Source organism: Cricetulus griseus, chromosome 5 (assembly GCF_003668045.3).
Source record: "Cricetulus griseus strain 17A/GY chromosome 5, alternate assembly CriGri-PICRH-1.0, whole genome shotgun sequence".
NCBI lineage: Eukaryota > Metazoa > Chordata > Mammalia > Rodentia > Cricetidae > Cricetulus > Cricetulus griseus.
The window spans coordinates 33,888,390-33,960,478 of NC_048598.1; positions in this window are offsets into that span (position 1 = coordinate 33,888,390).

Genomic DNA, 72,089 nt, shown 5'->3' on the forward strand with positions numbered 1-72,089 from the left:
CTATCCATGCCTCCCGTGTGACTTATGAGACTTCATAAAAACAGGGCCCCATGTAACCTGCAGTGGCATTACAGAATTCCTGAGGTAACTATGCAGATTAGACCCTTCTATGATCCTGGGCAACTTTAATTTAAGGCAACTTGCTAATTAAGTACTAAAACGAGTGGTACAGGCAGCAAGAACAGAGGGAGTTCAGGGTAGGGAGAAAGTTCATGTCCTTCTCAATTCAATTTATAAAGACGACCAAGTAATTTTATTCTCTTTGCCCTTAACTTCTCCCTTACTCCCTTCTGAGAGACACCACCACTATGGCCCCACAACCATTCTCCATTCCTCTCTGGCAATGATAGGTGAATGGAAACTAACAACCAAAGTGAAATTCAATTTCTGCAAGCACCCAGTGAATACCCACTGGGCACCGTCATGGTGGTGCTGGAGTTAGTGACAATGAAAACTGCTAGGAAGCACTCAGCATCCCCTTGACACTTGCAGTCAGGGTGGAGGGTGGGTGAGCAGATCAGCAAATCCCAGATGGGATGATCAGGGTGAGAAGGGCTTCAATGGTGGGATGTGCACTGCTGGGGAGGCAGAGGAAGAGCTGGCAGGAGCGAGCACTCTGCAAACTTCAGGTGCAGGCAAGTGATACTCTCCTACAATACTTACACTCCTGAACTCTCAGAACCTCCTGCGAACCCCCAACAGAACAAAAGAGTACATGGGGGTGAATATGCACATATGAATTTGATGTACGAGTGGAGGTAAAGCCATGCCAGACTTTTTAAAAGAAAAGCTAAAGCGGGATTATTACATAGTGATAAAGTGTAAAGCACTTTTCAAATGCTTTGTGGCCAATAAAAGACACATTCTGGTACTCATTTGTGCTGAAGAATGCTCTGTGCACATCACAGACACTTTTTGTGAGATTTGAATTCTCCTTCTGTAATTTGAGGTAAAATTTCACTTTGTAGTGTCATTTTTTATGGCAAAACACGAGCAAACAAATGGAGGGTCAAAACAAATACTGGGGGTGACTCAAAATGTCTAGGTGTAGGAAGTATCACTACTAGCACCTGTACAAAAGTCTGTAACTAAATTCTAGGCTAGCACCCTAGCTAGAGTCCTGAAACATGACCCCAAAGCCCAGGATAGTTCATAGAAGACCTAAAAAATATTTTGTCCAATGGGAATAAGAACAAAAATTTCTAGAGATAATGTCACCACAAATATAATACCTCACTTTAGAAAGTTTACACACACACACACACACACACAGCACAACACAAACATACACTTCCTTTCACATCCAAGTGGATGACTTGTCCAAACTTTGTATACATTCCCTGAATTGAGATTCACTGGCCTTCATGAAGACTCTGCTTGGAGTTTCTCATCAGATCACCAGGTACCTACTGAAACTGGGATGCTAAGTGTCTGAACCATTCAATTGCAGCACTGCTTCAGTCTAAACTTCTCCTGAAATAGCTTAAAGAATGGCTGCAACTTCTCTGAGCCATGAAGAGTCCTTTAATGAAAGCCACTATCACAGAAAATACCTTTCTGTTGTTCAAGGGCTACGTGTGCACCCACGTAAAGATGAATTTAAACCTCCCTCTAGGGTTCACTCTCAATGAAGTGACCCTAGGAAAGAGATTTAAGGTAGATTATTAGAACCTAGATCTACAGTTTGAGACAGAATTAAAAGTGACCAAAGGAGTTTGCACTCAAGTCAGAAATGCAGACAGGTTCTCAAAATTATCTCAGTGGGTATATAACAAAGCCATCAATTTGAATATTTGGAAGAAATGAAGAAATATAAAACAATAAAAAGCAACCTTATTAAAATTTAGTACACATTTGTTATTTGCACACACACACACATACACACACACACACACACACACACACACAGAGAGAGAGAGAGAGAGAGAGAGAGAGAGAGAGAGAGAGAGAGAAATATTTCTCTTTTCAAAGTTTATTACTTTGGGCAGTTATACAAAATAACATATTTTGGGATATGTTGACTTTACTAACCATCATAACTCAGTAAGATCATTCTTTGCATCATTGTTTTATCGATGCTGTCCATTTTTAAATTTTATTCATTTATTTATTCTTCTCTCATATATTACATCCTGACCAGAGCTTTCCCTCCCTCCTCTCCTCCCAGTCCTCCTCCTCCATCTCCTCTCTCCCCCAGATCCACTCCTCCGTTTCCCTTCAGAAAAGAGCAGGCCTCCCAAGGATATCAACGAAACATGACATAACAAGTTACAATAAGATTTGGCACATACCCTCATATCAAGTCTGGACAAGGCAACCCAGTAGGAGGCAAAGGGTCTGAAAAGCAGGCAAAAGAGTCATAGACAGCCCATTTCCACTCTTAGGAGTCCCACAAGAGAACCAAGCTACACAACCATAACATACCACAGAAGATCTATCTATGTCAGATCCGTACAGGCTCCCTGATTGGTCTTTCAGTCTCTGGGATTCCCTATGAGCCCTGGTTAGTTGCTTCTGTGAGCTGTGTTCTTGGGGTGTCCTTGATTTCTCTGGCTCCTACAATCCTTGCCCCCTCTCCCATGGTACTCCCTGAGCGCTACCTAATGTTTGGCTGCAGGTCTCTGCATCTGCTCCTATTAATTGCTGAATGAAGCCTCTCTGATGAGGATTATGTTAGGGTCTGTTCTATGAGTATACCAGAATATCATTAGGAATCATTTTGTTGACTTTTTTTAATTAAGGTAACTATGTCTTCCACTCACTTGCTTGACAACTCGAAGGCACTTAGCACCATTAGCTACTTCTTCCTTCACAAAATGTGTCCCTTGACTTTTGTGGAGAAGTTTCTATTGTGCCTTTCCCTTTCTAAATTCTGCTCATTGACCTCTATGTATATTGACCCTCCCTTTAAATTGCATTGTCATCGGCATCCCATCCTTGGTCCTCTTATTTGGAAAACTCCCCTGATAAATGGATTCTTCATTATTACAACTCCATATCTTTTTGTAAAGAATTAATGCAAATATGAAATGACATTTTCTACTTCTTCCTGGCGGAGTTCATGTATTTCAGGCTTATATTTATTCAGATGAACAGAATCCATAGACTAAACAACTCTGGGTGTCGGGTTTCACATGTGGGTGTGGTGATGCTCCAGTGATGAGTGGGATTGTGATGAGCCTCTTGAAACCTTGGCTTCTGCTAGCATCTTCTTTGAATTCAAGTTAAAGGAATCTACTATAATGTGAAACATATCTATATCATCAGTGCCCTCTCAATCTTCAACTGGTCACAAAGACTCCTTCCTTTTTTAAGGGACCTGATTATAACAGTAAGAATGTTTGCTAGGTCATTTAGGAAGTGGAATCTAGAAGAGAATTTTTCATGGTATCTGTCATCAACATGTAAAGAGAACCTAATACAAGAACAGCAACATGACAATTTGAGACATTAACTGTGGTTTCCTACCCCGTCCTAAGAACTTCTTTGGCCTTTCCTCTCCCATTTAGTAGAAATATTCAATTACCTTATGGGAATATCATTATAGCAAAGCATTAAAGGTCAGTATTGTTTTTTGAGTCTCAAAATAACATCTTGAAATCATTTCCAGAGAAAATCGTTGGAGAAGAAATCTTTTGATCTTTTATGTTTCATAATCTGGTTGTTTTGTTTTTTGAGTATCAAAAGCAAAAGTTTTGAAAGATTCTGAAGCTAACATTTATTCACTATAAACACAGGCTCTGGGAAAGCAAGGAGGCAAAGACTACCCTGCAGTAGACCAGGTAAAGGTTCTAGCAGCTGGAGAGAGGGAAGATCAAAGAAGGGGAAGAAAGGAGCTTACAAGTCAAGAATTCTGCAAGGAAAAGTCCCTACCCTACATATGCTCTCCATCGGGTTTTAAGGTGAAAGATATTGGAAATTCCAGAAAACTTTCAGGCTCTAAGACCAGAGAGGATTTATGTTTGTGAACCAGATAAGGACCACTGAGGCAGCAACAGGGGCGCTATACAAACAGGCCCTGGTGCAGCTAGCTCTCTTTAGTTTGTCCATCTCTGAAGTATCTTTGGGGAACCAAATATTTTTCCACATCCCAGGAGATGTGAGGAAATAGCCCACAGAGGATGCATGGAACATTTTTTTGAGACAGTGTCCACATATCTGTACCTGATCTTGAACTCACTATGTAGACCAAACTGTTCCTAATTTGTGATGATCCCGCCCCCCCAGTGCTGAGATTACAGGTGTGAACCACCACATCTAGCAAACCTATCAGTGTCTATAGGAAGCAGTGAAAATCTCTCTACAGACAACACAAAAATGCATACTTCCCAGTGGATGCCAGGGAGAATAAAGCAAAGATCAAAGACCAGGCAGGCATCCCAACTGTAGCGTTAGGTGCTACATAAATTTCTGTGAACTAAGAATTCAGAAGGGATAAATTAAAATGAGAAAATCCAAGTCCATCCTAGGTTTCTCAATATCAAATGTTCACATCAGTAGAAATATAATTAAGCCCTGAAAATATATTCATTAAATCTCTATAACTCCAATATCTATCTATCTATCTATCTATCTATCTATCTAGTATCCATCTATCTCCTATCTATCTGTCTACCCATCTAACTATCTGTCAACTCATCCATCTAGTGAGAGAGACAAGGTCTGTCTATGTTGCCCAGGCTGGCATCAAATTTCAAGGCACAAATGATCCTTCTGCCTTAGATTCCCATACTTTTAGCAATAACATGCATACCACTATACTCCTCTATGAGCATAGAATTTCTAACTCTAATATTACTTTGCTAAACATGCTTTAAAAAATGCAAACAGGTTTGGGAGGTTGTGAGTGATCTTATCTGCTGAGTAGGTGCTTTAGATAATCCAATAGACCAGTCTGTTGAAATCTCCATTTTAACTTTCAATATCCTTCCTTTCCCTCTTTCCCCAGAAGACATCCCAGAGGAGCCGAATGAGGGCAAATCCTGAGTAGAATGAGAAAGTCCATCCAATGATGGTGTGAATAGTGTTTGTAAAACAACTCCTGGGGCAGAACAGGAAAACACTGCACAAAAGAGCAATCACCCAAAGGCCTACAGGGACACTTGTCCAACTTGCAGCCTCAGAGCCACTGAATGAGAAGAGAACAAGCAGCCCTATCTCAGAGCCATTGCTCACCAGCACACAGTGGCGGTTGCTTGCAGGTTTGCCTAAAGACAACAGTTTCCCTCTCCAGATGTACTTCAGGCTCCTAGCCTCCTCAGAAAAAACTGCTGAGTAAGAAACTGCACCCTCTGCCCCTTTGCTTCCAGTCCCGGAGTTTCTCAAGTGTTCTCTGTAGGGGCCTGGGAAGCTGATATAGTATCTCTTTGGATTAGACCCCTCCTGCAGCTGAACCCTTCCAACTGTGAAACACACCTAACTTCCTTAAGGTACTTCCTAAACCCAGGGAGTCAAGAAAACAGTATTCAGACCTAGCATTTAGGGCCTGAGCATCCTAAGAATTTGGAATAAACAACTTTAGTGTCCCAGAACTAAGAGAGAGTTTCATCACCTACAGAAACCAGGAAATTCTTGTCTAGCTGCAGTCCCTCAGGGTGCCAGGAGGATTACATTAAATTTGGTTAGTGGATGTTTAAAGAGAGGTGAGTTAGGACATGTTTTAAAATCAAATCTGAATGGTGTCCAATTCCATTTAAAATAAATGAACAATATGCACTGTAGTTGAATTAAAGATATATTGATATTTTGTAAAATAACTAACTGCACCTGGGACAGCAAATGTGTTTGGGGAAACAAACTCTGCCTTGTTTTCTCTGCATCCCAACCTGAAATGGAGTACTTGGAAACTCATTAACATTAATTGCTTACCTCTGAATTTTCTTATTTTGTCCTGAGTGGGAAAAGGAAATGCTGGTAAATTTTGCACGCAAAGAATTATTTGAAACAACCATGATGGAGCACTTACCCATTTACCGAGGGACAATAAAGAACAATAAAACTTGGCCAAGTAGCTAGAGAAGTCAAAGCTGTCAAAGGAGACTGCAGTAGGGGTGGACTCCTGACCTTCAATGATCCATGTGTCCAAGGGTTGGCCTGTAGCCCACAGTACTACCAAAAGGTAGGAGAAGCAGAGATAGGACCTGGTGGGGGACCCTCAGTCACCTGGGGAAGATGCAGGGAATGCTGAGAAATCACCAAATCTTTCCTGTCTCTTTGCATTCCAGCTGCTATCCTCTCAAATCACACATTCCTAGCATAATGCACTATGCTGCTAGAGTCCCAAAGCAATGCTACCAAAAGTCCATGGACTGAAACCTCTGGAAGCAAGTGCTAACATAATCCTCTATCCTGACTAAGTCAGTCATTTCAGGCATTTTACAGCCATAAGGGAAACCCAACTAATACAAGTCTACACTCATAGGTCAGTATAATAGAATAGGAATTATTAGGTCACTAATTATATAGTGACCCCAGACTGGGAATCTAAGTAAAAAATATACACGCAATAAGGCAAGGAAACAAACATAAAAGTAGGTGACTTTAATGGTGAGATACCCCCAGATCGTGAAGGTCTCCAGTAGAGAGTGAAGAACAAACGTTCCTGTAAGAAGGAAGCACAGGGCAAGCATAGATTGAGGAACTGTGGCTGCACACAGATGTGCACAACACAAAAGGCAGAGAAGGGAACCAGGGCCTCACTCAGGAAAAGCCCAGAGTGCCAGGCTGAATGCTGTCATTTTTATCCTGTAAAGTCACTGAACACTTTAATGAGAGCAGTGACTTGATTGGAGAGAGGAAGGGTTTCAGTCAGAAGCAAGGAAGCCATCTGGAAGGGAAACTGTTGCATCGGTAGAGGCAAGATGGAGAAAAGGGAATTAATCTAGACTCAGCAGAATGTCCCTCCCACAAAATAATTGATTAAGAATATTTATCAGTGGGATAAATTAAAATATAGATTGAACCATATGAAATTGCTATTTTTGTAGGTCAACGATGGTTGAGCATCAGCAATTTCTTATAGTTCAATCTAATATAAAGCACTGCCCATAAGGTACTCTGAATTTAGCAGAGACACAAGGAACACATATATCCAAAGAATCAAATTTCTAGTGCCAGGGATCATATCTGTGTAACTTGCTTTATACATTATCGATAGCAGAATTGCCCATAGCTAGATTCTTAATGCTCCAACAAGAGGGAAAAAACTGTCAAAAATATTGCTTAGGGTTTGCTACTTCTTCTGTCTCCTCTTTGTTTTTGCTTATTTAGAAGTGTGTTATAGAAGACAGAAAAAAATATCACAATGTAGGTAGAACAGGGAAGTAAAAGAGAATGAGATTTAAGGGGGTGGGGAGAAATAAGAAACAGGACAGCGCTTGTCAACTGCTACTTGAGACCCAGCCACAATGTGGGCTGCAATGCCTGAGTGGGTCCCCCAGGATCTCAGCTGGAGAGAGAGACAAAGCCAGCATTAGCAAAGGGAGCTAACCAGGAAGAAAGGGGGATTAGGAAGCCATGGGGAACTAACTACCTTTTCTCCAGCTCAAGCTGCTCACACAGTCCTTCAGTGCAGAGGGACTGCATTTTAATCTGGCTCTAGCCCTCTCCCCTCACATCCCTACCATGTATCTAACTGCAGATTAGGATGCGTCTCCCTGTTCAGAAAGGACAATTCCTTCCTGCAGTTGTCTCTTTAGATTAGAATAAGTGGAATTCACTTCTCTGGTGCTGGTTCTTTTCTCTCCAACAGAAAGAACAAGCCAGTCTCTTGCTCACTCATTTTCTCTTGTACAATTCTCACATAAATATCACACACACACACACACACACACACACACACACACACACACAATCTATACATACTCGGTTCCTCTTGGAATGAAAATTAACATTAAACTGTTCTATTCAAGGAACCAAGACTCTGTTATCACACCCCAGAAAGTGATAAGTTGCAATTTCCACCATGTGGTGCTACTCAAAGCAGCAAAAGGAGAGAGAGAACTCTGAAAAGGCACAATGCAAGCAAGCCTGGAAATGTCGAGGGTCTGTTCTCACACTCCCTCTCCCCACCACCACCCTCACCCGTGCCATATGGCCTGCAACAACTGTTCACAGAAATGAGCTCACACATTGAGCACACCCCTTTGGCTGTCCCCTGGACCCAAAAACATTCACAAACTACAGAAAGAATAAGTAGCCCCCAATCAGATTGCATCTCATGATCAAGAGGGTGTCTTGAGGCATCATCAGCCTAGGAGTCTAGGTCAGGGTCTCTTGTCTGAATGCTCCATCATCCACCAACATCTGGCATTACAGCCAGCCTGGACGTGGCACCATGATCCAAGGTTTAGAAGGCCAGAAGAGGCCATACTAAGATAGCAGGCAGGGAGGCGGCCTGCAGATTCTTGCTTTGATGTACTAAAGACCGCTGCTGGGTTTCTAGGTTGGCAAGCTGGACAGGAGACTTTACAACTGCTCCCACACAGGTATTTTGCTACCTCATGAACCTGGATGGCCTTATTTTTTGTGTAGCCAAAGGGGATGTGGTATGAGTCCTGATCTCAGGCTTAGAGAGTCTTGTCAGTTTGCTTTCTCACTGCTCTTGGCTACACTGAAACCACATGGAAGAGGTCAGTAACCTGATGATGACAAGAGACAAATGGCATCCCACCCCATCCAATGGCCAGCTGACTGGCAGACAATGTGAACGAAGGATTAGCAACCAGCTGAATCTAGATGCACAAATAAGGCCAGTTGAGAGCAGCGGGAATTCTCCAGCTGATCCCAGACCAATTGTGAACTAAATACTAGTTGTTATTTAAAGCTGCCAGATTTTAGGGTGTTTGCTATCTTAAAAAAAAAAAAAAACCTGGTAGAAAGGTAGTTGGGCAAGACTCAATAAAAAAACATTTAGAATCTCTATAGAAGAGAAAAAAATCTTTCTGATTTTCAGAAAAACATTAAGTTTCTTGCTATAGCTTCTTCATACAGAAATATTTCTAAATGGCAATGTGCATTTTTGTATTTCTTTAACAAAGTTTAAAAAGAATACAATTTAACCTTTCTTCTGAACAATAATACAGAGCAGTCTCTCACTAGGCTACAGTTGCAGGATGACTTCAAGGCACTAGTGACATCCACAGAGAAATGCCACATGCTTGAGTAATGCTTTTCTCCTCTGATGGTATCTTTGATCCTCTATTATTTTGCTCTGTACCTTTATAGAAAACATTGTGATTTTTAATGAACTGTGGAAAGCCTTTAGGACACAAGGCCTCTGCAATCATCCAAAGTGGGCCTTGTTTCATAAAACAACCCCATTTCCTATCCATTCTCTGCTTCCTGACTGTGGAAGCAACATGATAAGCCAACTCCTGCACCTGTTGCCAACTTTCTCCTGACAGATGGGCTGTATCTTCTGAAACAGTTAGCAAAAGGAAGCCTTGCTTCTCTTATGTCTCAGGTGTTTGGTTATAACAAGAAAAATAACTAATGCACTCTGCATTTCAAAATCCTTACTTTTGTATTCTTACTCCAATTGCTATATCTCTGTTAATGTGTAGCAGAGATATTTTGTGTAGGTGCTACAAGACAGCCATATAGTGATGTGGGCAACTTAACAAGCACTTTGAGGAACTAGCTAAGGTGGGAATGGAGAGAAGGCTCACCCATTAATGATTACCCAAAATTAGTTGTTAGTCAAAAACATAGAAAATATAATGTGAGACTAACCCTAGAAGACTTATAACCACTAATGAAATTAACAAATTATTGGAATATTTCCATAACGTATTAGGAAAATCAGTTCAGGAATGCAAGCAGATAGGATGTCATATGCTCGTTAGTTCTATTTCAGGAAAGAATAGTTTAGAGATCACCTTAAAATATCTATATGCTAGTTGGTTTACTTACATTATTACACAATGTATGCATGTAACAAAATATTACCCTGCAGTGGTGAGGATGAGGAAAAGATGGCCTCCCCACGCCCCTTGCCCCTGCTACCTGTGGCAGATGAAGGAACTGACCCTCCTCCTTACCAGCTAGGAAAGTGGACCCTGCACCTTGTCTAAGCGCACAGCAGAGCTGACCCAATTGACAGGGGTACAGGCAAACAAGCCCAAAGAACTTGAGCATGGGAGATCTGGTCTCGCAAATCATCTGCCATATGGTGGCGTGAATGAGGGAGAGATGCCTCACCCACCCCTTGCTGCCTGTGGCAGGTGGGAGACATGGTCCTGAGGTCATAAGAGCAGGAGAGCTGTTCCTGCCCCTCACCAGCTGTAGCACTCAGAAGAGTGGTCCCTGTACCTCTCCTGGGGAAAACAGCAGAGCTGTTCCTGATGGTAAAAAGTGTGGGAGAGGGACTCTGAAGGTGTAAAAGGCCCCAATCCTTGCTCATTGCTTTAAGGGGTGAACTAACCAGGGCAATGCCTGGAGCTCACCCTGGTGGGGGCAGGGGGTTGAAGGTGGGCTGACCAACCCTGCAGGCCCAGAACCGGTGCTAAGGAGCTGGCCCACCCCAACATCCATCCCGTCTGTGATCTGGTGGATCAGGTGAAGGGGCCAGTCCTGCAGACCCAAAGCTGCAGGATCTCCACTGCACAGGACAACAGGGTATCTAGGAGGGGGCCCAGTGAGGGCCCAGCATCGATAGTGTAGCAGAAACCAGAGGCCTTGAACCAGATCAATGACTCTTTGCAATAAACACTTGCAAGTAAAGATGTATAGATAAAAAGGTTTACTGTGTGACCCACTTTGTCATACTATAGTTCCAGGAGGAGATTTTTCTTTCTTGTTTTCTTTTGTCTTTTTTTTTTCTCTTAAATTTTATTTTGGGGAGAATAATTGCAAGGGCAGTGGGGAGATATGAAGGGTTGGGGAAATGAATGCAAACAAGATGCATGATATGAAACACACAAAGAAAAATAAAAAGAAAGATGACCACGCGGGGCTGGAGAGATGGCTCAGAGGTTAAGAGCACCGACTGCTCTTCCAAGGGTCCTGAGTTCAATTCCCAGCAACCACATGGTGCCTCACAACTATCCCTTATGAGATCTGGTGCTCTCTTCTGGTGTGCAGATATACATGGAAGCAGAATGTTGTATACACAATAAATAAATAAAATCTTTAAAAAAATTTACCATGCACCATATACATATACAAACATCAGGTGTCATGAAAATAAGCTAAGAAATTCAATCAACTTGTTAACCCATTAAAGAAATGAAAACAAAGTAATAGATCAATACTTTTTAAAAAATTGCACTTTAAACTGAGAGAATCAGACAGTCACATCTTACTATGTTCATATTTTTCTATGCTTCTTCTAGACAAAGCAATGAACTGAGGTGGAAATTATTAGGGTTGTTCACAATAACTAGATGAAATAAAAAAAAAAACTTTTGCTAAAGCCACCACACACTTTAGATGCAGGATATATAGAGTAATCAACCTCGGGCTGACAGGAAAATTCACCCCTGCTGACTGGCTTTCATAGTGCTAAAAGTGCAACACAGGCTGCTGGCAAGAAAAAGTATCACCCTTCTTATCGGGAACTGGACCCAGCATGGTATAATACTAACATATCAGGTAGGATGTACCCACTGGTGCAATAGTGGTGAGACTGTTTATGGGGGTAACCAACTGCTCTCTTGATTGATTTGAGGCTTACTCCATAGGAGGGAGTTTATGGCTGGCACTGTAAACATGGTCAAAGTCCATGGCTAGTGAAACCATCGTTCTTGAGGGGGAACCTACTGCTGACTTTTCTAAGCAGTCATGTCGCCAACCTGCCTTCTAAATGATTGCATTTATATGCATGGTTTTGTGCTGCTCTCAATTTTATTCACAATAGGTTCTTATTGCAGTTGACTGTGGTTAATGCAAAGATTCCCAACTTTTCAAAATGCTGAGAATAAGTGACTGTGAATCCTCAGTCATGGGTGGGACTCTGTATCAACTTGCCCCACCCACTCCACTCACCAAGGCTCCAGAATGTCTAGAAAGAAGGGGCAGAAAGAACGTAAAAGCTAGAGGCCCGGGAGGAAAGCTGTGAAGTACTGACTTCTGGACATACCAGAAGACAGCATCTATGCGCTCATAAACTCACAATCGCTGCCTTTACCTGCACAAGAGCAAACAGGTTAAAAACTCCAGTATGGACCAGGGAGGACCTCGAAAGGCCATGTGCCTACCCAATGAGCTAAAGGAAATTCATGACTGCCTTGTAAGAGAGAAATATGTTATTTTCAGGGGTAATCATTGGTAGGTTGCCCATTTTTAGAGAATGACTCTATACTAATATGCATAGGGAAAAGTGATTTGACTCAGCTGGTTAAAGGTAAGTAAATAAATAAAACAATAAATATTTTGAAATATGATAATTTGCTCTACAAAGGTTTTCTTTGACAACGTGCAAAGATCTTGAAGCATATAAAAGTATTAGTATGGTCATACCATAAAAACTTCTATTTCAATCAAAAGGTAAGGTATAGTATATGGGGAAAAAACTCTGGCATAAATAAATTCCCAAACAAAAATTATGTAAATGGCATGAAGAGAAGAAAAAAATGGCATGTGAAAAATGTCCAGCACCATTAGCAGTTCCAGAAGTCAATTATATTTTATCCCATCTACAGAAAAATAAACTACTGAATTTTTAAGAGTAACAAGTGGTGGCAAAGGTGTGGAATGGTAAGACCTCATATGCTAATAGGGTACCAATTGTACCAATAGGGTATAATTCACTTTTGTGTTGCTTTTCTCTAGCTATGTTCCAACTCTATGAGGTGGTAATCTCCCCCTTTGGTATAACCTCTCTGGAGAAACTTTTGCACAAGTATATGATAATATATGAGAAGAATATTTAAAGTAACATTATTTATGACAACAAACAGTTGGATATTGTCCAAACACTAATCAATGATAAAACAGTTACCAATAATGTATGTAAAGCATATGGCATGAGCACTATAAACTCCGAATCAATGTCATAAATAAATGAAGATATACATATGTATTTCCTTAGTGACTATATATTGCACCATCTGTGTGTCAGGTACTGATCTTGCTGGTTTACTAATGGTTGCAAATGTATATTAGAAGAATACAGTGAGAGATGGATGGAGTGGCACATGTTTGTAATCCAGCAAAATAGAGGCTGAAGTCATATGGTGGTAAATATAAGACCAGCCTGGGCTATACAGAAAACTTGCCTAACTCCCTCCTTCTCCCTCAAGAAGGAAGGAAGGAAGGAAGGAAGGAAGGAAGGAAGGAAGAAAGAAAGAAAGAAAGAAAGAAAGAAAGAAAGAAAGAAAGAAAACACAGTAAGCTAGGAAGTGAGGTAGGGATCACCACTGGCCTCACCTTGCAGAGAAGGATACTGGCACACAGATAGTATATACCTTCAAAGCCCAGAGGAGTATTTACTGCATAGTGTCCTTTTATAGTAAGACAAACAAACCAACAGAACCCAAGATTTTATTATTTATGACAGTATGTATAGACAATGTTTTCAAAGAATGAGTAAAATGAATGCTCCAAATTCAAGAAAGTAGTTATCCCTGAGAGCCTAATCTGCTTGAAAATTGAAAGTGGCAAGAAAATATTGCTATTTGTGGATAGGCCAATTTGGCAGGCTCCTGCAGTGGGCTTCCTGTTCCCTGCAGCAAGAAATTGGATATACCTGTGGATAGTGGCAGAAGTAGGGACAGTCTACTAGAAAAACATACTTCCAAGGGGGGAACTAGATAGGAATAGAAAGGAACTTTAGGAGTTCAAATGGCAAAGGTTGTTTAAGGGAAAAAAAGAGACTTTTCTACCAAATGACATGGTCTCTAAGGTCTTTTGCATAGTGCAGACTTATTTGTATATGGTCTGTTACATGTAGCTATATATACAACTTGACACATCCATGTCTCATTAGTATCTTAAATTTCCATCCAGGGGTGTGCATTTCAGTATTATTAGGAGCCTCAGGTCACAAGCAGACATTCTAATGGTCCTCTGCATCTGAACCAGTGTCCATTGGCAGTCAGAAGAGGCAGCAGTCAGCAGAGGCTAGGAGATTCCAACCTTCCTTTCTGCCTACAGGGAAATACGTTTCAGAATATGCTCATTTTGAAAACTTGGTGTAAGGCCTTCCTGACCAAACTTCTCACCTTCTTTCCACTCCCTACCCTCTAGCCTCAGTATCAGTAATGTCCTAGCTCTCTCAATTGGCAATGGACAATTGACTTAGTTACTTCCCTTGGTATATTCCATTATATACATATGTGTGTATATACTTATACGTGTGTATACCATGTAGTGTTGTTTACATGGATATTATAATTTAATAAAATGATTATCTGAATTTTTGACACTACGCTGAATAATTTTAGGTCAACTTGACACAAGCCAGGATCATTTGAGAGAAGGGAGCCTCAATTAAGAAAAATAAATACCTCCACAAGATCAGGCTATATGCAATCTTGCAGGACATCTTCTTAATTAGTGATTGATTGGGGAGGGCCCTGCCCACTGTGGGTGGTGCCATCCCTGGCTTGTGGCCATGGGTTCTATAAGAAAGCAGGCTGAGCAAGCCATGTTAAGAAAGCCAATAAGCAGCACCTCTCCATGGTCTCTGCATCAGCTACAGCTTCTAGGATACTGCCCTGTTTGAGCTCCTGTCCTGTCTTTCCTTGATAAACAGGGCTGTAGAAGTACAACCAAATAAACCCTTTCCTTCCCAATTTGCTGTTTGTTCCTGTTGTTTCACCGCATCAATAGAAACCCTAAGAGAGACATATTAACAAGGAGGGTTATTTTGCTTACCTTATAGTTTTCAGCTACACCCCAAAAGGGTGGGATTGATATTTAGCTGGCTTGTAGAAAAAAGAATAAAATTACAATCATTTTACAATATTCATATAGTCATTCTGAAGATAAGACAAGTTAAACCAATGATTATTGGAGAAAGAATTGTCAAAATCTACTCTTTTCATTTTTTGGCACACTAAATTAAAAAAACTGGATTTGACAATGGGAACTAATAAAATTAGCAGCTTCTCCCACATTCCCTTTAATGAAGATAGCTACCTTATTGAAAGAGTTGAGATAATAGCACAAGAAAATCAACAATATGACCTGCCAATTCAGTCCCAACATGTAAAAAGCTGGGAAATTGTCACACTTGTGCTCATAACAAGTAAAAGTTGGACAAACTGAAAAAACAATTACTTTTCCTGGACCCATTAGAGGGCAAACTGCCACCCCCATATTTGCACAGACAGTCTGGTCTCAGAGGCTCATTGGAAATCTGTTAACATGGAACAGAGCTTCTGAAGCCACAAAGGGGTAAGGACATTTGAATGATGCCTCTAGGGAATTGTTGAGAGTTGGGTGTGGTCTAGAATAGAAGTCAAACAATCTGGAGAAGCCAGTATATGTATTTAACAGTCTTTCAAATTTGCCTCTAGCATCCCACCAAATTCTCAGTGAAAATCCATGAATTATCTCCTCATAATTGTTAGTTGAGAGAAGAATCACATTGGAATGTGCTGAGGACATTCTCTCTAACACAGACTAACCTCCTGGGGAAGAATACTTGCATATAACCATAGCCAAGTTGGAAAAAAAATCATCTCTCTGGCCCATATTTTCTTCCTTCTGGTCTCACTTTTAACCTTGAAGTAGGGAGCTAGAGACAGAAGATAGGGGATAGGGACAGGGGAGGGAGATAGAGAGAGCACTAGAAAATGTCTGTGATAGTCACAGTCCAATGCAACAAGCCTAGTAAAAGACAGATTAGCTCCTAAGAGAACAAAACAATGTGTCTTTTACACTCAACCTCCATACCAACAAGAAATTTCCAGAGAAATTTTGTGGATTGTGGATGACAGAAGTGAAGATGTAGACTCTTTTTCAACCATAGTAGTCAAGAAATTGCCAATTCAAGAAGAGAGGCAATAAAAGGGACATCATCGAAATTTGATTATTTTTGACACTTATATCTATACTAGACATTTAATATCAACAAAACAATAACCAAGTTACTACAAATGTTGAAGTACAATATGTCTAGCTTACATTAAAAAAATAAGGCATACAAAAGGATAGAAAAGAAACTTTGAAGAGAGGAAACAAACACTAGAACAAGGTTAAGTCATGAATTCTAAGGGAACAATACTACATGTGAACTATGCTCATGTCATTTGACATTAGAAATGTAGACAGTAAAGTCTAAACACAAAATTTGTGAAAGAAAAGAAGTAAAACTGATATATCAAAAGATAAAAATGGAATCATTTTAATTGTTTAATTAAAATTAAGAAAATGGACAAAAAACAAAAAACATAAATATAACTTCCAGAAAACACAAGCATCGGAGATTCAACTCAACTACATCAATAGTCCCTTTACAGGTGATCTTAGTATGCCAATTAAAAGACATGGATTTCTATGGGAGTCATTAAATTGCCAACTGTATTTCATCTGCAAGACAGACACTTTAAATATAAATACCCAAGCATTTGTATTTATAAAGGCAAACCATACTGATGCCAATCAAAACTGAACTAGAGTAACTTTTTGTTTCAGCCAAACCAGAAACAAAAAACTGATTTTTGACAAACAGGATCATCATGCAGTGATAAGGAGCTCAGTCCCTAAACAGATATAATAAACATAAATGAGTACACATTTAAGAACAAAGTCTCCCAAACTAATACAACTGAAAGGAAAACTTCAAACTTGTTACTGTAGTTACAGAATTTCACACACATCTTCCATCAATTGAGAGGTGTTGGAAGCAAGTTAGATTAAAGACATAATCTTTATTATACTATTATATATTACTATATGGTCAACAATAGCAGAATATACTTTACTCACACACACATGGAATGAATCTTTACCAAGCCAGATTACATTCTGGGTCCTAAGAATTAACTAAATGAGTTTAAAAGACTAGAAATCACATAAGGTGTATCTTCAGGTTATTATGGAATTAAACAAGAAATCTATAACAAAAAATATCTGAAAAATACCCAAATGTTTGGACATTGAACAATGACCTCCTACACAATTTTAGATCAAAGAAAAGCCTCCAGAGTAATTAAAACATTTTTAGCCAATTGAAAAGGAAGTGCATTATTTCAAAATCTATGAAGTAGAGTGGAAGCCGTACTTGGAGAGAGAGATTTCTAATAGAGTACATATCAGAAAGGAAAATGATCTAAAATTAATATCCCAAGCTCCCACCTTAGCAAAATGGACAAAGAATAGCAAGTCAAACCTAAAGCAAGCAGAGGAAATAAATAGTAAGAATCTCAGCTAAAGCCATAAAAAACAGAAAACAAACAAACAGAAAATAGAAAAAAGAGCGGTGGAACCAAAACTGGCCCTAAGGCATCTGAATCCAGTGCCAATGAGGCTCTGGGTGTGTGGAAAGAGCATAAATAGGGAATCGGGTTGGGGAGGGAGAAGGTGGGCATAAAGGGAGTGAATGAATATGACTACGAAGAATAATAAGCAGCCAGCATTCCTGAACAATTTTCAAACACATCCTAGGAAGCTTCTTCAGTTTTAAGTCCAAGAAGCAATTCTCTGTGGCTCCGAGTTCCACCCTCTGGGATCTTGGCTCAGGTCTCCAAGTCTAAGATCTACCCTCTGAACCATATTTTCATTTCCATGAAAGCTAGCTTGCGTTTCAGAAGGACTTTTATCAGCCAGAGCCTTCCCTGTAGAACCGTGGGACTGAAACAACCTCCTTGTATTTTGTACTCGCTCTGTTCTCAATCCGAGGATGTGGTGTTTGTACTGACAGAAATCTCCCAGGAACTCTGTGTGTGGCTTGGGATTTGCTTCGCAGGAGACAAGGATCCTCCATGAATTATTGGGTAACGTCATTCATAGTCTGCCTTCTGCTGAGATGGCTGAGGCCACTCTTGGGTCACAGGACTGATTCCAGGAGCCCATGTGGACTGACTGGGTCCTCGCTTTGACAACCACAGCAAAGCACAGTCCAGCCGTATTCTTGGATTTCTCTCCAAGGCACACTAACAGCCCATCACCAGAACTCAGTGTCTTTTATCATCTGGACAGGCTGAGAATTTCCTAATCCATCAAGAATATCTCCTTCTTAGTCAGCCATCCTCTCATTAACCTCTCTTTTATTCTTGCCCGTTACTGTAAGCAAGGAGAGCCCGCCTATATCTCCACTGCTTTGCTCAGGAATCAGTTTGGTTAACTATTCAACTTCACTGTGGGTCAGTTTGCCTCTCCACACAACTACAGAACAGACCTCAGGCTCGGATATCTGCCCCAGTTTTCAACAACACACTCCTCCTTCCCATTGAGTTGACTGATATCAACATTAACTCCCACATATACCACTGACAGTCTTTAAAATAATACAGGCATTCTATAAGACCACATGTGTTTTTTACAGCTTGCTCATTACACCTTTCTCAGCCTTCACTAACAGAGTCCTTGACATGTATATTCTACCTGCATTCTAAGGAAATCCAAGTTTTGTATGTCACCCAATAAATTCTTCCAGCCAATGCTCATTGAACAACTTGCAAGCCCACTTCCCATCTTTTGATATCATTCCTAGTTACTAAAACTTTTTTTGCATGAACTTTTTTGATTCCTATTGTAACAAGTTACCATATCCTTATTTTAAAGAGCCATAACTGTATTATCTTATAGTTTAAGCCTCCAGGGATTTGAATAGACCAGCATATGTTTCATCTATACTCTCTTCCATCTCCAAAGCCTACATTGGCCACTAAAGTCTGTCTCAGAACTTAATGCTTCTCCCTGCATCTTCTATATCTAAGCAACCTTGTGCTTCCAGTGAGCCCACTCAAATTCTTCTGCATCCTGTCTTATGTCCCAGCTGCTGACTCAATCCCTCCTTTCTAGATTATACGACACAGTCATGGGTTCCATGGGCAATGGTTCAGTCATGTGGAGGTTATTATTTGTGTATTACAAAGAAAATGAAAACCAAGAAAAAGGCACAAAACTGTCAAAGTAGAGAAAACCAAGGAACTATGGTAACAAAATATTACTGTGATATCCTACATGGATGTCTGGGAAACAAAAGTGATGTTAGAAAGAAATTAATAATAATAATAGAAGAATTGACAGATACTAGTTAATAATGATGATTTAAAAGTATTGGAAGATGTTAGTAATAAAGAACACTGTGTTCAGCATGCAGGGAAATTTATTTCATGTTTGACCTAAGGCTCCTGGCCAGACAATGCCAGAGACGGATTTCTTCTCAATGCTATGAGATATACAAGAATACAGGAAGATCTTTCTATAAGATAAGTCAGGGAGTCTGATCTTAATAGTAAGAAACGAAACTCTGTTTTAAATTTGTTATCAGGGAAAAAAAGTGAACCTTGGAGGTTTTTAGGGGATTTTGGACTTTCATCAATTATTTGTCTAGGAATAGATATGATTATATGTAGGGGAGAGAGAGAGAGGATGAGAGAGGGAGAGAGAGAGAGGCATTAACCTAATATAAACAAGGCCCTGGGTTCAGCTCCCAATACTGAAAAAAAAATAATCAAATGAATCGGGAGCTCATTGAAACCTTAGGACAAAGGAGAGCCAACACATCATATTGTTTCTTGTTCCAGCCTTCTGTGCCCTGTGGCCTTTCTGCTCTGTCGTCATCCTCAGGAACTGTTCATGCTAAAGGATTCCATTCAAGTGTCATTTCACCCGAAGAGTCATCCTCATTGGTGCACATGCTTTCTCTGCAGATGTCACAACCTCTGATACTTCCTTCTGTCCCAGCTCATCATGCTGCAGCTTTTTTATTTGGCTTTGTCACTGAAACTTTATCCCCATCACAGCTTCCATTCCCTATACTCCATCACCGTGAAGCTGAAGGGATAAGACTTTGTTGAATTTGACAGCAAAAATAATGGTAGCAGTATCTTGCACGGTCCTTGGCACAGAACTTATGACACAAATAGCCACAAAGAAAGAATGGAGGGAGGGAGAGGGACACAAAAGGAGCTCACGACAGACCTCTCTGGACAAAGAGAAGAAAAGCTCAACTCATCTCACACTGCCCTTTGTTTCATGATCTGCCAGGGCCTAACATATTTTTTTTTCTTTGCAATATGTTGCTCTCAGCGCTGCTCCTTCCAACCAAGCTCTCCACGACTTGCAGCCTATTTCCACTGAGACCCTCCTCATGTCCTCTTATTTTCCTCAAGTCCTCTTATGCATGACAGCCCCCCAATGGCAGCAGTTTACTTGAGAAGTACCAGTTCACTGTGATTTATATTCCAGCCGCCTTCTGGAAGATTCTGTGGTCCAGCTGCACATTTGTATATTCATTGAGCCGTACTCTCAACTCCACAGCCTCCTGACAGCTGCAGATGGCAAAGCCATTTTTCATAAGGTGTATGTGAGAAGGAGAGGGACAGAGACAGGCTTAAACATCACCTGGAGGAGGCAGCAGTTTTGAAGCAACCACAAGCATCGGTTATGACAGAGAATTAAACCGAATAGGGAGCAGACAATAATATCGTCTCAGTCTATTGGCATACACTAAGGGCTTCTGTGAGGTTTTGCCATTGTCAGGGACCATCACACACTGCAAAGTATTCAGAGTGCCTCAATTGTATTCATGGCAAAAGCATCAAATTTAGTACACTCCCTTCTGCTGCCTTCCCTCTCCCATATTCTTTCTCTCCATGTTAGCTTGATAATCATAAGCCCCAGGGTGAACAGGCCACGAACAAAACACACCAGGAGTTTGAGACGGCTGAAGACGTACAGATAGCTAGTTAAGGAGAGAGAGAGAGAGAGAGAGAGAGAGAGAGAGAGAGAGAGAGAGAGAGAGGGAAAGGAAGGAAAGGAAAGTTTGGAAGGTCTAGTTTTTCGTGTCATGTGCAGAAGGAATTACCCATGGGTCTTGGCTCCTGTCTCATAGCAGCAGCTGACAGTTGTCACATCAAAACCACAACTGCTGTCTCGCAGGAGAGGGAATCAATGAACCTACAACTTCACTTCTCCCCTGAAACAGGAGATGTATTTCTACTGACAAATGGTCCCACATCCTGACAGAGAAGCCAAGGGGCCATCTCTGCCTAGAGGGGTCTCTTTTGTCACCCCACTCCATTTCACACTCAGTTTCAACCCCTGCTCACACAAAATCAAACAGAATCCAGCCATGCTGTTTTTTTGTATGTCCTTTCATTAATGGAATCTCCGTATTTATAGTTTATTGGGACCGTAACAATTATTTTATTATTTAACCCTGATGTTATTCCATACAACAGTAGGCTGACGCTTACTCCTTAAATAATCACATTTGATAATTAACACTGATTGTCAACTTGACAGGATCTAGAATTACCTATGAGACAAAATTCTGGACAGAAGGATATTTCCAGATTAGAAGAATTGAGGTGAGAAAATCCACCCAGTGGTAGCACCACCCCATGGGCTGAGATACCACACTGAGGGAAAAGGAGACAACAAGGTCAGCACCTCATTCATCTTGCTCTGCTTCCTGGCTGGGAATGCAATGTCATTAGCTGTCCCATGGTCCTGTGACTTCTGTGACTTCCCCACCAAAAAAAAAAAATGTGAGCCAAAATAAACTCTTCCTTCTTTAAGTTGCTTTTGACATGTGCTTTGTTACAGCAAGAAGGAAAGTTTGTGTGTGCATGCGTGCGTGCCTACGTGCGTGTGTGTTTCCTAGGCTCATTGCTTTAAACTGGCTTGAATGTTGATCAGTTTAGAGGCTGGGTGTCCACTCAATGGTCCCAGTGCTGATGCCTTAGTCCCCAAGGTGTCACTATAGGAAGGAATTGACGAGTCCCTTTGGGACATGGGACCTAGGAGGAGGTTCTGAGACCATTGGAGGCATGCCCTTGAATGGGATTTCAGGACTCTTATCTTTACCTTCCTGACTCCTGTCATCAGGGACTATGCTGTGGGACACAATCCTGTCCTGGTGCCCTGCCTTAAAAGATGCCCAAAGGCAAGGTTGAGGAGATCAAAGACTGGAAACTAAAGCCTAAAGTAACCTTTTCTCCCAGTTAGTTATCCTACACATTTTGTTGTAATCCTGAAAGAATATAGTGTGTTTCTTTTTTTTATCATCTAAGGAGGCTTCAGCTGGAAGGGACCATTCCATTGCAAGTTGGAAGAAAAGCCACTCTTCGTACAACTCAAAATATTTGGATGTATTTCCCCATGCCCTCACACCTTCTGGAAGTCCAAACTTAAAGGTGATACACTAATTTATCTGGAAGAGGGAGTCTCATGGAAGCAAAAACCTTCAGGCTGTGCCTGGTCTTACTATCTACTTTTCAACAAATTTAAATTAAGATTCTGGAAAACAAAACAGAATTCTTGAAAACTTTGCGGTTTGACTGTGCAGGAAGCATGTATAAACATGTGGCCAAGGATGGAGTAGTTGTTATAGCTGAAGGAAAGAATCCAAATGCTCTTCATCAAAATAATCAGATGTCTTTATGGGCACCTGAGAAATCTGAGCACATGGGTACACACACACACACACACACACACACACACACACACACACACTTCAACTGGCTCAAAGTTACAGAATTACACTTTTTTTTTCAAATACATTCAGAGACAAAATCATTTTTAGAGAACTTCAGGCCACTCTGCATGTCCAGGGCACCTTTAAGATTCATTTTCCTAGGACTCCTTTCCTTGGCTGTAAAGCATTCCAAGACTACTGCAGGCATGTTTCATGCTGGCTCATGTACAACTGGCACTGATCTAGCTTGGCATCACCCACATGATGCTGTTTGTTCTGTTGCATACAGAAGGCAAGAGATACAGATTCCTAAAGGCTTCTACTGAGATGTGTAAACCTGAGAGGCCAGATAGTCTCCTGCATTGTTCCAGGATCTGTAAGATGCCCCTGACCAGGCAATTGTGAAAATGGAAGAATGAAATTGAAGCTGTAAGAGAGAACTTGAGTAGACATGTTGGCAATGTGCAAGACTCATTTGGAAAAATTACAGGGGTGCGCACGTGTGTGTATTCAAGTGTGTATGCCTGCATGCCTGTGTGTGCATGTGCCTGCATCTCTCTCTCTCTCTCTCTCTCTCTCTCTCTCTCTCTGTGTGTGTGTGTGTGTTTATTAGATTGTCTCTCACACTGTAAGCTGAAGAGTCATATAATAGCTATGTGCAAACTAGAGAACCAGACAAACCTTTAACTGCTCAAACTAAGAATATGTAAGATGGATCAGTGACACAGCCACAGTCTGAAGCTGAAAGGCCAAGAAGCCCCCTGCAGAGCTGCTATTGTATGTGCTGAAAAGCTAAGAAGCAGACTCTGGTGTCCATAGGTAACACACAGCGATGTCAATAGGATATGTTCTCAGGACACATTTGCCACTTTCCTCATGTTTCTGTTACTTCTTGGCCCTATTAGATCTAGCCTATTAGATGGTACTGCTCATATTCAAAGTTAATCTTTCTCCCTTAGTTGTATGTGGTCTTACCAAGTAATTGTCTCTAGAAACATCCTCAGCAGTGTAATTTGATAGTATACTAAGTATCTTTCAATCTAATTAATTGCTGACTAAGATTAATCATTATATAATATATATATATTGAAAGATTCCAAATATTAAATTACAGAATTTATTGTTCACCTTCTTGTGTTTGGATTTTTAGCTAATGCTTGCTATTTTCCTAATCATCTTTTTTGGGGGTGACCTTGTTTTTTGCTGTTGTTTTGTTTTTTTTTATTTTGTTTTTGTATGCTTGTTTGTTTTTTACTCCTTGCCTGCCCCTCATGTGATAAGCCTTTCTCTGTCCTGCCCGCCCTCAAATAACATCATGGAGACTTATTAATTATGAAAGCTCAGCCTTAGCTTAGGCTTGTCGCACTAGCTCCTATAACTTAAATTAACCCATATTTTTATTAATCTATGTTCTACCACATGAGGTACCTTTCTTCCATCTTGTACCCCCTGCTTCCTCTCTGTGTCTCCTGGCATCTCCCACACACCTAGATTCCTTCTCTGCTTTCTTTCTCTCCCTGTAAATCCCACCTATACCTCCTGCCTAGCTATTGGTCGTTTAGCTCTTTATTACACCAATCACAGAAATAAACCTTCATAAAGTATACAAATATCCAACAACACCCTCACTCATTCCATTTTGGAAATGTGTAGTTCTCATTTTGAGCTTTATAGGGGCTCTCAGCTGAGTTTAAGTCTCAGGAAACTGAAGCTGAACTTTAGAGCAATGCTATAACTGCTAAGATTTGGGTTAGACCAAAAGTATTCTGCACTGTGCCATGGACAAGAAACTTTGGGGGACATAGATAAAATGATGGAGTTTGGATCTTGAATCTTCCCTAAAATTCTGCATAAGGTCTTGAATCCAAGACCTGGTGAGGGTACTGCAGAAAGTGGAATCTTTGGCAAGTAGGATCTACTGGGAGTTACTTCAGTCATTGTGGGTATGACTACAGAAGGAATTGAGAGATCCAAGCCCTTTCTTTTTCTGTCCTTCCTCACTCCTGAAGTGTGTGGATATTTTTCTGCCATTTGCTTCTTGCCATGATGTACTGCTTTACCAAACAGGCCTAAAGCAATGGGGTCAAATGTTATGGACTGCATCTCCAATACCATGAACCAAAAGAAATGCTTTTTCTTGATAAGTTGATTACCCCATGTATTTTACTACCATTTTAAAAGTTGTATGTGAATGAGTGTCTTGCCTGCCTGTATATCACTTTCCAGCCTTGTACCTGTGGAGACCAAAAACAGGGCACTGGGTCCCCTGGAAGTAGAATTACACATAGTTGAGCAACCATGTGAGTGTTAGAAATGAATTCTCTGTAAAAGAGCAGCACACAGTCTTAATTATTGAGTCATAGCTCTAGCCCCAAGTCTTCAATTTTTTTTTAAAAAGGGCTAGGGAGATGGCTCAGTGAATAGAAGAGCTTACTATACAAACATGGTGACCTGTGTTCAGACCTAGAAACCATGTAGAAAACCTGGCTTTATGTGCATGCATGTCATCCCACTTTTGTGGTGGGGAGAAAAGAGTTGTTGTGGCTTGCTGACTGACAGCCTAGCCAAAAGGTGGCAAACTCCAGGTTCAAGAGAGACCTATCTCAAGGGGATTTAGTGGAAAATAAGATAAGAAGACACTTGATGTGCTCTCCTCTGACCTCTGCACATATGCATGTTCATGTGAGTCCGCACATACTTGTACACATATGCATGCAACACACACACACACACACACACACACACAGAAACTGAAGAAATCTGTATTAAGTATCATTTCTAACCATTACAGTACGAATGTAGAAATCAATAACAAGAGGCACTTCAGCAAGTTCACAAATATAAAAAGTTAAATATCATGTATACATATCTGATAAATTGATGAAGAAAATGAAAGGGAAATTTAAAAGTTCTTGAGAGTAAGAAAAAAAGAAACATAATAAATCAAAACCTATAGGATATAGTAGAAGCAGCTATCAAAGGAAAGGTTAAATGCCTATATCAAAACAGAAGAAAGATCCCAAACTTATTTTATAACTCTTAGGTCTTGGAAAGCAAGGAATATCTAAGTCTAAAATGAGAAAAAGAAATAGAAAAATTACAGAAGAAATAAGAAACAAGAAAACACAACAACAAGGATCAATAAAACTATGAGTTGGCTTTTGAAGATACACACAAAATCAACTAAATTGAGCATCAGTAATTAAGAAAAAGGAGAAAAAGATTCAAAACAGTAAAAAGGAAAACAATACAGATGATGCAATAGGAACACAAAGGAACAAAAACTGTTATGAATAATTATATGCCAATAAATTGGATAATCTAAAAGAAATCAATATATTTCTTGACACATACAACCACCAAAATTGAATTATGAAGAAATAGAAAGTCTGAGCAGAACAATAATAAGTTAGGAAATTGAATTGGTATTAAAAAGTCTTCAATCAAAGAAAAGCCAAGGAACTGAAGTTTCACTGCTGAATTCCAGCAAACATTAAATGAATTAAAATCAATCCTTCTCAAACTCTTACAAAATATTCAAGATCAGGAATCATTTCCCAACTCATTTTATGAGGCCAACAGTACCATGGAGGAAGGGAAGCAAGGAAAGTAAAAAGGATAAGGAAGGAATGGGGGAAGGAGAGAGAAAGAAAGGGAGGGAGGGGGAGAGAGGGAGGAAGAGAAGGTGGAAGGAGGAACTAGAAACCAATATCCTTGGGGATCATGGGTGAAAATCCTCAACACAGTATTAGCAAACTGAATTCAGTATCACATTATAAAGATCATTTACCATGGTCACGTGAGATGTAAAAGTGTACCACATTTGTAGGCAAAAATACAGTGCGTCGTGTTAGACTGAAGGACAAAAACAGTAAGATCGTTCAATAGATGAAGAAAAACCCATGTGATAAAATTCATCATCCTTTCAGAAAAATCTCTCAACAAATTAGGTATAGAATGATGTACCACGATGTGGGAAAGGTCATGCATGACCGATCTGTAGTAAACACAACACTCAGCAGGGGAAAGCTAAAGGCACTCTTTCTAATATCCACACAGGCAATGATGCTCGCTCTCAGCACTTTTGTTCAGTGTAGTGCTGGGAGTCCAAACCACAGCAATTAAGTAAAGGAAGATGAAAAAGGCATTCAAGTTAGAAAGGATGGAATTATATTCTCTGTGCTTCCAGAAGACAGAATCACATATAAATCTAGACATCTCACAAACCTACAAGTCAAGAACGCAATTTTACTGAATGTTCTTAGAACGAATACATGGATTCAGTAAAGTTACAGTACTACTGATGTTTATATATCACTGGTGACTCCTTATCCTTAACATAAATAAATGATGTCTTTATCAGATTCCAGTGGCTGTGTATTGGAAGACATGTGCTACACTGATCTACTATACTCAAGGTCATTGCAAACCTCTTTCACATTCATAGGGAGAAGTCTGCCTTTATGTTTCCAAGAATCCTATTCTGTTCATGTTTTCTGTGTGTAAATACACCAAGCCTTTCTACTGGGAATACCTTAAATCATTTGTTTTTCTGACTGATCAGGATTATAGAGGGAGAAAAATCTTTGTCGCTAATCCTTATAGTTCCTTTCATAGGAAGGCAACTTCACTAGCTTTTTACTCCTAGACTCTTCTGGCTTTCCTGGGAGGGAAACCTAAATGATTTGTTAGTCTAGTTGAAGGCCTGTACACACACACAGACCTGACACTTCCTGCCCTCCTCCTTTTAACAGTTCACCTCTTCTCCAAGGGTAAATTCTATTTCATATTTTCTAATCACCTGAAATAGGTCTTCCCCTTCCTTCCCAGAAGCCTTCTGGGGTCCACAGCTTCCTAAGCCTGGGTTGCTAAGTCCAGGATTCAATATTGGACAGTAAACTTTAAAAAGCCACTTTGTCTAAAATTGAGTTTATGAGTAATAAACATCACCTTTGAATTCCCATCTCTTTAAATTATTTTCTCTCTCTTCATTGTTTTCAAATTAGGTTGGAGAAGAGATGCAGTCAAGAGGGCCCCATAAAACTCCAACACTATAATTCATTTAGTCTCAGACAACAGCTCCTCTCCACATAGTATCTCAGCAATCTTTCTCCTCTCTCTCATCTGCCTCCAAGGTCCCATCTACCTTCATTTGTAGTCAATCGATTCTATATTTTAGCCTGAGATTTTTTTTTGACCCCTTTATCTCCAAGAGCCTTGGCTCTTCTTTGCACATATAGCAGAGAAAACTGGATGAAGCTGTGAGTGCTGAGATGCTCTTAGTCATTTCCAGCTTCTGAGGTATCTTTGCTTGGAGTAGGTTTGAATTTGAGACATAATATCACTCTGTAATCTGAGCTATTGTGGAATTTACCATGTAGACAAGGCTAACTTGTAACTCACGGCAATCCTCCTCTCTCAACCCCCTAAAGGTTGGGATTATAGGTGTGAGCTACCACCCCTGGCTTCATGGCTACAGTATAATGCTCTGTAATCAGCTAACAAGTTAAACCACTAAGTAAAAGCCAGATGATTCATAGCTAGACAGGCAGTGTCAGTAGTTCATGGAGAAAGGCAGATCCCAGGTACTTCAATGAGAATTAGAACTGATACAAAGGAAGGAATTCTAAAAGGAAGGCTCACCCTGGTTCTTGGCTACTTCTGATGGACAGGGGAGGGACTCTCTCTCTCTCTCTCTCTCTCTCTCTCTCTCTCTCTCTGTGTGTGTGTGTGTGTGTGTGTGTGTGTGTATGTGTGTGTGTGATAACTTGGGCTCTTCTCAAGTTTGCTGTTTGCAAGTAACCAAATTCAGCATCTTCTTTGTGGTCTGTTTGGTTGACTGGTAGGTGGATTTATTTAGGTGTGGAGGTGAGAACAATTAGCTTGAATTTGCCTACCTTTCTCATTTGTCTTTATTAAATTAATAACGAACATCTCACTCTTACTAGCCTGCGATTTTATGGGGCCATGCCACTTACAGCTCTCATTTTGGTCCTTTCTTTTAGTAGTGATTCCTAGGCAAAAATTTCTCCCCTGACCTTTGACTGTAAAGCAGGGAATGGTCTGATGGGATCTACAAGGCACTACTACTGCCACCTGGGCATCTTAGAAGGACAGACCTAGAAATCTCCTTCCCAACTAAAAATAAATATTAATTATATTTCATGGAGCTCTTGGACTTCCTCCCATGCTAGGCAGTGTCAGGGCAACAGCTTCATCACAGACCCATCATCGGCTCAGCACCTCATTCTCAGACTTGCTGGGACCATTTCTCAGTTCTTTCAGCCAGGACAAAGAGAAAGGAGTGTGATATGACTGGCACACTCCGTGCAGGTGTGAGAAGATAGTTAGTACCTCAGCAGGAGCCACCGGAAGCAGCCCTGCCAGCTGGTTCTGTGAAAGAGCCTGGAGGTATCCACTGCATCTCACACCAGCTTCTCTCTCTCTTAAAAAATTGGTGAAAAGCCATTTAATTACTGAGTGTTAAGTGAACACCTAATTATGTCAAGTTACTGAACTCTAAGCTCCCAGGGGCCAGTAGAATTTCTGAGTTTTAATCCCTCTTTTAACACTTACTCCACCTGTCTCAGCAGTGTGGATCTTCTTAGGCTGTCTTTTTAAGAACAGCAAAAAAATAGAAATTTAAAGGCACCACTCAAAGATATAATGGCAAAATTCTTCAAATTTTTCAAAAATTAATTATTCAAAGGCTAAAAACTGCTATAGTGCAAGCACGAGAACCCTGCAAGATAAAATATCCAGGCTCAAACTTATCTTTGCTCTGCTAGCTTATGCCTTCAGCAAATTGCTCAACTTATCTCTTCCTTCAGTCCTGGGAAATAGACACCAAAAAAAATAACCCTGGCAGTTTATCTCTGCCATGTTAATTTGGAATTCTAAGGACTTATTTTCAAACCTTTTCTTAATCATTTATATCCCATTGTCTTCCTTGGCAATCTCATCTATATGTGACTTTATTTACCACATTTGTATAGTTTCTCCACAAATTCCCATCTGACACAGACCTCCCAGGTTTTGCTGAAATGAACCTAACAATCACCTTGGGCACCATAAGCAAAACATCAGTTCACTCCCCAGTATGGTCCTCACTCACTATTCTCTCTTCCAGGGGATGGCTTTACTATCCAAGGTAATCCAAATGCAAAACTTTCACCATTATCTTGACATCCTGAGCTCCTCCTCATCCCTAATATCCATCCACTCAAAATTCCTGCCAGTTGACAATTTTTTTTTTTACTATATCCCATTTCCCTCATCTCCCTGATTGTTATGCTATTATAAAATGCTATCATTTCCCCCTTCTACTCTCTCAGACTCTCTTAACTACTCTCTCAGACTCTCCATTACCTCTTCTCTCTCTAATCCATTTTCCTCTCCAACATCTGGAGCAATCTCAAGCAAAACAGTTAATCTTGTTGTTGTCACCTACTTACAACTTTTAAACAGTCCTTCATGGCTCTTATGGCAAAAACCAAACTCCCTTCTATGATCCTCAAGTTCTGAGCCCAGTGTACACAGCTTTACTCTCTGCCTTCTGGATACATTTGGCTTTTCTTTTTCTCATGTGGGTCTTCTTTTTTCCTAACAAAGAATGCTGGCATGTATAGGTCTCTTTGTGTGGAAGGCTACTCCGACTCTCCCTTCTCCTTATTATAAACACATATCTTCACATGTTCCCAGTTCTTTCCCTCTCTTATACAGCAAGAATGCTGATATAATCTCCTTGAAAAAGACTCCCCTGACCCAGCTATTGCCAGTACATTGTTGATGCTTCAGGATGAGGGTAAGGTGATGGGAGGAAACCAGCTACACTTTACTTATAAGTCCTATATGCCATCATCTTTCATCTAGTCTTAAATTCATGGTCTGGGCTATGTGGCAACTCAGTCTTATGTCCCCATACTAAGTCAGAGCTCTTTAGAACATTTCTAGTTACTGAAACACCATGTATTCTCATTTATAATACCATGATGGCAATTTTATATTTACACCTACATTGTCTGGGGTATTTGTTTTTGTTGTTTATTTGTTTTATAAACATGACACAATCTAGAATCATGTTGGAAGAAGGATTCTCATTTTAGAAAATGTCTCTTTAAGATGAGCCTATAGGTAAGTCTGTCAGGAATTTTCTTGATTAATGACTGATATGGGAGGGTCCAGCTCACTCTGCACAGTACCACCACTGGGCAGGCTCCTGAGCTGTTTAAGCAAGCAAGCCATGAGGAACAAGCCAGTGAGCATCATTCCTCCATGGCTCCTCTTCTGTTCCTACATCCAGGTTCCTGTCTTGATTTCCTTCAGAACATGAGAGCTATAAGATGAAAGAAATATTATCTCCCCCAAGTAGTGTTTTATCACAACAAAAGAAACCCAAAGATATGTATTAAATTCCCATCCTTTCCAGTAGACTTTAAGCTTCCAGATGCTCCATTTGACTTGGTCACCACTTTATCCATTTTCTGTCATCATCTTTGATTCACTATTGGCACTTAATAAACATTTATGTAATTAATGAACAAAAGGAGAATGACAATGATTACAAAAATACTTTTATTTGTGAGATCATAACATTGCTGAGACCCTGGCAAAGACTAAATGCACATGAGCTTGAGCATGAAAGTGAATTATCAAATTCTCAAGCATTAAGTGACTTGCTGAGAGCCACAGTGATATTTTTGCAAAATGAAGAGGTGCCCTTAGGCAAGTTCTGTCACCATGGAGAGACTTGGGGACATGGCTTCTTTTCATACAAGAGGTTTAAAGATTTCACAAGCCTACCTGAGACACAGAGACCTTTCTTATTCTTCCCCAATATTGGAATCAAGGCAATGTACTGAAAAGAGTGTGGAGTTTGAGTCTCCCTGCTTAGCTCTGAGCTTTCAGCCAACAGTGTGTATAAAAGCCAGGCATTTGGTCTGTGCCACTCAGAAAAATTGAACTGGCAGTAGAAGTCCAATAAGACCTCAGTCACTGTCTCGGATGGAAATCATTAGCCCCATCATAGCTCTCGTGTATTGAGTACTTTGGGGACAGGCACTATGCTAAGTGCTTTCCATGCATTATTCATTTCCTCTACACAGTGGCCCAATGATGTATTAAGTGAAGGTATATAAAATTGTCACTATTTGACCCTTTCTGACCTACAAAAAAATGAAAATTTTATATTTCAGCCTAATAGATATCATGCCCCCCCACTTTAAACTTGTACAGCTGAAGTTCCAAAACCTGGGATGGAAACCCAGACAGCCTGATTCCAGAGGCATGAGAAAAAATTGTAAGCCAAAGAGTATTGCTAATAGCCAACAGAAATCAAGACTTTATCAATTTTGTGCATGTACTATTTTAGACCTCCCTCCATTTCATACTGGTTCATATTAAACCTGTTTACAATGAAATGCACTCTGTGTGTGTGTGTGTGTGTGTGTGTGTGTGTGTGTGTGTGTGTGTGTGTACAAGAAAATGATGCCCACATCTTGAAAGGTCGTGTTATATTGGCAGGGATGGAGTGAGTGGCAGCAGGCTCTCCAGGTCTGTGAGGAAGTACTGAGAGATGATTAAGGAGTCTCTGCCTGTTCTTGCAAACACTGGGAAGAATCTGTGACCAGGAGACAAACAACAGCATTGGCATCCATGACCTTCCTGCAGCATCTGTAACCGACAACATGAAGTCCATCTCAAGCTTTGATTGAAATTATCCCAAGAAGCAGAATTGTCATGGACCTATGGGTCACATGCTCGACATCTCTTTCTTTAAAGATAAAAGGCTGATTGAATAAATATTTGCTGAGTAATTGCTACAAGGTAGACACTGCACTGGTTTTCACTTGCAAAGATGTGCATTGGAGATATACAGCACTTGCCCTCATGGGGCTGACAAACTAATCAAGCTGATGTGAAGCACTTAATTCCATCACGATCCGAGCTATAAGTCCAACATGTGGTTGTAAGAGTGAGCATAGCTGTTGTGAAAATATTCTGAAGAAATGGCTGGAAGAAAACCTGAGAGACAAACTAAGCAATTGAGGAATAGCTTGTCACTAGAGCCAGGTGGTTTGCTCATGGTCAGATCATTAACTCTGACATCATTCAACTTAGTACCTCTCTGTGTCTCATCTTAAAACTGAACAATATTATTTACTCATGGGAATATGCTAAGCATTGGATGGGTCATTATTGACAATTCTTGGTACATAATAGTTGCTCACCGAGGGAGTATCCTATTCTCCTACCATTTCTTGAGCCATCACATTTTCTGTCTTGTGGCTTTGCTCTTAATCTTGAAGAAATAAGGGCCAATAATTGCAGTCTGTTTTGAACCTGTTTAGTTTGCTACAATGTTGTTATCAGAGGCTGGAAAACAAACATGGCCTGAAATTATTGTTGTATTGGTCCAAGAGTTTTATGTTGCAGCCATGTTTCCCCATGGTAAAAATATTCATGCTTCAGGACCAAGATTTTAGGCATGTCTACTCTGCAGTATCCCTAGAAATTGGCCTGTTGGTCACTTAGAGAGCCACTGCTTGGGAGAAGGTGTGACATTAATAGATAATGTGGTAGTGAACGTGAGTAGATTGTGATCTAGGCACATTTGGATTAACTGTGAATAGCCCAGCTTCACTGAGGAGAGGTCTGGATGGTATGGGGTATTATACACCAGAGAGTTACACTTGAGCATCTACTGCCTTCCCCCAAGCTCTCTGGTGCTGAGCAGTGTGGGGATCAGGTTAGGAGGCTGCAGGCTGAAGACTTAGAGTGAAATGGGATGAATCAGGGACAGAGTCCAGTGACAAGCAAGTTTATCAGATAGTTTTTCCCTTTAAACCCCCGTATACCCATCTGCACAGCTCACAGGGGTTTGCAAGATAGCTGATGTTACTTGTTTTCTTAAACAACTAGCATATGCCAACTGTTCCATGTACATTAACTATTAGCAGCTATTATCATCATATTTATTTTATTAAGATTGCCTCTGGCCTTGAAGGGTTCACAGTATGGCATTATAATATATGCAATATTAATAGTAATGATATACAATATTAATAATTAATCTGAAATTTCAAAACTTTCCAGAGTCTGAAAGCTGCTGTGTGCCCATATGGTACCATAAATGGGAATTCCCACACCATGAAATTTTATTTAATGGACAAAATTATTTCATTTTTATTTGTTTATTTTTGGAAGAATACAAAGGTTTATTGACTATCCTGTAAGAGGCAACAGGCTGGGCAGTAACAAGAGTATTGCCTGCATCCCACAAAATTATTAAAAATATGTATTATATAAAATTACCCACAGGCCATATGTGCAAACTATATGTGAAATGCAAGTGAATTTTCAGTTTTAGACTTGAATCCTATTCCCAAGATGGTATAGTACATATATGGAGATATCCACAACTAGAAAAAATCCCAAATCTCAAAATATTCTGGTTCTAAGCAGTTAAGTAAACAATAATCAGTCTGTAGTGTCATCAATATTTCTATTAAAGTACAGTAAGTACAATGATGTAATTATTGCATGCATTTGCTAATGATATCACAGTAATAATATTATTACCATTATTTTATGAACTGGTCACTGTACCACCATTATCATGTGGATAGGCTAACTTAATGCTCCCAATAACTCTCTAAAACATATACTACTGCTATCATCACTTTGCAGATGAGGAAAAATGGTGAAGAAAAGGGAAACTGACACAGAGGCATATGTTTACAGTTTGTGTGATGGTGATGTGATGATAATATTGGACGCTATCAGGGTACCATGGACACCAGGTAAACCTGAACTGCTTTCTCTGCGTGTCTTGGAGCCAAATTTTAAAGACACAGAATTACCGGAATATAAAGGAAGAGGAAAGATTTCTCCTGCAGGGAAAATGACATGAACACAGATCTGAAGCCCAATGTGACTGACAGAAAGTATTGCCTGAGTGTAATGAGCTTCAGTGGGAAAGACGATGGCGATGGGGACAGGTTGCAGGGACATCATGTTGGAAGGGGAGCCAGGACCAGATGGTAAACAGCATTGCCTGGTCCTTGAGGAGTCAGGCACTACATTGTACATGACAGGGACTCCTTGGAGAGTTTTCTGAAAAGGAGAGACATGATCAGATTAAAGGCTTGGTGGATTCCTGGGGAAGTAAAGAGAATAGTTGGATAATGGGTAGAACAGCTAGTTCTCCAGGGGACAGATGATGAGAGTATCAAGTGGGGCCATGTTAGAGGGGGTGGAGGGGGAAGGAGAATAAAATATAATTAGAAGTCGAAATCATGCAGATTGGGTAAGTGACTGATAGTAGGGTAGCGTAGAAGGAAGGACAAATGTAGACAATTCTACAATCTAAGCTGCACACTGAAGACAAGTAGGTTGAGCCTGGGAATGTGGAGACTGCACATTGGGTTTAGAAACTACTTTATGTAAGGTTACTAGAGAGACATGGCCAATTGGCCACTGGTCTAGCAGCAGGCTGATGTTCAGAGTTATGGCTAGAGATTTTTAAAACTGGGAAAAGGAAGTATCTGCATGCACATACATAAAGGCCCTAACTACTAAATGGAAACCCCAAGGACCATTAAAAGAATAAGATGATAAAAGTCCAGAGAGTCATCTATTTGGAAATATCAATATTTAAAAAATCAAATAGGAAGAATCTATTGATAGAGAAGGATGCTAGGAGGAAAAGGCAAAATAGAACATAGTCATTCAAAATCTTTAACAGGACATGGAGCCCCATGCTACCAAGTTAAGGACAGCTGCAATGCTAGGTTGCATTTTAACCTGGGCATGAGGACTTGGGCAGAGCAAGCCTCTACTGAAGGGTGACAAGGAAGCCAGTGGACTGAGAAGAAAATAGCATGTGAGGAAATGAGGGAAGAGCCTTGAGTACTATCAGGGGTCACCATAACATCCAAACCACATTCTCTTGTTCTCTATATACCCTCTAGCTTATCTTACTCTGACTCCTGTGTATTCCTACATTCTAGAGCCAGATCTAATAAGGTAACACTAATGTAATTGATTTTCCAAAGCAAGGCCAGGAGGCTAGAATTTCAGATGTTGTTACGGCAGATTCAGCTACTCAGGTTTTAAAAATCGTACTTGTATATGCATACATGCATGTTTCTATCTCTATACATGTGTGCACATGTGTTTGCCTGTGGAGGTCAGAGGTTGACAGTCCTCTATCACTCTTATTTGCTTGTACAGGTGTAAACCAGGCTGGTGCTAATTGGTTAACTAGATCTCTATGCCTACCCTTCTTCAGCATCTTCTACTGGTATGCAGCACCACAACTGGCTACACCTTAGTTTTTGAGACAAGACCTCTCACTGAACCTGGAGCTCATCAATTTAGCTAGAATCGATACTCAGAATGCTTCAAGGATCTCTGTCTCTGTCTGGTTTCCAGTGCTGAGATTATGGGCATGTACCAAAGTGTTTTGTTTTCCATGGGTGTTGGGATCAAACATGGGTCCCCAAGCTTGACTAGCCAGCCTTTTACTAACTGAGCCTCTTCCCCAGACCCCACATTTGTACAATGAAATGTCATCTTTCTATGTTGACAAACCAGGGTTAAATGGAGAGAAGGCTCCCTCACTGCTAACTCCCACTCTAATCTGTCACTATTTCTTTCTGAACTGCAACATGATGCTCTTGGCACTCTTTACACTGTATGCCCCAGTGAAGACAAAACATTCCTTTGAAGAAGGAAACTAAATCTAACCTTGCCTTTATTCAAAGCAATGAATGTCTTTTCTTCCCACCTAGAATAAATCGTGGGTCCCACAAAGTAGTCTAGCTGGACTGATTCTTTGCTTTCATTTCTTGTCTGTCTGTCTGTCTGTCTGTTTGACTGTTTGTCTGACTGTCTGTCTGTCTTAGCTAGGGATTCTATTGCTGTGAAGAGACACCATGACCACTGCAACTCTTATAAATGAACACATTTAATTGGGGTGGCTCATTTACAGTTCAGAAGTTCAGTGCATTGTCATCATGGTGGGACATGGTGGAATGCAGGCAGAATACTGTTCTGGAGAGGTAGTTAAGAGTACTACATTTTGCAGCAAGAGGAAGTGGTCTGAGTGTCACACTACCAAAGCTTGAACAAAAGAGACCTCAAAGTCTGCCCCCACAGTGACACACTTCCTCCAAGGAGGCCACACCTACTTCAATAAGTCCATACTTCCTAATAAGGCCACTTCATTTGGAAGTCATTTTCTTTCAAACCACCACTCTATCTATCTATGTATCTATGTATCTATGTATCTATGTATCTATGTATCTATCTATCTACCCATCGCTGGTCTTCTTGATGCATTCCAAGCAAATGCTTGTATCAAGAATGACATCATTCACTACTGAAGCCTTGATTTAATTGCTCTTCATTTCTTCATGTAGGAGCTGTCATATCTTACTGTTTGGGCATTTCCTAAACACTCCCATCTTCCATCAACTCTAACCCTTGACCCTTTCATAACTGATAACTTCAGAATTCTAAGCACAGGATGCATGCAGACAGACCTGTTATCATACCTGAAGCACCCCAGTGGCTGAGGTTAGTCACACCTGAAGCACATCAGGAGCTGTGGTTAGTCAGTGACTTGAGACAGCTGTTTAACCTTGACTCAGGGTTTCCAATGCCAATGATATGGGAATTTTTGACTGTGGCCTCTCAATTCTCAAAAATAACCTATGTGGTTATTAATAATGCATTGTTACATATTTATACACACGTGGCACCAAAACTAAACTGAGAAATACACTGACCCACTCTCCTATGGTTGGAATGTTTAAGAAGTGATTGTTGAGGATCAGACTGTTAGAAAAGAGATGTCAAGCCTCCTGAAACTTCATGCATCTTCTCTTTATGGTCTCCATTGATTGCTGAATGGTGTCTCCAGGTTCAGCAAGGGAGAGCAGCAAAGTCAATAGCTTTGATCACTTGCCAAGGCCTTTGCCTCAGCAGGCATTCCCTCAGACTCGGCCCTTGTTGGAAAAGCCTCACGAGTTACCTCACCAATTTGCCATACTATCACACACATGAGGACATATGAACTCAAAGATGAAACAAACAGAAGTGGTGATCACACTACAGCACAAGACTGAAAGATCTTTTATTAAACAAAAATGTCGATAGAGTAATGATTAACCTCACTCAAAGAAGGCAGTCAGCCTTGTGTGATTACTCTCAGGATAACAAAGACGATAAAGAAATCTGCTACAATGTTGTGGTATCTATGAAAACAGAAGGTTTAAAAAGGTTTATGTACATTCTCTGAATTCAGGGAGAGAATTCATTTATTCAACTAACACGCATTAACCACAGCACTGAAGGAATACAGGATTATTAAGTGGGTATACGTTTCTTTCACCAGCATTTCTGAAAAACAGATGCAGAAACAAGCAGTGGTATCAAACTCATACATGGGATAAACAAAACACTGTATGTGGGCTAAGTCAGTGAGGAAAGATGTGAAATATAAAAGAGCTGGAGCGAAATAAGTCAATCTGTTCTGTTACAATTATCCCGTGAGCTACCACAGCCCTAACACTGAAACATAGGACAAGGGCACCAGCTCAAATGATCTGAAAACTTCCAAGAGAAAACAAAATAGACTCACTAAAGCTACGTAAAAATAAGTGCAGCATAGCAGAAGCTGCTGATCGAGTGGCAAAACAGTGTGTGGGCTTCAAGAAGTGTGGGAAGGATAAATCTCTGCTGTGGTAAAATTGGAGAGAGCTTCATGGAGGAGATAGGAATTGATTTGATATTAGATGAGGTGGAAAATTTTAACATATGAAAAGAACACTTATTGTAGTCAATGGAAACCAAGTAAATAAGTTCTATGGAAGAGAAAGTGTGTGACCAAGATGTTGGTAACCTCTCCTATTATAAAAGGCAATAATCTCAGGCTGCTCAATTAAAGCTATCTTTGTTTCTCAGGGAGTCCAATCCAGATGTTCACAAGTCCAATCCAGATGTTTCACATTCTCAGACAGTGGGTGACTTTCTGCCTAGTTATTTAAAAACTGGGGTTCTTGTGACCTTTGGGTGTGTGTATGTCTGGGACTTTACATTCCTTTCTCTTTACAAGCTGCATGGGAAGGAGAAAGTAAGGAGAATCCCCATAGGTCAGGCCTAGCAGCAATAATTCTCAGGTTTGTCTACATTTTCTTGGCTAGAACTTGGTCCCCAAAACACACTCTGCTACAAAGAGGTGCCTCATTACTTGCCTAGAAGGGTAAGGAATGTGATAGATCCATAGCAGTCTGCCACAACCCATTCAGCTAGAGATGAGGGAAGAAGAAAGAAAAGGTAGAAAAGTATAAGTTGTCAGGCTGCTTTCTGGAGGATTGGTAAGGAATGATAAGTGTGCATAAGTTTGAAAACCAAACGAAATAGCATACCGAAGTCTCTTGAGAGTGCCACACAGCATAAATGGGGAGAAAATTCATGGAGCTAGGGGTTTATGTACACACGGCAGCATGGTTGGGAAAGCTTCCAAGGGAGATATTGAAACAAAGCTGAGCCTTTAGGAATGAATTGTAAGAGGCAGGCAGTTGAGAAATACAAACAAGGGGTGGAGACAAAGCAAGTGATCACAGGCAATAGAGAGCACAAAGATCACTATGAAGCTGACAGAGGAAGACACAAATCAGTCATTTAGTGCTTATCAAGGGGGAGCTTTTTGAAACTGGGCCCTGGGGATAATCCTTCATTTTTATAAGACTGTCACACATTGCAGGACTTTCAGCATTCCTGAATGCTACCCATTAAGTGTTGGCACTGTTTGCAAGAAGTAATGACAATAGAAGTAACCCATATTCCAGATCTTTCGAGGGCGAGAGATGGAGAAGCAATACTTCTATTGATGACATTGGAATGAGAGAAGAGATACAAGCAGGAAAGGTTGGTCTAGGGTACTAGATGTGAGTCTCCAGAAGTCAAGATAAATGAACTAAGAAATAGGAATCTCTCATGGGTCTTGGACTGGGGATTATGTTGAAATGGTTTGCAAATCTGATACTTTCAAGCTTGCTGCCAAAGACAGCAGTAACACCAATTTAAAGTTGTGTTTCAGACTCAACTTGAGGCGTAGCTCACAAAAGATGTATGTCCAAGTCAAGTTGAGCCATCCACAAATAGATATTCAAATATTAAAAGATAAATTTCTGAAAATTCAGGGTGCTCATAATCACAGATCACTAAACATATCTCTTACTTTCCAAGGCTAGATGGTATGAAGATGAAAGTAACTTTCATCCTAATGAAAGAAACCAATCTGGTGAGAAAACGGGAATGTTAAAGCCATTTGAAAGCATCTACATTTCCTGTGCACTCAGCTTTTATTCAAAACATTTTGACTGTCAAGAGCACCACTGCAGCTACTTCAGATATGCCAGGCTTTTCCAGACACTGACATCTTTCTTTGGTTCCCAAACCACCAGAAACCGTACTCTAGGAAATGGCAGAATGGATGATGGGCCAGGCAATACATTTGCCCCTGTATTCTTTGCTTCTCGAGTGGTCCTTGAGAACAAGAGCTGTTACCTGAAGAGCAAGCTTGGGGATAGGGAATAACTAGTTGTCTGGGATTGCCCTTTCCTCTGCAATCACAGAGCATACTGTGGTCCTGACAGCACTGAGGTAGGACAATCAGGGAGGCAGGTCAGCTGCACCTGCAGACCTAATGGGAAGCGCCATTCTGAAGTGTCTCAGCTGCAAGATAGACATCACAAAAATGGATGTTTGAAAATAACCATGATGAGCTTCAGAAATGGGGCACTTAAAAGGTCTTCAGAGGACAAAAGTCAGTCACAAAAACAATTCTAGGGAGCCATTCCTCATAACATGAACCTGGCAACACTTCCCAAGATACCTAGCTTCTTTTAAGATGAAAAAGTCTTTTCATGGCATTCTTGCAATACCGATATTATGTATATATGCAAGCTTCCTTGTTTTTGAAAATTTTGACACCTCCAGGTAGACTCTGGTGTGATTATTTGGACATCATTATTTTCCTTCTTTTTCTAAGAAATGTGCTGAGGCAGTGGGACTTGTAATTAAGAAAGAGAAGAGACAGGTAACTTTGCTACATTTGGAACATTAAGATACGGGACACCAGGAGGATTCACTCATCACAAAAGTTAGAAGAAGTGATGTGTCAGTTTGTTTTATGTCAATACAAGCTAAAGACATTTTAGATGGGGAAAAACCTCAATAGAGAAAGTGTTTCCACCAGATTGGTCTGTATGCAAGCAGATGGAGCATTTTCTTAATCAGGGATTGACGTGGGAGGACCCAGCCCATTGAGGGTGTGGCCAACCCCTGTGCAGGTGGTCCTGGAGCATATAAGTAAACAGTCTACACAAGCCTTGAGGAGAAAGCCAATAAGCAGCACTCCTCCATGGCCTCCACTTCATTCCCTTAGCAATGAATGGTAACATGAGAGTTTTAAGCTGAAATAAATCCTTTCCTCCAGGTGTCATGGTGTTTCATCAAAGCAATAGAAACCCTAACAAAGATAAAGAGTTAGGAAGAAATGGGGGAAGGGACAGAGGAGTGCATAACCCATATGCAGCTCCCTGGAGACAGTATAGAGGAGTTTCTTTTTGCTTTATGGCAGGCTTACCAGGGGCCAAGAAGTACCAGGTTCTAGGCATGCATTAGTAAACCACAGTTGGAAACAAACAAAACCTCACTCTAGGCCAGGTGGTGGTGACACATGCCTCTAATCCCAACACTTGGATGGCATAGGCAGGCAAATCTTTTTTTGAGTTCCAGGACAGCCAGGCTACACAGAGAAACCCTGTTGCGAAATAAAAAAATTAAAAAAAAAAATGGGCCAAACAAACCAAAACCTCACTCTACCATTGGAAGACAGAGAAAATGGTGTAATGACCGAGAAGATCTGTTTCTGTTTGTGATCAAGATCAGAGACTCCTAGGAATAGGTAACATTGCAGAGAGAACAACCTACCGGAAGAAATCCTGTGATCACAGGCCCAGGTAGAAGAAGTGAAGAAGGGAAGGCCAGGTTGCTATGAGCTTCTAAGCAAGGTTGGAGGCAATTTCTAAGAGAGAATCTGAGGAGGAAGTACAGAAGCTACAAAATATAGACACCGTGTTCTTGACCCCAGCATGTCTCCTGGTTTGCCTGATCTTCATCCTCAGGGGGGATGCAGTCTGCTAAAGGGCTTGATATGCAAACCTTTGATAAAACACTGGGGATGAGCCTGATGAAGCATCACTGACTGAACCTTCAATAATAGTCCAGCAATGTACTAAATGTCCCCTTTGTGTCTCGTGATCTGTGTACTTTCTGATCTTGTAGGAATTCCTTCAGGAACCCCTTTGAAATCAATGAAAAAAATCTTTAATATCAACAGATGGCTATTGAATAGTAAGAAACGGCACATAAAAGTTCAATAGCAGCTTTCCTGGAAAATTCAGACCTGCTTACTCCACTTCAAACAGATAGATCACCTTTCTGTCCATCAAAGATGCAAGGAGCCCTCTCACCTCAGTGTGGGCACTCACCATTTACTCTGCAGACCTTCCCAGAGAGAAACACACAGTATCCATCCTCCATCAAGCTTTGCTCAGATATTACCATCTCAGCAAGGCCACTCGCAACCCTCCTTTGAAATTGCACACTTAAAGCACTCCCTCCTCCTTACCCTCCTCTATTTTTCCCATAGCACTTGCTATCTCCCACATACTATATAATTTACTTTTTAAATTATAAATGTCTCTCCAGCCCCTGCTGAGAATGGAAGCTCTGTGGACATCCGAATGTTTCTCTCCCTCTTCTTGATTCATTTCTGTATTCCATAACCTTGTGTAGTGTCTGATACTAACTAAATTATTTACTGAATAAATGATTGAGTGAATGAATGATGGTTATGGTCCATTTCATCTCTTAAAAATTAGCCTGGCAAAGCAACCTCTTATAGTATCTCCAGCATCTCAAATCTTTGGTAATTGGTTCTAGAGAAATAACATAGTCCATATTGCCAATAGATATCCCTTGTATTTACTAGGATCTCTTGTCAAAATAATCAAAATAGCGTATTAAAGATATGAATGAGATGGGGTGGGGAAAGGAAGGCATGGGAAGAAAAGGAGGAGCAGAAAGAGAAGGTAATAGAAAGAGGATACAGGGACAGAGACAAAGAAATGAAGAGACAGAACCGAAAGAGTCAGCCAGTGGGTGGAGGATGAGAATGGCATCCATAGGCCCACATATTGGAATATTTGGTTTCCAGTTGGCAGATTGTTTAGGAAGGATTTAGAGGTGTGGCCTTGTTGAAGGAGGAGTGTCACATTTGAAGTCTCAAAAATGCAAAAGTCTTGCTCTTTCTTTCTGCCTCCAACTTTTTCGGTCTGAGGTGAGTTCTCAGCTACTGCTCCAGCTCTATGCCTGCCTCTCTACTGGCCACCATGCTCCCTGCCATGATGGTCATGAACTAACCCACTGAAACTGTAAGCAAGCCCCCAATTAAATGTTTCTTTTAAAAGTTGCTTTGCTCATGGTGTTCTTTCACAGCGGTAGAGTAGTAACTAAGACATACTGAGAGGGATAGTCAAGCGACTACTGGACTTTTCTTTGTCAATGGCATACCCTTGTGCTGCCAGAAGAATACCGGCTGGCCTAGCTTGGTTGGAAGTTGTTCAAGAACTGCCTCTTGTCCCCTCCATCTACTGTGGAAGTCAGTGTCTGGTCTTATAGATGTGTTTTCATTGAAGTGGGCAAGATCAGGTGGATTGATTAGCCACTTAGCAAAATGCTCACAGAGATTTCTTCAGAGAATTAAATGTAATGCAGACTATATATTGACAGAGACAAAATGCCTCTTTGAAGTGAATGCCAGGATGTTTAAGAGTTGTTTTTATTAGGACTTGTATTCAGGACCTTGAATTTCAGTGTGTGTATTTTCCTAATGGAAGCAAAGCTTTGCAATTATGTCAAAAGTGATTTGATACACAAATATTAGCTTTATATTCAACTTCATGCATCCAGTGTATAAAGCAAGGTCAACCTTTGCTTTACTGAGGATTTTGAAAACTCCCTAGGCCCTCATTACCTTCCAACAAAACATAAATTTGGAAGCCTGCAGTTGTTTTGTTGTATGCAAACCACTTAACACTCTCCACCCTTCCAAAGTCTCATTTTAGTTTCTGAAGAGATTTCTCCTACTTTGCATTCAGAATGGCTTTAAAGCCTGGGGTTCAGATGACCATTAACCCTACCAGTGTGTGAAGCAGTGTCTGGTCCCCATTGCCTTGTGGAGGATGGCTTCATGCAGTGCTGAGAAATGGGCTTTGGAGTCTCTAGCATGTATAATATATATATTTGAAGTGTCATTATTACAGAATATGGTGTGCCTCACATGGGAGTCATCAAGAAGTCATTCATTCCATCTCCTTGTTGGATTTTGCCGTCATCTATGACTTTTCTTCTTCAAGGATATCCTACCTAAATACGGGGTCCTAATAAATCCCAACTCTTTTCAAACTCATCTGGTCTTACTCCAGGTATATAATGAGACTGAAGTGCTGAGCTCAGCACAGCTCTGCAAAAATGTTCTTGTCACTGAGCAATGGCAGTTACAGCTGAGGAAGACTGTTGCACACAGGTAGGGACAGTCTTGGCTTTACTGTATTTTTTAAGGGTGTCCTGTCTTCAAAATGTCTATAACTTCATCCTGTAAAACCCCCCAAAATGTTAAACAGTTGTACTCCATCACCTACATGGGAGTTTCTCCCATATAAATACACAAATAAAGCATTTATTGTCAGTGATCCTTCACTAGGAATTTAGAGGAAACCCTCACAATATGTACCAGAGTATACACTAATGAAAATGAGTGCCATTTATTTAGTACCATGTACCAGAAAATACTTCCTCATTTCATTCTTATTTTTTTAAATGAGTCTTATCCAGTTCTACCTTTACTACATTAAAAGAAATTTGGTACCAAGGTTGTGATTGAAGGAATAATAAAAATAAGCAATAGGGGAAAGAAAAAAAGCCACAATTAATATCATAAAATGAGTAAAATTTGTGCAAAACTGAAAGCAAAATGTAGAGTTAGAGACAAAGACGGAGAAATTACTACTATCTGGCACCAAAATACTGTACACACATTTAAAAGAACAGTGGGATGGTAGTAAAAATAACATCAACAAATTACACAGCTTAAATAAAATTGGAAAGTTTCTTGAAAAATACATTTCACCAAATTGACACAAGATGAAATAGGGCCCATATCTGTCTTTTGTTAAAGAAATTAAAAGTATTAGGCAGGCATTGCAGAACCTTCTTAGAAACCCAGAAGTCTGTAGGTCAACACGGAGGGACTAGGAGGACAACCGGAGCTACAAAGCAAGATCCTGTTTCAAAAAGAAATTGGGTTTATCATCAAAAACTTTTTCATACAGAAAACCTTAGGTTCAAGCAGGGTTCTGGTCACTGTCTCATTGCTATGTCAAATTCCAAATGCAGGGAACTTACAAAGAAAAAATGATTTAATTTGGTTCATGTTTCTAGGTGTTCTATGAGCCTCTGGAAAAGACAAGAAGTCTGGCAATGTAAGCCAGAGAAAAGCAATCAATCCTGAGTCAGGAGCTAGAGAAAGAAAATATCTACACCCCATAAGCCCCTCCAAGGACATGCCCTTAATGACGTTAGGGCATTCCACTAGGTCCCACCTTCTAAGGTTTCATCAGTTCCCAATAATACCATCCTGGATACAGCGATTCAGCACATGGACTTGGAGAACAATATCTCAAACCATGGCAGTTGGTTTTACGGATGAACTCCACTTTAACCATTCCTACTCAACATTTTACTGGAAGTTATACTCAAGGAAGTAAATGAATAAAAGGAAATAAATGACTCAAAAGTAAAAACAGGAAAATAAAGATGTCTAATTGCAATTAACATGATTACTTCAGAAAATTCCAGAAATTTGCAAAGGTTCTAGAATAGCTAAGAAATGCCTTTAGCCAAATTTCAGAACACATGGACAGAATGCAAGAACACATGGACAGAATGCAAAAAAAGAATTTGAACATTTAACATACAAAAATTTAATGACAAATGATTCTATTCACAATATGATAAGATTTATGAACTATTTAATAATAAGTTTAATAATATTCATAAAGTGAAAACTATGAGAAACAATGAAGAGATATTAGAAGCTGAATACAAAGAAAGACATACAATGTTCATAAAACATAGGACTGATATTATTAAGATGTCAATTACCTATTAACTGATTTCAGCTCTCCAAAAATGGTTGCAAAAACAATTCCAATGCAAATTCCAGCAATACTGATACAAAAGTATATATGATAGTGCAAATGTTTGAACTATCTAAATGTAATAGTAAAAAACATGTAAATAAAACAACTGTTAACAATTTTTCTAGAGACTTTTAAAGCTATTTCTTGAACTCTAGAAACATGATACTGCAATAAAAATTGGCAAATTAATGTTAAAAGAATAGTTCGGAGATATACTCACACTTACATGATCATGTAGTTTTGAGCAAAATGGGAAGAGCTGTCCAAGATAAGAAGGACTTATTGATGACAAACTATGAACAACCAGATATGCCTATATGGAAAAGATGAACCATTGCCCTAGCTTTACATAATACATGAGTTTTAATTTGTAGTAGCTCCTAATCCTAGAGATAGAAAGAGTCAAGTAAAGCTTTCACACAATGGACACAGAAATCAATAATCTTAGAAAGAATTAACAAACTAGGCTTCATTAAAAATAGAAAGTTCCACTCAGCTGAACTAATATTAAGAAAACTTCTGCAAGGCCAAAGATAGGGAGAAAGAATCTGTAAAACAAATCTGACCATGAACTGATGTTTGGTAAAGATTTCTTGAACTCATTAATAAAAGCAAAATAATCCAATAAGAAAGCAATAAATGATTTTGGCAGACATATCATAATGGAAGATGTAAAAATGGCCAGTAAATACTCAAAAGTATTCCATATTATTAGCTCTAAGGAAATACCATTAAATCACCATAAATAAGGCATCTTATAATAAGAATTATTAAAAAATAAAAAGTCGCACAACATCAATGTGGGCAACACAGAACTCTTCTACACTGTGATAGGAATAATTAAATGGCACAGTAACTTATTTTGTTATATTAAACATTTATCTCATGCCACAGAAATACCACTCCTAGGAACTATTCAGAAGGATAAAAATACATATCTAATGAAAATATTTATATGAGATAGTTCATAGCAGTTTTATTCATGAAACTAGCTTTCCTTCCCTTCTGTTCAATAATGGGCAAGTTTATTCACCTTATAAGTTGATCATAGCTCCAGACAACTGCCCACAATTCTCACTTTTCAACTCTGTGCTACTAGCTGTCACCAGACAAGAAATAGAGGAAAATGCTGAATTTGTGGACTCTGAAGAACTCTGTGGATCTAATTGAAATGGAAGCAGGTTCTGCATTTGTTATAAACCCTGCGGTACTGGCAGATGAGCTGAAGGTGACTCTCCTGTTTAGTGGATATTAAATAGCTAAGAAGATTGGCTGATGGAGAACTGGATCCAGCACACTCCATTGTCCTGAGCACACATGCATCAAGCACATGTATTTCCCAGTGATAAGCTCTCCTGCTAGTGCTGTGGTAGTTGTGATCAGAATCTCATCACTCACTCTGTAGAATGATATGCTCTGCACAAATGCCCATGCCCAACATCAGCTGCACTTTGCATTTGTAGTATAGGCTTTCTCTACTTCATCGTCTAAGAAAAGAAGTCTCAATTCTCCTACTAGTTTGGAAGAATAACCATTATCTTGTCAACTAGGAAAAAGAACACAGAGTGTTAATGTTTCTTATAATGACATCCCAAACATCTTCTTGATTTCAGATATGCATCACACTCAGCCCTTATTGGATCAGACACTTCCAACTCTTAATTCTTCTGAGGGGGCTCAGGTGGGAAGAGTCCTTGTGGCCATTTCTCCTTATCCAAAATGCATTTGTTAGCACAATATTTTTTCTCTAGTACACTAAATTACTTAACATCCATATTCTTATTATTATCCATTTTTTCTAGTCCAATCTTCTCCTCCTAAATTATTTTTTTCTTTAACTCACTATAAATTTAGGATCTTTCAAGACAGTTGGATAGATTATATTATCACAATATTCTCTATATCTCTTAACCTGGCACCTAGATTTCTACTTTTTTAAAAAATCCCATTGAATATTTGTTTGCTTGCCTTTCACTAATTATCCTTGAGTCTAGGTAGGATTTTCTTATCTGCTTAACTATTTCATTTCCTTTTTGAAACTGCTTAGTCATTCTATTATAGTGTCTTTTTCTTGAATGTATTTCTCTCACTTATTTAACCATTATAGAAGTATTTTCAGGGTTGTTTTCCCCCCAAAGTTCCTGATATTTGCTCTACTACTAGTTGACTTTGGAAGATAATCATGGTACGTTATTATTTTATTACATAATTTAATTCCTTGTTTAGCATTCAATAGACTTCTACCTGTGAAAATAAGGCAAAAGGCTGTATATTTATTATAAGAGTGGTTTTATGTTTGATGATTTTATATTTTTGGGAGGGCTACATAAGTTGGGGTCTCATGTAGCCTAGACTGGTCTTGAATTCCCTATTCTTCTACTCCTTCCTCTAAACTGCTGAGATTAGAGGTAATTTTCCATAAACTCCAGCTGCTTGCTTTGCATTTGATTCATCTGATTTTTATGCATGCTTATTTGTTATTTTTTTTATTCCTGGGGATTGGTGTCAGAGTCTCTCCTATGCAAGGCAAGCACTCCACCACTAAGCAATCTCCCTAGCACTTGATACAGATTTTAGGATATATGGATTTTGCAATGTTAGAGGTTTTATTTCCACACATGTATAGCATACACTCTATCCTATTCAACCCACACACACTGCCCCTTTCATTCTCACTTACATACTCTTATTTTCATGACCCTTTCCCCCCAGGAAATTGCATGTATGAGGGAAAACATATGACATTTGGCTTTGTGAAACTGGCTTACTTTAGTTAGTATGATGATCTTTAAGTTGGACACATTTTCATGTGTCACAATTTCACTCTTAAGTGTTATACTATATATTATATTTTCTTTATTCATCTATTAATAAGCTCCTAGGCTGATGCCATGACTTAGCTATTGTGGGAAGTTCCACTATCAACATGGATCCAGGTATCTCTGCTTTATGCCAATTTTGATATATCCGTGTATATGTTCACCAGAAATACAGCTGGATTGTGTTAGTTACTTTTCCGTTGCTGTGATAATAAAACTATGGCCAAGGCAACTTATAGAAAGAAGAGTTTATTTGGGCTTATGGTTCCAGAGGGTTAGAGTTCATAATGGCAGTACAGCTGTGGTCTGAATGTGTCTCCTCAAATGTATTTGTTTTTTCAACCCAATATTCAAAGGAAAAAATCTTAGGAGGTTTTTATGAGAGTTCCACCTTCAGAAATATATTGCTGCTATTATAGAAAGTTGTGGACGGAGCATGGGCCTGTCCTTTGGGTCTTCTGCACTGGGCTGTATGAGGAAACAGTCTTCCCCATTTCTGAAAGAATAGCAAGTCGCCATCTCAGAAGAGGAAAGCAGCCACAATCAGACACTAGCTTTTCCAGCATCTTGAGCTCTAATTTTTCAGCTGTCAGAACTGTACATAGTAAGTGTATTGATTTTGAAATGACAAAATTGGAGCATTATCACTATAAATAATCCAGTAGAAAAATGAAGAAAACCTGGCTGATAGGAAAAATTCTCTGAGATTAAGTAGTATACTAGAAAATATTATTCTGCCCCATACTTTGTACTTGGGTTCTCAGAATAATTTCTTCAAGTGGGCAGAAAACAGACTTGGAAAATAGTATTGAGAAAATTCTTCAGCCAGAAATCTTAAGTCTAGGGTAAATTGACTAAGATGTAATGGAAAAACATCTAGCAGAAAAAATTCCTGTGGTGATTCATCCCTAAAAAATGTTTAAAAATGTTTCTTAGAATAAAGAAAAATCACAGCATCTAGAAACACAGATCCACACACACACACACACACACACACACACACACACACACACACACACACACACGAAAATGAAAATCATCAAAATTTAGAAACAAAGGATCACATTTTTCTCTTCATTTTTTTAAATTTGGAATTTTTTAAAGATAAATTCAAAAAACATACTATTCACCATTAACCCTTCTTGGAGTGCAGAATTCAATAGTGTTTACTATCTACATAATATTGTACAAAAATCATCACAAAACACAAAAGAACGTAAGACTGTTTTTATCACTCTTAAAAAACCCCACTCCCTCCTTACTCCAGACCATTGTGAACGCACCTGTGTATTCTATGTCTACGAATTTGTCAATTCTAGAGCTTCATCCAAATAGAATCATATTATATTTGGTCTTTTTCATTTAGTATTATATTTATGAGACTCATTCATACTGTATTACATAGCAGCATTCCATTCTTTTTTGACCAGTAATATGTCTTCATATAAATATTTCACTAGTTATCCTCTGACTAGTTGATGAATATTTGGCTGGTTCTATCTTTCAGATGTTATGAACAATGTGTCCATGACCACTCATAAGGCACAAATTTGGTTTTGAATAAAGTTTTCAATACTCTTGGATAAATATAAAGTTCCTTGTATACTTGAGAAGAATGCATATTCTCCTCCATATGGATCTTTAATGCATATTTTGAATTATTTGGTGGGAGGGTCATTAAGTATTTTGTAGACATCTGATAGGTTTGATTTTTCATCACACTGCTTAAATATACCCATTAGTAAAAATGTGGTATTGAAGCCAACTGTCATATTTGGACTATCTATTTCTCTTTATAATTCAGTCAGTTTGGCTTCATGTATTTGAGCTCTACAGATAGTGCTATACATCTTTATTAGTGTTAGTGTCTTCTGAAGAATTTCTAATTATATAGTGTCCTACCTTGTTTCTCATAACAAATTTGCCTTATTTTCTTTGATATTAGATTTTTCTAGGTATCTTTTAAAATTATATATATATATATATATATATATATATATATATATTATTTCTATTCTATTTTTACTTATCTGTGTATCTGAATCTAAGCTTATTTATAGATCTTAGTCTCGGGTTGACAATATATAATTAGATCATGATTTTTAAATCTATTTTTCTTCTATTTTCTCTTTAATTGAAGATTTAATTCATTTATATCTAACACAATCACTGATAATGGACTTCTGCTATTTTGTTCTTTGTTTTTATGACATCTTAAAATATCTCACCTAATTCCTTTTTATTTTTCTTTTTAATATACTACTTTGAGAATTGTTTAGTAATTACCACAAGGTTTTATAATAAAAATATTAATTTATAATAACTATTATTTATAAAAATTTCATAATTCATTAATTTATAATTAATATCACACAAATTTTTCCTCCCATATGGTACAAGTTAAAGCATGAATTGCTCAATGTGCCAGTATCTATGACAATACTTAAAGAATCACCATGTTTCAAGAGACAATAAGAATAGCTGAAGGACTTCCCACAGGTGAAATACTGAAAAATTCGAGTACTGAAATAAATACTGACAATAATGAATTAGAATTCACTCAACAAAATTAAAATCCACAGCTCTACCAATATGGAAGTACAAAACTTGCAGGCTGTCATAGCGTAGCTATTAAACAGCTATAAAAGTTTCAGGTGTTGGAGGCCTGGTGGAACCTTTAGAAGTTCTTTATGTTGTTGGAGGCCCATTCCCAAAGGGGACCATGAGAGCCTGGACCATGCCTATTTTCCTTCCATTCCTTCATTGCCTGGACTGTGAAGTTTTGTTCCACCAATCTGCTCCAACTCTGAGAGGCTGCCTCACCATGGGACCAAGGCAAAGGACCAATCACAAACCAAAACCTCTAAAATAAGCTACAATAAGCATTCTCTTTGTATGAGCTATTTGTCTCAGATACTTCTTTTTGATAATAGAAAGATTACAAACACATAAGAAACATTTTTCCACAGTAGAATCCAAGTAATAAACAGGGAAAGACTGATGGAGTTGCCACTGACTGTTAAAGCCAGTGAATTAAAAGTTGAGAGAGCCGTGTGTTTATGTATATTTAAAATATTTGACAAAAAGTATGTATTAATTACAAAGAAGAATGTCTTAAAGTGGAGGCACTTGGAAAATACTCCTATCCAAGTCATTAAAACTAACACAGTCATTTGAGAACAGGCTGACATCACACAGCTTCTAACAAGATTCACTGAGAAGAATTCACCATCGCTTCAGCAGTATTCTTGCCAAAAGTGCATATCCTGAATCTAATCATGAGGAAACATCAGACAAATCAAAGCTGAAGAACACTCTACACAGCAGCTGACTTGAAATCTTCAAACATTCAAGGTCAAGAAACATAGAGAAAACTGAAGAACTATCCCAAATTAGACACTAAAAAGATGTGACAACTAAATGCAATGCAGGATCTTGTATTTTATTTGGAGTGGGAACAATCAATAAACTGAACAGGAATTCATTAGGACAATTGATTAAAAGGATAAGATGACAGTATTGTATTAATATCAAATTTCCTGGTTTTATCAGTATAATAAGTTTATGCAAGGTAATGTACTTGTACTTAGAATGCACACACTAACATAATTAGGCATAGAATAGCATGATATCTTAGTTATATTCACACACAGAAAAAACAACCCAGAAAAAGGAACTCAGGGAAAAAGAGGAACAAAGACAGAAATAGAGAGAAAATAAGTAAGATATGAACAGTTGCTAGAAATCAGTGAGAGACCATATGAGAATACAATAAAAATATTTTTAAACTTTTCTGTCCAGTTGAAATTACAGTAAACTCTGCTTCTGTTGAATCAATATGACATAAAAAGATTCATCTTTTCACTTGAAACAAGTGGAAAAGATAATAAAACCATGAAATATATAAAACCATAGTTTTCAAGACATGAGGTATCAAATAGAACAATACAGTCATTCATGAATGAGGAAGGGAAGAACTATCTTTTGGAGACATTTTCTAAGATACAGAGCAGGAAAGGGGTAACTAACAGAGACCACCCATTTTCATCAGCACATATGGATATGAAACTAAAGAGGCTAGTGTGATCTGTGCTGAGTATCAATGTTCTAAAAAGGAAGAGGTCTCCTGAAAGAGAACACTACTGGACTTACAGTCCATTTCAAACCCTCGGCTGAGCACTGATGACAGGATACATGTAAAGAAATGATGCAACAACGGGGAAAGAAAAACCAAAAGGAAGAGAGGGAAATCTGAAGTCTGTTCTTTTTCTCCAGAGTAGAAAAGTACACAGGCACAGGGATATTCTACAATTCTGGAGAAGATCCAGCTCCATGTTAACACTACTATAGTTTTGCCTAACAAAGTTCAAAAGGATATTTCAAATAGATGAAATGGCTTTCAAATAACTGTTTCCCAGAACAAAGATCAAACATATTTGTATGAATATCACAATATATAGCACTCCAACACACTGAAAGGGAAAATGCTTTTCATACAACCAAAAAAATGGAAGACATGCCAGGAAATTGAAGAATGAAGTCTGTAACAAAGAGAAAATCTAATCAATGGAAACTAATACATAAATGATATGAATAATAAGCTAAATGGAAAAAGACATGAAAAGTTATTATAACTATATTCCATTTGTTCCAGGAGGTAGCAGAGAGATTGCAAATGTTAAACAGAAACAAGGAAGACATTTTAAACTCCAAATTGATTTGGTAGAAATAAACTACAATATGTGAGATGAAAAGTGCATTTAATGGGATTAAAAGCAGATTCAATTGAATAGAAGAAAAGATCAGTAAATTTGAAGGCATAAGAATAGAAACAAACCAAAGATAAACACAGAAGAAAAGAAAAATGAAATAGCATGTTTCTAATATTTGATGAAAATTATACATTCTTAGATCCAAAAAACTGATAAACCCAAGCATAAGGATCATAAAGAAAACTAAAAGAAGGCACATTGTTTTGGGAAGAGGTATGAATAGTAAAAACAACAGACTTCTTGTCAAAAACAATGTGGGAAAGAATAGTTATGATATCTTTAAAATGTGGAAAGAAACCTCTGTAAGCAGAAAATTCTATACCCAGCAAAAATATCACCAAAGCTGATGGAGCAGTAGCAGGAAGAAGTGGCTAACAAAAAGTTAAGAAATACTGTATTTATACTGTTTTTAAGTTCAGGTGTAACCTGCTTTTACCAAGGGTCTGAAATTCAAGAGGAGACTGCTTCTACCCTCATCTTCTTCATAGACTTTCCTTGAGTTTGTAGAAGAAAGAGTAAGTCGGTAGAAAAGTTTTCCTCTCAGCTCCAGGTGGGGAGTTTCTGCTGGCATCTAAAGGAGGATTAAAGAACTAAACAAAATCTCATGGCAGCTTCAAAACATAATTCCAGCCAGTAAGTATTTATGCTACACATGTAGAAGGAAAACTGAGGGGAAACACCAGATATGTAGGTTCAGGGCAGCTGTTGCTGCCTGAAAGAAATACAGGAAAACCAAAGATACCCAGAAATAGATTTGACCTTCTATTGGATGCCAGAAGTAGTCATTTGTTGTTAGTACAAGGTAAGACTACATCAAGATAATATCCCTGAGTATGGGCCTGATGGGATTTTGAAGACAATGATAGTAAAAAGCAAAAAACCCTTGAAGTCTTAAGCTTTCTATGGAGTACAAAACAGTAACCTCTATCCTTACAAGTGGGATAACACCCCTGCAAAAAAGAGTCACTGAGTCATAAGTATGCAATATCTGTTGAATTATAACAGCAATTAATAGAATAGATATACTCTGATAATCAGAGCCTTGCTACAGGAATAAGACATTCAGTGCTTTCCTTCAAATAACCTGAAGCTTGGATGAAATAGAACTAACTAAAGAAAATGGTTTACCATGTTTGCCAAACCTTTGACACTGTAGCATGACACTCTCAAATACAAAGTTCACCCCCAAGAACCATGCAATCAAGTTACAAAAATAAATTGAAAAAAAACCCCTCATAATATTTTAAGTAAGTATATGTTTCTGTGTGGGCTACAATCATAGCTATCCTCTTCTATATGAAGTCTGATGCATCATAGAAAGCAGTTTACACACCACGATTATCTCCCACTAAAAGCCTCTGGTCGAAAGGAGCAGTCCCACTGAACCTATGGACAAACTCCTGCATACTTTAAATCATCTTTAGGTTACTTACACCTCGTACAATTATCATGTTCAGGGTATAATGACAAAAAGTCAGTGAGTGCTTGGTACAGATGGATTTTAGAAAATATTTTTAAGGCACAGTTGGTTGAATCTGTTCATGCATGAATACATGAACCCATGAATATGGAAGCCTGGTTGTATTGCTTATGAATTGGAAGAGTTTATATTTTAAGATACTGATTCTCCCAAATTTAAGCTGTGACCAGTAAGATTCAAAGAAAATATCTGCAAGTTTTCTTTAAAAATTTAGCAATTACTTGTAAATTTTGTATAAAATGTAAATTCCTTTTATATTTTAGTAAAATTTTAGTTTTCTGCAACCATCTTCTCTCTCTAGTTTTAGAACATTTTCATTACTCAGTAAACTTCTCTGATGCTCTTTTCCAGATAATTCCTGTTCATCTTCCTATCTGGAGGAATAATCTATCTCCTTTATATCTTATGCATTCACTTCTCTACACACCTAATAGAAGCTAATCAAACAGTCAGTGATCTTTTTCAGCTGCTGTCTTTTGTTGGCATGTCTGTAGGTTCACACAAGCTGTGGTATTTATTGCTTATGTGTTTTGATTGCTGAATAGAATTTCTTGTATGGCTCCATTGTGACATGTTAATTTGTTCACCAGTCTATAGACATATTGGGTTTGGTTATTATAAGTAATGATTCTATGAATACTCCTAAACAAATATTTACATACACAGATATCTTTATTTGTTTTGGAAATATCCCAGCAACTGGATTGCAGGATTATATGTAAATTTAGGTTTAGATTTTTAAGGTGCTGACAAAATATTTTTATTTATTTATTTATTTTATATATTTGAATTACAAACAAGATTGAATTACATGACGATCCCAGTTCCCTTCTTCCTCCCTTCCTCCTCTACCACCCCCCAACTAAAATCCTACCTGTTATATGTCCTTTCTTCTAATCTACACCTGACTCAAAATTTCTGCTTCCTCATGACCTCTGCACCCTTCCTTTTCTTCCCTTCTCACTCTCATAGCTTCCTCCCCCCTCTTCCCATGTTCTCAATTTGGTTAGGGGATGGTGACCCTTTCCCCTTCTCCAGGGGACAAAGTTTGTCTCTTTTAGGGTCTTCTTTGTTTACTAGTATCTCTGGCAGTGTGGATTGTAGGATGGTAATCCATTATTCTATGTCTAAAATCCACATATGAGTGAGTACATATCATGTTTGTCTTTTTGTGATTGGGTGTAGGCTTTTTAAGAGTTATAAGACCAATCCTTCTCCTGATCCTAGTCTTTGTGCTTCCTGTATTGCCAAGGTGTGAAGCAGTGAGGAGTCCCAGTCACATGCTCCTGCTGTTATGAGTCCAGCTGATATCCTTTCTTACAATGATTAACTGTATCCCCTAAAACTATTATCCAAAATAAATCATCCCTCCTTTTTAAAAAAGAGAGTGAGTATATATGTGTTTGTGTTAATATATGCTAATATGTATGCTAAGAAACCGCCAGAAGTAAATGTAGAAGAATGTCATCACAAACTTGGAACTGCCAAAGATTCCTCAGAGAATGCATAATAAATCACTAGGACTTATTCAGAGTTGTATATTAAGAAGGTTAAGAAAATGAAAATATGTCACAATCTGATGGAAAATTTATAGTACATATATATGAGTAAGAATTTGTATGTATAATATATAAATTACTTCTATAAACCAACAATAAAATGACAAATGACCCAATAATGAAGTGAATGATAGACTTGAGCAGTCATTTCACCAAAAATATAAGTACACAATATAAAACATATATATTAAATAAGTCCATACAAATATGCTTTCAAAATAATTATTTAGCAGTTAAAATATGCCTAGATGTAATCCCCCATTCCAACCCAACTGAAAGAGCTAAAATTAAAAAGACAGAGACTACCAAATGTTGCTGAGAACATGACACAACTGGACTCAATGCTGTAAGAGAACACAATAATGACTAACTGTGAAAAGACATTTGGCAATGCCTTTCAAATGCAGATACACACCTACCTCAAGCACAAGGTTTCCATTCCTACCCATGCCAGAGCAACAAATACACACACACAAAACCAGTAGCACAAGAGTGTTTGGCGGACCTTCACTCATCTTTACTCAAAAATTAGGAGAAAGTCTGAATGTCTAGCAGCAGGACAAGAAAAAAAAATAGTGTAATGTATCCATTTAATTAAATACTCTTCATCAATACAATTAAAATAAAATGTATGTTAATTTGAAAAAACTACTGAATCATTAGCTTAAGAAAGAAAATGGTGCCTATTGTAAAATTCCACTTTCATGGTATTGACAAGTTCACAAGACTAGGACGAGGCGGCAACAGTATGATCTCTTAGTTTTGATTAGACTTGGCCTGGGAGATTTTCCTGAGTGATGAAATGTTCTGCATTTTGATTGTAATGGTTTATATTTGTCAAAGCTCATTAAAACTAATATTTAAATTTCCTAAATCTCTCATGTTGCAAATTCTGCTTCACCAAAGGAGAGTAGAATTAAGGCTATAAATACTGGATAAAGAAAATAGTTCTTCTAAGTTTTCATTGTGTTTTTCCTTCGAATTTATTTTCTGCCTGTGTTGGTGAATATGTAGGAGGTGTGGGGAGTAAGGGGAGATGCATGCATTCCAAGATGCCATTTGGAGGTCAGAGGACAACTTGTGTCAGTTTTTCCTTCTGCCACTTGAATTCCAGGAATAGAACTGAGGTCATCAGGCTTGGTGACAAGTTCCTCTGTGTCTTAGCCATCTCACTGGCCTCAGGAATGTTTTTAATTAGTATGCCTTCAGAATATGTTCTCTTCATAACATCTGTATGTCGGTAAAGCTGAATGTTGTTCATATGCTTTGAATGAAATAATAGATTCAGCACTAGGAAACATTCCTAGGAGGCTAGGACAGGACTCTCCTGAGAAAACCATGTTTCTAGCTCCTGACCCCCAAAGGAGCTTCGCCATCAGTTATGCAGAAGTCAGGTGCTTTCTGCTTCCTTCATTTCTCTGTTTCTAGTTCTACCTCCTTCTAATCACCACCGCACAAATATTTGCATTGCAGACTAATTGGTCATGTGACTGCCAGTGTAACTCACCAGTGACTATTTCTGCTCCAAATGAGAGAGTAGTTTCATTTGGTTGTAAGTGTTGCATGACTCTATGAGAAATAAATAGTTTCTGTACTATCTGGGAAACCTTCTCTCATTATTTGAATGCCTAATCGTCTGTGGCTATTCCTGTCTTACATATTAAATATCCTCAGCTAAAACTTGAAGCTAAAATCTATTATGTCTGACAAAATGTGGTTGTATTTTTTCAATATAAGAAAAGGACTTAACTATTTATACCTGAATATGTGTTGTAGGTAGACATAATAGATATAACTTCTTAGCAGAAAATACAGGAAATGAGTAATGAAAATGTTGGCATTGGTCTGTTTCATTTTTATGATCTTATAACACAGTGAGCCCCCAAATTCATGTGATGAAACAAATTGAATTAAAACTACCCATTCTTTCATTAAGCATTTTAAAAACTTTCCTTAAGTGTTTAAAAAATAAACAATTAAGACATTTTAACTAGAAGTTGTGTTTTACCCTATAGTCTGACAGGGTTCACACTCTGTTGACCAGAATGACAGCTCTTTTGGATGTAGCATTCACTACTGTGTGCACTACTCTGCTGCTCCTTACAGAATTAATCCTATGGAGAGCTTTTGTTCTGCACACCAGAGAATGGGCACATACTCCCTCCAAGGCACCCAGGTGAGATCCCATGTCTGTGAAGTACTGAAGTGACTATTCGCCATTAACACCCTCTCTAAGAACAACTCTAATATTTAGAACAGATAAAAATAAGAACAAAGGTTAATATATTTTAAGCTGGGAAGAGGCTGAAGACAATTTAAGGAAAGAAAAGGAAGAGGACTTGAGGGGAGGAGGACTTGAGAGGGGGAGTTTCAGGGCAATGTGCTTAAAGAACTTGATAGAGTTGAAAGAAAATGTCTTTATAAAACCCATCACTCTGTGCAGTGAATGCACACCAATAATTTTTTTTCATAAGGAAAATTCAGGAAGGGCTTATGCATAGCAAAGTGAATAAAGGAACATAGCAGTAGCAACAGGCTGATAGGGCCCCGGCACAAACCAGCATGATGCCAAAGTCACCGCATAAAGCAAGAAAGGTCTCCAGGAAAAGGAGCGTTACTAATGGACTTTCAAAAGGAGCTAAAAATATCAGGGGTTACTGACTTTTGACAAAGGAAAGTGACATGCAAATGAAATGTCCTTCCTCCACTCTGGGAGGGAGGAATGAGCAAACAGCACATCTTTTGTCTGAGCAAGATGAGAGAAAATGTCATTCATTAGAATTGTACCTAACCCATATGTTAGTAAATGCATAAATTTTCGAGTGGAAAATGAGGAATCTTTGAGTTATGCTAAATTAATACTATAAATTCAAAATGGAAAGTCTTCAGGAAAACTTAGCCAAACCAATGATTTTCCTCATTTGTTCTTTGTTTCAAGCTCAAGGTCAGAGAGAAAATTTTTTAAAATATTCCATCACAAATACTCAGAGCTCCTGACCTTACAGTATTTGTCACCGTCAATTATGACACCAATTATTCTTTGTTGTAAAGAGTTTGGGCCCTTCCTCAAACCCAGTTTGCAGCAATGTTTTAAAGCGGTCTTGGTGTTGGCAGTTAAGGGAATAAAAAATAGATACTAGATAAGCAGCTAGTTAAAATGGAGTGGCATTTCATTATGAAATTTATGTAAGCCCTTAATTATCAATCTTCTGTCTCCAACATAAGGTGAATATCTTTTCTTGAACACTGGGTATATTAATGTTGACTTTAACCAAACACTGGAAGTTTTTGCTGTCCTTTTCCACTGGAGGTAGCACCTTATATAGACAAGTTCCTATAAGTGCTAGTACTGAAATTCACCCCCGACACTAAGAGTGTAAGACCCCCAGAAGCTCAGGCCTCCAGGATCTCAGCCCAGGACCTCGGTCACCCCAGTCACCAGGTAGAGTCGAAAGCTTGATGCAAACTGCACGAGATTTTATTGTTGTTTAATGAGCTAACCCCATGTTAGCTCGGGTCTTTCATCCACCCACCAAGGCAGATAGCTAGGAAAGATAGCTGGAAGCATCTTCATAGAGATCTTATAGGGCAGAGTAAGGGGAGTGTCTAGGGATACACACAGGCTCAGGATTGGTGTGGCTCCAGGCTTGGAGGGTTTGCCCTGTGTTGATTGGTCAACTGGTTGTTATGGCCCATAGGCCCTCCCTGGGTGGTTGCTATGCTCTGCGCATCATTGCTGTGCGCTTGTCTGTAAAGCACACCCAGAGTTGTAAGCATAGCACCACCAGCTAACTTCTGATTGGTTCCTTGCCACAAGGCAGGCTGACCTCCTAGTGACTAAAGCAAGGTCAGACAAGCTGTGTTCGACGGTTATGGCTGCCGAAATGAGGAGCTGGTCCCTTCAAGAGAAAAACCAAAACCAGAGTAAATTTCATAATTGTCCCTTGATTTAAACACTGCCTATGTGCCCTTCACCTTCTAAGTTTACATTCTATAAAACTCATAGCTGCCAATGTGAGCAGACACTTTGTTTAAAACTTCCAGAGCCTCTTGACTTAACCTCTTCAAGGTAAATTTAACACTCTTCAATAGCACAGAAGAGGTCTCAGAATCACCTCTATATCCTTTCTAGCCTCTCCTGTTGACTTTCTCTAGTTACTTATGCCTCTCCGTGTCCCCCTCCACAAACCTCAAACACCCCCTAATTGATTCCCTATCTCCATATTAGCAAAGCAATTATATCTCCAACAACCCAAATAAAGGGTTTTTTGTTTTGTTTTGTTTTGTTTTGTTTTGTTTTGTTTTTCCAGACAAGGTTTCTCTGTGTAGCTTTGTAGACCAGTCTGGCCTTGAACTCACAGATACCCATCTGCCTCTGCCTCCCGAATGCTGGGATTAAAGGCGGGATTAAAGGTGTGTGCTAACAACCCCCAGCTAATAGAGGGATTTTAAAATGTGTTCTATTTGCTCTGCCCTTCCATAGTACTCCCTGAATTACTCTCCAACTCACAGGTTACATGCTCCACTGACCTCTCTCTCTCCTTTCCCACTAGATCTCAAAAGCAAGATTTGTATTAATTCATCTTCTAACCAACACAGCTTATGCATAGGAGATGTTCAATATATTCAGGTTCCCATTTTTTTTTTTTAATACTTGAAGGAGTGAGCAGTTGGGAGGAAGTAACTGATATGGACTGAATATTTGTCTGCCTTTTGAAATTTGCATTCTGAACCTCTAACTCCCTACTTGACATGGAACCAGCCTTGAGGGTTAGATAACACTAAAGAGGCTGGGGCTTGATAGCATTAGTACCCTTTTAAGAAGAGAGGCACTGAAGAGTTTGTTCACTCTTCCTCCTCTTGCACTGAGAAAAGGACATATTAAGGGCACATATTAGGGTGGTTGCCTATAATCACTAAGAGAATCCCCACTGGGAAGTGTTGGGACCCAGCTCCCATGGGGTCTCTGTGAGTTGTTTTCCAGCATAACCACAGGTACCTCCTGTTTTCCTGGCCTCACCCACTAACATCAACATCCTATTATGACCCTTTCTTGTTATTGAAGCATTATGCCTTGCCCCCATCCTCTTCTAGCTTTCTTGGCCATTGGTGGGTGTTGTGGTTTCCTTGTTTATGATAGGGCATGGGAATGCATTCTGCTAGCAGGTGGAGTTTTCCCATTTCCTCTTGTATATAAACTGCTGGCTGCAATAAACTGATGGCATTCGCGTCTACCAAATGACCTGAGTTGTGTCCTTCTTAATCTGTAGACTCTCGCCTGGTCTGGTTCTTCGGTCGCTGGCACTGGCACCAGCCACAGGGAAGGAAATCAGTTGGTCCCTTGGTTTTAGACTTTTGAGTCTCCATGAATGAGAGGGAATGAGTGTTATTTGTTTAGTCATGAACTCTGTGATGCTCTGACATAGCAGCCTGAGCTAACTAAGACAGATTTGGGTATGTACACGTTGAGCATTGCTGTCACAAATACCTGGTAAAATATATGTGACTTTAGAATTGGATAGAAGCAGAAGTTGGAAGTGCTTTATGACTTATGCTAACAACATGAATAGTAAAGAAAATTAGTGTGGTCTAAGACTGAAGTGAGGACATGCTGTTGATAAATAGAGAAAAGGTGAACTTTGCAGTAAAATGGAAACAAACAAACAAGCAAAAAGAACTTGGATGAACTGTTTCAAGTGTTTCCAGCAAATAATAGAATTAGATATTAGGCTAACCAGCTTTCAAAACAAAATGTTGAATGAACAGCTTCTTTCTCTCTGATTACTTATTATAAAGAGGAAGACAAATTGGAAAAGGAATTGTTAATATTTCATGTGTATAGCTCCCTGTCACATACAGAAGACACTGTCTTATAGTAGCTTTCATGGTCCCCCATCTCTTACAGTCCCTCTATCCCCTCTTCTGATACACTCCCTGAACCTTAGGTGTGGGACTTGTAGTACAGATGTCATTGACACCCCACAATCAATTGTTCTGTGTGTTTTGATATGTTGTAGGTTTCTGTGATACTCTCTATATGTTACAAAAAAGAAGTGTCCTTGATAAAAAGTGAGAGCTCTACTCATCTATGGATGTAAGGCTAGAAATTTAGAAAGCCCTTGGGAATTATACTGTTTTAAGAACATGACAAAAGGTTTTCCTCTGAGATCCACAACCTTCTTAGCCACAAGTAGTGGCTAGGCTTGAACTGGCCTTAAATCCAGTCATGTGGTTGTTGGTTACTCCTAAGATACAAGTGGCACTATTGTTTCCTTGAATATATTTTGCTGTGCTCATCATTGTTGTAGTCTGTAGGCTTTACAGTTGGGTAGGACTTTTGATTGCTTTTCGCCCTTGTCAGATTGCATAGTGCCTCAGTCACTTTAACAAGACATGCAGAATGACATCAGTTGAAATCTCAATAAGGATAGGTAAACTCTTTTGAGATCCTACTCCTAGATAATTAATGACTACTGAAAGTGAAAATCTGTTTAATTCAGGGATGAACCAATGATGAGTTATCCAATCCCCAGTGGGATTGGATTCCTAAACACATACACATATGAATAAGACTAAATGGACTCAATGGGTCATATACATATATATATATATATATATATATATGTGTGTGTGTGTGTGTGTGTGTGTGTGTGTGTGTGTGTGTGTGTGTGTGTGTAGCAATAATAATTTAAAAAGAGGCCATAAAGTTAAGAGGAAGTTGGAAGAACATGGAAAGATTTGGAGGAGGTAAAGTGTGGGATAGAAATGAAACTGTTATGCAAAAAGAAACAAACACTTGAAAACATGTAAAATTCTAATCATATTCATATTATAAAACAGGAGAAATCTTTTTTTAAAGATTTTATTTATTTATTCATTATGTATACAACATTCTGCTTCCGTGTATATCTGCACACCAGAAGAGGGCACCAGATCTCATAATGGATGGTTGTGAGCCACCATGTGGTTGCTGGGAATTGAACTCAGGACCTCTGGAAGAGCAGTCGGTGCTCTTAACCTCTGAGCCATCTCTCCAGCCCCAACAGGAGAAATCTTGTTCTGAGGATACTAGCATATAGTTGAACCTTTTGACAAATGCATAGGTATGGCTCACAGATATACTGGGGCATTGAAAGTCAAAGGTAAAGGTGAAGTTATCAAAGAAAGACCCTGCCAATTTAAACTCAAAGGACAGGGAAAGCTTAATGCAATACAGAATGGCTACTGGATTTCTTAGGTTCTGCTACACCAAACCATTGAGCTATTTACCTGCCTACATGTGCTATTTATCAATGAAAAGAGCAACAATAAATGCCCCCGGAGATGCAGAGGCCACTATGGCTTCCAAAGTCACCAGAGCCTTGGGAGTCATGGATGTTTTTCCTTTGTTTTAAAGGGATGTGGTGTGCTTTACCAGGCCTGAGTGACCCAGGCTCCTTTGAGACGACTACATGGAAACCTGTGGTACTTTATAACAGCAGCTTGAGCTGACAGAGACAAAAAGACAACAATAAACAAACTAATAAATAAGCCCGAAGATAAATGATGAGTGAGCCAGTGGCTATCCCTATGTATATTTTCTAACCAGTACTTTCTGTCTTCAGGCGATCAGCCAAATAGAAAGATGAAGTCTGTGGTGCTCTCTGTGTGTGTAATTGGCTCCCTTGGTGAGTCACATTACTGACCTGGCACTCATTAATACTCCACCATCTAATCAGAACTAACAGCATAGACAAAAGAAAAGTGAGATTCATAAAGCATATGATTGTGTAGGGCAAGGTACACAATGATCTCTTCCTCTCCTTCACTGAAAATGTTAGCCTCTCCTTTCATGGTCTGCTATATGGGAATACATGGGGTCTGTGATATTCTAAAGAACTACATTATAAAGAATATCCATATTAGGAAAAACTCAAAACTACGTGAAACAATTAAAAGGAAATACTGCAATGCACAGTGCTATTACGATATCCTTATTTCCTATACAATCATCCTTGTGCCCCTCTCCAGTCATTCTATCAGTATTGAAGAGACTTTCCTAACATTTTAGGGGATCCTCACTGCCTTAATGATTAAGTCCAAACTTCCTATAGTCTACACCTCATTAACCAGATATTACCCAGCCAGGTCCTAATGAATAAATAACACCATCTCTCCTCTGCACCATGGGATAGGTTTTCCTTAAACCTGGCACACATGTCTTCCTCTAACTATCTGCCTCTTTGGGGTTCTAATTCATACAGCACTTCATCTGAGAAGCTGTATCTGGGCTTCCCAGTCTGGACCAGCTTTGACTGCTTCAATCCCCCTCTATGTTTTTCCAAAATATTCACCTTTGCATGCAACTTACTTGCTTATGCCCTCTTACAGATGAAAAGCTTCCACAGGACAAAAACTACTCTATTGCCTTTGCCAGCGCCATGACTGGCATAAGGCAGGTACTCATTGAATAATTTTGTTTAATTATTAATTAATAATTTATTAATTATTAATTCACTTAAAATTATAAATTCACTCACAAATGAATGAGTTAATAGTAAGGTTCTGGACCCACCATAGCCATAAGTCTAATGACTACTAGGTTATTTTGCTGTTATCCAAGCATGTTCACACACATTATTTGACTTAATTCTTTTAATAGCCCACTGAAGCAATGCAGGTACTAATAAGACACCATTGATTATAGACTCAATAGTCAGGTGACTGGTCATTTCTCTTCCAAGCTGGAAAAGCTTGGTTTTCTTCTGAGATCTACTCCTCTCACCATTAACTAGAATTAATCTTAGTAGGTATGGTTGACTGTGGTTAAATAGCTTGATTCCCAGGAAAACAGAGTCTGAGGCAAGACTTATGTTCTAATAGCATAAGAAAGTATGACACCAGGGCCAAAGAGTAAAGGAAGATGGAAATGAGACAGGGAATAATTGGAAGTAAACTTTTAAAGGTATTTCTCCATGCCACTATTTCAGAAAGTTACTCAGCTGCTCAGTAAATGTCTGGACAGTTACATCAAGCACCCATGCTTCAGGGCTGGGGATGTAGTTAGTACAGTGCTTGTCCAGTATACACAAAGTGTTGCATTCCATCCCCAACACTATATAAAACCAGGTATGGTGGTACATCCTTGTAAGACCAGGACTTGGTAAACAGAGGCAAAAGAATCAAAAGTTCAGAGTCATCCTCAACTATATGCTAAGTTTGAGGCCAGTCTTGGCCACATTTTATGAGACCTTACCCTTAAAAATAATTCATGCTTTGGAGTAGGCCATGACTGGGTAACCTGGGGAAAGATATATTCACACCTCTTCCCATCCTCTGTCTCCACTGCCAGAAGTTTGCCCCATAAGCTGAAATGGCTGGCAGCGCATGCAGCCTAAACACAGAAGCAGTCTAAAGATCCAGAGACTTAGCAAAGTGGAGCCGGTTTGTGAAGAGCTGGCCCAGGGTCCTACAGTAGGAGCTGCAATGGTGTAGGAAACCAAAGACTCAGAATATGGAGGAATAACAGGACACACAAAATAGGGCAGAAACAGCAGTACTTTGGGACCTAATTTAAGAACTAGCGCACAGAAAGTCTCCTGGCAGAGGGGAGACAGTATGGAGAAACTCTTAGAGTCATTTTTAGAGCCATCATAAAAATACGTTCACATATTGCATTTTCCCAATCAGATACTCTAGGTGTATTTTACAATGAATAGCATGTTTTGATCTACTTGGTAGTGTCATTCCTGTTGTAGTCATGTGTAAAATAATAAAACATCTTATAGTCAATAACATCTTAGGCTCTGAAATACAGTTCAGCCCTGTGTTTTTTTTTTCAGAAACTGATTTATAATTATATAAGGGTAGGAGGCACAACTGCCCTCTTGATGCCATGAGAGGAGCTAAACTGATTTGTGAATGCAGCAAAAGAAAAAATAAAAAAAACAATTTCTATCTTTTAGTGAGGTCTTCTCCCCATCTGAAAGACTAAGAAAATGAGGCCAGAGAGCTGACATGTCTTCCTCATATGTAGTTAAGCAACAGAGCTGACACATAACTGGGTCTTTACAATTTTTAAACTGGTGCCCAAATCCCATCACAGCTAGCCTGCTTGCAGATCATACTGCTCTCTTCCTATGTCTTACCTGGTTTCTATTTATATAAAAATTGCAGTTTGCTGAAAGAGGTTGATTTTCACACACTGTTCTACTTCTACTTCTCACATTTTAAAAGGGATGGACAAAAATAATAGTTAAGAGTGCTAACCCACCAAGTAGCAAAATGCTCAGCTCTATGTCCAGTCTTCGATGGTTCAGTATGTGAAGGACATCACCACGTGTCCTTCAAAGTCACCTTCTTGTCACCTTCAAATCCAGAACGTGGGGCTGTGTATAGATACAACATTCAAGCATTGAAGCAACCAGGCCATCATTACCCACCAGGAAGATAGGGATCAGAAAGGTTACATCAGCCAGCATGGGAGCTAAACACTATTCCTGACCCTGGCTACATATACCCAGTCAGCCCCAAGATACCTAGTGACACTTCCTTACCAACCCAAAGATGTTTCCATTGACTGCATTTGGTTCAGACTATTCACAAGCATTTCAGTTCAAGTGAATTAACAAATGTGAGTGGGAGTTTGACAATCAGGAAACAATGTTTTTAGAATAATTTACTCCCATTTTAATCTACATTTTTATTGTCCAAAATTCCATATGTACATATAATGTATTTTAGGCAAATTCATCTACTGTTACTTCTCCACCCCTAACCCCCATCACTTTTCCCCTCCAACTAAAACATGCCCTGTTTTTAACCTGCTGATTCCACTTAGTCTTACTTTTCTTACTTACTTAACCTGCCTGTATGTACATAGGTATAAGACTACCAACTGGGGTATGAGTAGCCCCCCTCAGGGACTTGCTGAAAATTGACTCACCCTCCCCCAGAAACCATAAGTTGCCAACATCATCCCAGGTAGCAGTGAGAATTTATAAGCCCATCTCCCATCAATGCATGGATTTGGATTGGCTTGATTTGGGCTGTCTAGAGTATGCAGTCACAGCTATTGTGAGCTCATGTGTACAACTGCCCTGTCATGCCCAGCAAATACTGTTTTGTGGCAGGTATCTACTACCTCACAATCTCCCTGGCCCCTCTTCTGGGATGAACCTTGAGCCTTGGGGTAAGGAGATGTGGCATGGAAGTTCCATTTAGAGATGATCAGTCCAGTCTCTTATTCTTGGCATACTTGCCTGTTGTGGGTTTCTGTATTAATTGTTGTCTACTTCAAAAAGTAGAGAGACATATACTACTCTCTGGTCATAATGTCTCAATTCCCAGGTATCATAATTAAAATCCAAATTATCCAGCGATATCTAGAGTGAAGCAACCTAATGACTTTATAGATCACCATTCAAATGAAGGATCGCCAAGAAAATCTACATGCTAGGGCATGAAAACAGTCTCTGGAACCAAGCATCTGCGTTCTACAGGTGGCCCCAGGATCTTTGACCATCAGTGCCTGATGGTGAAAACCTCAGTACCATTCCCTAGCTGTACCAGAGGAGGCTTCATGGCCAGGGTTTGCCAAGTCAAGGGAACAACCTATAACCACGTGTATAATGAGACAGCATCCATAACATGTCAATCATTCCCAAACCAAGTAAGCAGCAGCTTTTCTCTCTTTATATTCAGCATCACATGGCACTCCTTTGGTACCTCACTTCTTAGGAAGGAGAAAAATGTACACACTTAAGTATTCTCTCCCAGTAAATGGCTAAAGATGAAAATTAAGCCAGCAATGTTTTGTCTTTGTACTTGTTTCCTCAAGGACATCTGGTTTAGGAAGCTGAGGCTATTCAGTTCCAGTTTTTCTCTCTTGGTGACCTAGAATTGATGTGTGGTAGGTTTGTTAGCTTTCTCTTACTTTTCTCTCAAGTCTCCAGTGCTGCAGAGTGAAGTAAATATTCGTACACATGTTCAAGGGGTGATGCAAGCTACCTGCTGGAAAGTGCATGGAATTTGATCCTCTTGGGCAGTGGACAGCAAGTGTTTAGTTCATTGTGCACTGAGCAGAACCGAGAGGGAAAAGTGAGGCTGTGATAGTGACTGTAAGTGCACCTATGGTCTTTTGCTGTGTGGGAGCTGCCAAGTGAAGAGATAGATTAGTCTTACTTTTCTACCAGCCTCCTCAAGAAGTAATCACTTAAATGGGTTCTCTGAGTTCAGGGGAATTGGAAGACCAGCAGCAATAAGAACAACACCTGGAATTTTCTTCCTAGGTACTTTGAAGGGCTTTGCAGACATTATTACACCTACTAGCCCTTCCAGGTCCTTGGGCCTCCACTCCCCCCCCCCAAAAAATGGCATCAATCTCAAAGGAGAAAGGAGGGAATGTGGATAACTGGAGACTTGTAATGTGAGGTACCTGAGACTACCAGAGACCAGGATTCTGTAACGCCAGCCCATTGTGAATAGTTCAGTACCTCAGAGTACTCTTTCTAACAGTCTGAAGGAGGATCACAGGGCTGACCCCAAAGCTCCCTCTGTGCAAGGAAAATGCTTGGAGGTCAAGTGCAATGCCAGCCTCCTCGTTCCCAGGCCTGCTCCCCGCATGTGCACCCTTGGGTAGTACTAAGCTATTCTGGGCTTCAACCTCATCTGCCTTTCACATTAGGCTTGGCGTTAATTATGACGCTTCAGTGAAAATGAGCCTTCTGACAGTTTCAGGCTTGGAGAATGGAAGGAGGAATAAAGGCAATACAACTCCAATTATAGGCCGTTAGCCCTAATTAATGCCCACCTCCTGTGTTTGGTATTCTAGGCACAATCACCCCACTACTCAGGGGGAAGAACTCTATTCACTCCACAGCTCAGGGACCAAAAATATTCAGCCAGTCCCTTGCTGGTCCCCATGGAACAAGATTTTTCAAGCAAGGAAGCGATTTATATGCAATAACCAAGAGGCATGCATAAGCCTGCATTTCTCCTTTAAACTGCCTTTTGACATTCCTGTGGCACATATTCTTTTAGGGGACAGGGAGCACAGCCCTTTTTTTCTTCTTTGGTTCTTGTTTTCAAGTCAGTCAAACAACCAAATTCTTATTTGTGTGTATGTGTGTGTATATGCACCTCTCTCTCTCTCTCTCTCTCTCTCTCTCTCTCTCTCTCTCTCTCTCTCTCTCTCTCTGTGTGTGTGTGTGTGTGTGTGTGTGTGTGTGTGTGTGTGTATTAAGCACTTTAATGGGCTCAATGAGAAATAGGACTGGTATAAAATCGGGTTCCTCCTCTCAAGAATATGTCATAAGTACAAACCTCACTAAATCAGGATGTCTCTGGGCAAGTAATATTTCCCTGCTGCTTTCTGAAAGACTTCAGCAATTAATTCTGCAGGGAGTAAATTCAAATGAGGAACGAGGCTGCTGTGCAGCCACTGACCGGAGCCCTATTTAAAGCAGTAAGCTTCTCAAGTGTACAGTGACTCCTGCTTCTCTCGATACCAGCTCACTTTCTAGTTCCTATCTGTGACTTCCAATCCACACATTTATGCAATACCATTCCAAAAGTTCTTATGAGAACCCTGGGCCAGAAGCTGGGCAGAAACAAAGCAAGACCTACCCTGATTCCATGGTGAGGTGCTCATCAGAATCTACTATTGTTGAAGGCCATCTTGGTCTCTCAACTACCAGGTTATATCTTTCAAAGGCAAGGATGATACCATGCTCATCTCCACATCCTCAGAGCACAGCTCCATATTCACAGGCTCAGAAAATGACAACTGAATCATGAAATGAGTAAATAAATAAGTTGGAATAAATTTAGCTGGCTACATGATTTGTCCCCATGCATTCTGCCAAGGCACCTATAACTATTGCCAGGCTCTCTCATACTAAAGGAGATGCTCTATGTCCAGTCTCTAATGTAGTCCTTTCTTTTCACTCATTCTTTACTCATAATTTACCAACTAGCTCTTATTGTGACCTGAAGGTATCCTTCCTATCTGTATCTTAATGATTGTCTCTTCTATTAGAAAACATATTAGAAGAAGGCCCATGCTTGTCTCTATGGTTTGTGCCTGTGTCCCTGATACTTGACATAGTGCTGAACATAAAGCAAAAATCAGTGTGTGGTGATAAGTGAATGAATTAATGAATGAGATTAAGTCCAGAATTATATATCTAATCAATATGTAAGAATATTAGAGTTGGCCAGTGGTGGCACATGCCTTTTATCTCAGCACTAGGTAGGCAGAAGTAGGAGGATGTCTGAGTTCAAGGCCAGCCTAGTCTACAATCTGGTCAAGGTTACACCAGGGCTACATGAAGAAACCAACTCTCAAAAAGAAACAAACAAATGAACAACAACAAAAAAGTATCCAAAATGTCAGTTCTTTAGAGAGTTGGAGAGATAGCACGGTGGTTAAGAGCACTGTTTGTTCTTCCAGAGGACCCAGATTTGATTCCCAGAACTGACATGGGAGCTCACCACCAGTCTGGAACTCTGAATCCAAGGTATCTGACACCCCCCACCCCCAGTCTCTGTGGGCTCTGCAAGCATGTGGTACACAGACATACATGTAGGGAAAACACCAATACACATACAATAAAATAAAAAGGTAAGTCTTTAGTCAGGCAATGGTGACACACACCTTTAATCCTCACACGTGGGAGGCAGAGACAGATGAATATCTGAGTTGGAGGCCAGTCTGGTCTACAGAACGAGTTCCAGGACAGCCTGGGCTACACAGAGAAATCTGTTTCTGTCTCAGAAAAAAAAAAAGAGTATCAGAGTTATAGAGAAAGTTAATATCACATAACATTTAATCAATTAAGTAATTGCAGCAATGCAATACTGGAGCAGGAGCTACAAAGATAAATAAGACTGGTCTTCAGTCAAAGAGTAAGAATAGTAGGAGCTAAAAGATGTGTGTGCATAAATACATGCACACGCACAGTCTTTCACTTTAAAAGCTCCAAGAATAAACCAAATTAAGACACTGTGATAGTCACTGGGAGAAATAAAATAGTTTAAATCTCAGGGGGCCTATTACCTAGTAGAGAAACTGCTGCATGCCTAAGAAGATAACTAATATGACCAAATGCTATTTGCTATCAGCCAAGAAGATGATAACCTCCTGGACCTCAGAAGGGAGTAGCTATCATCACCCCTTTAAATGGTTCAAGACATCTTACTCTTCCTCCCCCGCCATTAAAGAGACAGATCTGGTCTATAGCCAGGCAGAAGCTGCACATCATGGGCAAGCAACAACGGGAGTGGAATTGTTCATCCTACTCAGCTACTCATCATTGGCTCTTATTTACCTTTCTATTCTTCGAAGCACTTAGCACACCACCAGTTTGCAATAAATTACAATTAGTCATAACAGCACTGGTTTTCTGGGGTTTATTATTAGAGGCATTAATTTTTAATGCTATACTCGGTTATGTGTAGAAGCTGGAAATGTATTTAATAATGATAACTTCCACCTATGAGCTTGGGTGATGGTCTGGTGGGATATAACTGAACTGAGCTACATTTAACGATCTGGGAAGAATAAGCAGCCAGAAAGCAAGGGGTAGTGGGGTGGGGCTTTGAG